Genomic DNA, 72,089 nt, shown 5'->3' with positions numbered 1-72,089 from the left:
ACAGGGAATTATGGCAATGCAAAAATGAGTGAAATACAAGGAAAATTGAGTCAGGAGAGAACACAAATTACTAAGGCAATCAGAGGAGACTTCACTAAGGAGGTGATGCACAACGTGAGCTGGACCTTGGAGGCAAATAGGAATTCTGAGATGTGGAGATGAGGGGGGAGTGCATTGCAAGTATAAGGGAAAATCCATGTGAGTGTCAAGCTTAAGGAACACCTAACAGTTCCATTTAGCTGAAATGTCAAGTTCATGGAGGAGAGGCATATGAAATATGGCTACCAAGGTAGGCAGGAACTACCTTTGAGGGACTTTAAATGCCAGCCTAAGGAGTTAGTATGCAATCCTAGAGGCAATGGGAAAGCACTAGCATTGGGGGGGGCGCAGCGGAGTGACAACAGCAGATGTGTGTCTGAAGGCCATTTTTGGCAGCTGTGTAAAGAATGGATTGGAGAGGAGATTGGCTTGAGGCAGGGGCACCGCTTGGGAGGTGATAGTGCATTAGGCCAATGGAAAAGAGATGAGAGCCTGAACTGGAAGATGGAAGTGGGTCATTCAATCATTCATTCCTACAATCACTCAACATTCATTAAATAAGCATTTAGTAAGCACCTACTGCACACCAGGCACTGTGTTAGATGCTCGCACCCAAAGACAAAATTAAATAATCCTTACCCTCAAATACCTTATATTCTATTGGGGGAAAACAACTTGTATATAAGTACATAGATATATGCAAAAGATATAAAATAATATCTAGATTATAGAAGGAGCTAACATATTTGTGGATTAGGGTAGGCTTCTTGTAGGAAGGGGTTTTTGAGTTGAGCTCTGAAAGATTTGGATTCTGATAAACAGAGGTGAGTGGGGAACACATTTCACACGTGGTGGGAGGCACAGCCAGTGGAATGGTATAGAGACAACAAATGGAAATCACAAATAGTTGAGTTTGGCTAGAGCATAGAGAGTGTAGAGTAGTCAGATGTGAGGTTTAGGAGTATTAGTTTGGTAGCTGGGCAGTGGCAGGATTTGAGATGGAGAATTCAGAGATAGGGACATCAGAAGTATGGAGGGAGAAAGGGACAGGACTTGGTTACTCAGTACTCCTTGGTCGCCAAGTTCTGTTACAGCTGTCATCTCAGAGACCCTCAGACTAATCCTGGGAGGAGGGCAGAGAAGAGACTGATCTCTGGCCTATAGAAAAGGAAACTGTGGACCAGTACTGGGAATGGACAATAAGCAGGAAATAAAAAAGGTGTGCAATGCGGCGGGAAGCATTGAACGTGTAGTCAGAAGTCCTGGGTTTGAATCCTGGCTCTGTCATTTACTGCCTGTGTGACCTTGTGTAAGTCACTCATTTTCTTAGGCCTCAGTTTCCTCATTTATGAAGTGAGGGGTTTGGGCTAGATGGCCTCTGAGGACCCTTTCAGCTCTAAATCTATGGATATTGGAACTCAGACATCATGAGGGGGAGGGGGAAAAGGAAGGAAATAAGCATTTATATAGCACCTACTATATGGTGGACAATACAATAAACATTTATGAAGTGCTTACTATATACCAGGCAATACAATACAATAAACATTTATTAAGTGCCTACTATGTTCCAGGAACTGTGCCAGCACTTTACAAACATAATCTCATTTGACCCCCACAACAGTCTTGCGAGGTGGGTGCTATTATGTTTTTCCAAAGTTATCCAGGGGTAGACCTAGAACCTGGGTGTCCTGACTCAATTCTCCTTCCACCATATTGTGTTGTTGCTAGCTTGCATTTCTATAATCCCTTGAGGTTTGTAGACACTTTAAACATGTGTTATCTTGTGAATCTGACAGTAAGGATATGAAGAAGGCATGGCCCCCTCTCTGGGCCTCAGTTTCTTCTCTAAGATGGGTGGGTTGTCTCCCCAGTTTCTGAAGTCTGTTTTAACCGTCAGCCTACAGTCCTGTGACTCAGTGGTCTCTTAAGCTCCTTCCAGCCCTTTGGGGGTGGTGGCATAGTAGGAGCCTCACAATGCAGGGGATGGGAGGGAGGGTTCCCCTTCTGTACCTGACTCCAGCTGGTGCCTCCAAACCACTGGAGGGATGAAGGGCCTGAGGAAGCAGTGTCCCCACTCCATGATTCTCTCCCAACCTTCTCGCCCACGACCCTTCCCCATTTCTAGCTGGACACTGAATCGCCCCTTCCACTATGAGAGGGGAGGGAATCTAGAACCCCCCCTCTATTCCGACCCTCAAGCCTACTCTCCTCTTCCAGTGGTGATGTGCTAGGCACCCCCAGGTTCCCTGCGCTGTGGAACGGTCATGGCTGCTTGAGACCTGAACACCAACAAAACATGCCAGGCACTGTGCTAAGCACTGGGGATACAAAAAAAGGCAAAAGACAGTCCTGCCTTCAAGGAGCTTACAGTCTAATGGAGGAGACAGCATGCAAACAAATATAGACCAAACAAGCTATATGCAGGATAAATAGGAAAAACTCAATCCCTGCCCTGAGGAGCCCGTGTTTCTAAGCAGAAAGCCACCAACTACAATTCCTCCTAGCACAGTGGATAGAAGGCTGAGCTTGGAATCAGGAAGACGCAAGTTCAAATCCAGCTTCACACACCCTGGGCAAGTCCATTAGTGTCTCTCTCTACCTCAATTTCCTCACCTCTAAAATGGGAATAATAACAGCCCTTCCCTCCCAGAGCTGTCATGAGGATTAGATGAAATAATAATTGTAAAGGGCCTGGCACATAGCGAGGGACACACAAATTCTTATTCCCTATTCATTTTCTCATTGTCCAGTGAGATGCAGCCTCTCCAGACCTTCCCATCTGACCCCCTGCAGCATCCTACGGTCTTCTGAGACTTACCATCTTCCTCGCCTTGATGCTCAATGCCCTCCAGACCCCTGGGCACTGCCATCTGAGGCAGCTGGACTAGATGATCTCTAAAGTTCTGATCTGATGGTATTATGATGCTTTCTGTACCTCCTGGCTCAAAGGAGTCTGGGGGATCTGAAACCCCTAAATATTGAGGAAATAGTGGAGTAAAAATGGAGGTTTTTTCATGTGGAACTATTTTTCTGGGTAATATGTGTTTTTGATATCTACTCGTTTTTCATTTTACTCTCTTAGAGGGGGAAAATATCACCAGCATTGACATCTCTCAAATGCTTTGTGGTTCCCATGGAGCAAACAGTGGGGGGCCGTGGAACATAGCAGGGGCCCTGCTGGGTCTTTCTTGACAAACAACTGAAAGTCGGATTCTAGTTAGAGCTGGGGCTCTCACTGGAGAGATAAGGGGAAGGGGAGTGTGGGAGGGGTCTCTGGTGGAAGGTGGGCCAGTGACCCTGATGGACATCCAGCCCCTTCTGCCCACTGGGTACTCTTGTGGACAGAAAGGCCTTGCCCTTGTTGGAGGAGTTCCCAGCCAGGAACAGGTAGACAGGGAAACCCAGTGGGTTTTGCTGGTCTGGCACTTAGAGCTATGTTACCTTGAACAAATCATTCTCCTTCTCTGGACTTGACTTTGCTCTTTGTCCATAAAATGGAGATGGTAATCCTTGTTCTTCTCACTTCACAGGATGATTGATTTTTAAAGGAACAGGAGTTGGGGAAATGGAGAAGTATGTTGATGTAATGGGGTGGAGTATTGGAAGGGTCCAGGTGATAAAGGATTTTGAATGTGAAACAGAGGATTTTATATTTGACCTGGGAGGTGATAGGGAGCCACTGGGGCTTGTTGGGGAGAGAAGTGGCTTGGTTGGAGCTGATCTTTAGGAGAATCATGTTAGCAGCTGAGTGGAGGCTGAACTGGAGAGGGGAAAGTCTTGAGGGAGAAAGGAGGACCTGATGAGGTCCCCGATCAATGTGTTGGCTGGGTGAGTAGGCAGAAGGGGAAAAGATGCTACTTAGCAACTCATTGGCTATGAGGGGTGAGTGTAAAGAGTTGAGGATGTCACCAAGGTTCTGCCTCTGAAACACACTGGTCGTATGACCCTGGGCAAGTCAAACTCTCTAAATCTACTGCAGAGAAGGTGTCATTGACTTGCATTGGTAGAGGGAGTTTTTTACTAGGAGTTCTCTATACCAATGAAATCCAGGGTCCATTTGAAAGAAATAATGAAGGAAAGTAGAAGAGGAGCCATGGGGCCACAGCGTGGTGAATTTTGCATTAAAGAACCTAAGTTCAAATCCCACTTCTGCCAATCCGGGGAACACCATTTCAACTTTCTAGGTCTGTTTTTCCCTTCTGTAAAATGGACAGATTAGACTTGAGTTGTTGAATATCCTCTCAAGCCCTAGAGGAGCTACCTACAGCTGGCTGCCTGATTTGCCTACAGAGAAGCCCCTGGCTTGACCCCCCAACAATTCGAGGACACAGACCTCCCAGAAGGCAGCTGAGTCTCCTTCCATCTTTCCTAATGGCTTCCCCCTCCTCCCGGGAGAGTGTTGACTGATGAAGGCTTTCCTTCCCCCTAGACTGCCATAAAAATACTTTCTAACTCACTAGTGTCCTTAATTCAGACTGCCTGATGAAGCACACAGAATCACGGAATATTAGAAGCCACTTTACCCACTTTTCTCATTTTACAGATGTGTGCAGAAGAGACCCTGAGAGTGACTTGACCAAGGTCACACAGCTCAGAAGTAACAGTGCAGTTGGATTCTAGGGGCTTTGGGTTCACACTACATAGGATCTCAGATCTAGAGGCAGAAGGGCCCTCAGAGGCCATCTAGACTGACCCCCATTTTACAGATCAGAAAGCTGAGGCCCAATGAGTTGAAGTGGCTGGCCCAGGGCCAGACAGGTGGCAAGTTCAAATACTGGCTTTGATATTTACTAGCTGAACAAGGTCCTTCATCTCACAATATCTGATTTCTCTTCTTTAAAATGCAGAAATAAAGGATTGTAGAATTACAGCTGGAAGTCCAACCATGTCCTTTCACAGAGGGAAACTGAGACCTAGAGAGACAAAGGTTATTTCCTAAGAAAGATGGAAAGAAGCCTTCACATGTGTGTCAGGAAGAAACTTCAGGGCACCCCCAGTGCCTTGTACCATGCCTGGCACACAGTAGGCCCTTAACAAATATTGATTGATTGATTATCTCAGTTGATCTTTACAACAAGCTTGGGAGGTAGGTTCTATTATTATTTCCATTTTGCAGATGTAGAAACTGAGGCAAGCAGGTTAAGGGACTTGTCGAGGGTCACGTGGCTGGTAATGGTCTAAGGCTGGATTCCAGCTCTAGATCCACTGAGCTGCCTAGCTGCCAAAGATCACAAAAACAGGAACCAGTGGAGAGTCAGGATTTGAATCCAAGACCTCCATCTCCAAATCCTGTATTCTTTCCATCATGTCATACTGGGAATCAGGCTCTGTGATCTCGAAGATTCCCCTCTCAGTGGAGGATTCTATGAACCTTGAATTTTGGAGTGAGAAATTGACTTTCCTTGGGATGCAGCCAGGAATGTTCAAGTACCTCTCCACGGTGGGGTGTCATCACCTTTTACCTCTTTGCCAAGTCTCCCTAGGATTGCTTTTGGCTTTTTTTGTGTGTTCCTCAAGGCTCAACAGCACAGTGCTTGGCACATTGGAAGCCCATAATAAATGCTTGACCCCATGGTCAAGTCTGGAAAAAGCCGGGGTCTGTTCATATGCCTCTTGGAAGGACTGGCTCTTCTTAGGTATGGTCCATCTGCAGGAAGGCTGGGAAGCAGCCTTCCTCCCCTCAGTTCACCACCCCCAGGTGCCACTGGGCTCTGATGACTCCTCCAACAGGAATTCCTTTCCCTCTATTTAAGGATTAAGACTGTAAATTCCTTCTTCAGAGTGTAATGGTGTAAACAGCAGGCTCCCCAGAGATGAGGACGGCTGCCAACAGACAGTCCACCTACCCTAATCCCGACTCTCCAAACATTTATCATCGGAGCTGAGAATGTATGAGCTGATGTTTGGGGTGGGGAGATTATGGAAGGGACTTGGGGCAGAATGGATGGTGAGGGCTAGACGTGGGACAGTCAGAGGCCTCCAGTGATGGCGAGACAGGGGCGTGTATGTGTTCAGATCTGATAGGAAGACCTGGGATATTAAGGTGCTAATAACAGTAGCAGTGACAGCGGTAATGACAACAATATTAATAACAGCTTTGTGATTTACCAAGTGCTTTCTGTGTTATCTCTGTTATCTTCCCATGTTATATACGCAACTTCATTTGATCCTCACAACCACCCTGGGAAGTAGGTGCTATTATTTACAGATGGAGAAACTGAGGCAGAGAGGGGCGCAATGATTCACCCAGGGTCACAGAGATGAGTCAAGGTATGAAGCAGGATTTGAGTCTTCTTTCCAAGCCTGACATTCTGTTTAACACCACCAAACAATAGCAGTAACAGTAACAACAGTACTACTTAGTAAGTCATGACTTGCTGGCTCAAATGATTTATTAGAAGAGAAAGCTCTTTCAAGGACTGACAGATGACAGATCCCCACAATGCAAACACAGACCTCCAAATATCCTGGAGAACTGGGTCCATCAATTGGACAAGCCCCAGAGCATTATTATAGACTGAAATGTTTGTTGACCGCAATTGTCGAGATATTACATTGATTCATAAAGGAAACCCAAAAGATGCATACAATAACCACAGTGATGAAAATGGAACAGAAGGCTTGGGATTGGATTCTGTGAAATTGGAATGACCAACTTGGCCCTAGAGAAGAGATGTGAGGAGGAAACTCACCAGGCTGCTTCGTGGAGGTGAGAGATTGGACTTTTCTGGTTATAAGTAAGGCCAAGTCAAGGCATATTTATTGTGTGAAGCATTGGGCCAAGCTTGCGGATACAAGCAAAGGCAAAGACAATCCCTGTTCTCAAGGGGCTTCCAGTCTAAAGGAAGAAGACTATGCAAAGCACTCTGTATAAAAGAAAGGGAGAGGTTGGAAGCGTGCATAGCAGAGCTAAGAGAAGGGAAGGAGTGCTGAAGGGTAAGAGTAGGTGTGGTTATATTGAGGACAAGCCCCATGATTAGCTATGAGTCAGTCAATAAACATTTATTAAGCACCTACTGTGTGTCAGGCCCTATGCTCTGTGCTAGGGCATGCAAAAGAAGGCAAAAAAGACTCTGGTCTCTGGAAGCTCACAATCTAATCATAAGGAGGGTGGGATATGACCCATCTTCCTCCTCTCAGATCGGTTGGTTCCAGCCCCTTGAGGTCAGGTACCAGAATCTTTGGAGTCAGGCTATGAGTGTTCCTACTTTGGACACCACCACCTTGGCCCATGGGATGTAGAATATTAGAGCTAGATATGACTTACCCAGGGTCGCAAATTTGGCACTAGAACTCTGACTCCAGGGGATCTTGGAACATATACATCATTACTGATCTTTGAGGCTTCAGGTGGGGTCCATGAACTTAGAGAGGAAAAATAAATTGTGTCTTCATTTTCACTAACCTCTGAAATACAATGTTATTCAATTACAATTTATTCTGAGTATTTCATAAGCTTCATCAAAGGGGTCCATCACACACACAGGTTAAGAACCTCTGGTCTCTGCCAAGGCCTTCAATTGACATATGGGGAAACCAAGGCCCAGAGAGGTTAAGTGACTTAAGATCTAGACCTGCAAAGGTCATCCAGTCTCATTGTCTCATTTTACAGTTGAGGAAACTGAGATATCAAGAGGTAAAACGATTTGCCCAAAGACACACATAATAAACACTTAAGCCAAGGTTAAAACGTAAGTGTTCTGACCCCCAAACCGGTGTTCTTTCCAACCAAATTGGAGACTGGGCACTTAATAAATGTTTATTGATTGATGGATTGAGGTTGTATCAGTTTCAAAGAATGATGACAAGTCCTTGCTGACAAAAGCTATTTCAGTTTTGTCTCTGTATCACCAGTGTCTGGCATAATGCTGTGTATACAGTAGGTGCTTAATACATGTTCATTGGGTAAGATCTAATTGTTGCCTTTTGAATTTCCAGTATGCCACACTGTCTGACCTAGAGATGAGATCAGACTGGCTGTGGAGGGGCTGCAGAATCAACCCTGAAATTGGTACTCATGTCCTCCCGGTCTCATGACTCTCCTTCCTGTGTCCTCATGTAGTCTCTTCTCTGCTCAGTGTGTACGTATTACAATACAGTGCAAGGCTGTGATATTACCTTTGAGTTTCTTCATGTTTTGTACCTTTGGAGATCCTGTAGTTGTAGATGCTTAGCGGTTTTTGAAGCAGTAAAATACTGCCATGTTGCAAGCTTTCTCCTCCCCTGCCTCTTATCGATCCCCAATATCATTCTATCAGAAATTACTCTTGGGAAACATCTAATGGAATCAGTCACATTAAAGAGTGAACAACTGAGAACAATTAATGGGCTACCCAGTCCAGGGATATTTGTATTTTAATGAGGCAGTGTCTTAACCTGATGGAATGAGTTTCTACTAGTGGAATTTTAACACAGAGTGATCATGGTGACCACGATGGAGGATATTTTTCCAGAGGTGGACAAAGGGCCTACAAAATCATCAACTGTACCTGCCAGTCAGAGACATTGAAGCCAAATCTTGGAGCTATGAGGACCTTTGGAGACCATCTTCAGGGGTGGGGAACCTTTGTCCTCAAGGCTACACGTGGCCCTCTAGGTCCTTGGGTGTGGCCTTTTGACTGAGTCCAAATTTTATAAAACAAATCTTTTTATTAAGGGGATTTGTTCTATGGTGTTTGGATTCCATCAAAGGGCCACACTTGAGGACCTCGAGAGCCATACGTGGCCTTGAGGTTCCCCACCCCTGATAGACCAACCTTTTCTTTTGTTAATGAGGAAGTCGGATGAGACTGGAAAACGAACTTAGCTTAGGTCAAATAGCAACTTACAGCAGAAGAAAGAGTCCAGCTCGGGGCCCTTCATGACTCCTAATGCAAAGGTCTTTCCACTATATGCTTTGATTGGAATGATCTTGTGGACAGGGGTGTGGAGGAAAGGAAAGAAAGGACTGAACTGTCCAAGGTCCTGGGGTAACTGGGAGGATTGTGTCGAATTGTATCTTATCCAAAGCCTTGCTCCCCCGTGCTCCAAATACATCTGATCTAGCATGCTCCCTGTGACATCACTCAAGTGTTTACCTAGCCTCTGGTTGAATATCTCCCATAGCCAGGTCTACCTAATCCCTTCCAAGGCAGCTTATTATGTATAGGCTTCATTGTTAGGAAGTTTTTCCTTACATTGAAACTAAAGCTGACTTTTCAATTTCTACTGCTTCTTATACCCTCTGGGGCCAAATAGGATAAAGCTAATCCTTTGCTCTTGAGATGGGAACTACTTGGTAACAGCTATGATGCTTCACTTAAGTTTTCTGTTTTCCAGGATAAACACCCCCAGTACCTTTGAATGTTGCTCATATAACATAATCTTGATCAGGGGTGGGGATCCTGTGGCCTGGAGGCCACATGTGGACTTCTAGGTCCTCAAGTGCCATTCTTGAGGGGCAAAAACATTTGTTCTGTGAAGTTTGGATTCAGTCAAAGGGCAGCACTTGAGGACCTAGAGAGCCACATGTGGCCTCAAGGCCACAGGATCTTCACCCCTGATCTTGACTCTTCTGATGAGGGTTACCCTCCTTTTGATGTTATCCAGCTTCTCAATACCCTTCCTAAAATATGGTACAAAGACTGAAGTCAATATTCCACATTTTCTGTGGCTGGGGAAGAGTACAGCAGTTCTAATGCTATTCCTATTTTGGACACTAATGCAACCTAAGATGATAACGACTTTTTTTGTTGTTATATCATACATAGTGATCTTATAGCTGACTAAGACCTCCAGATCATTTTCAGATAAATTGCTATCTAGCCACTCTTCCCCCATCTTGAACTGGAAATACTGATTTTTTTTTTAACCCAACTGTAATGCTTTACATTTTCTCTATTAAACTTTGAAACACCCCAATGCTCTGGCCTAGAAGCATCATGGGATCACAGATTTGGGGCTAGGAGGGATTTTAGAGTCTTTAGGGACTTTAAAGTCCCACCTATCCCTAAATCTATGATTTGTGGAGACTTCCTCCACAAAAAGTGGTTCTGATTAAGAGCCCCAGCCTGAGGGAGACCCAGGTCTTCATAATCTTGAGCACTGTCCTAGCATCATCAAAGTTTCACCAGAGGTGATAATCAAGCCTAACCTTTTATATTTATAGATTAGGAAACTGAGGTGTAGCAAGGTTCAGTAACTTGCCTGTGGTCACACACATTATCAAGTCACAGAACTGTATATTTAGGGTAGAAGGGACCATCTAACTCAGCTTTACTCATTTTATAGGTAAAGGTGAGGATCAAAATCACCCCACCTTACACCAGTCCACCCAGATACTTTTATCAGGTGAGAACACATATCATGGAATTAATCTGTCTATCTGAAGTAGATTTAAGTGTGAACAAAGCATGTCATCAATGGCTAATCAATAAAAAGGCATTTCTAGTAGGTGTGACAAGAAGTCTGTCCATAATAGTTGACAGACAAATTTACCATCTTTGGGTCTTCTATAAAATGGCAGATCAGTTTGGAGTAGGGCATCTGGTGTTGGAGAGGAGAAATACATGCCTCTGTGAAAGAATCTCTTGGGGGAGGGACACAAAAGAATTTTTCTGTCTCCTCCTCCCACCCCTTGACGCAGGGAGGATTTAGTGAACTTGGACTTTCTATTGGCATCTTAGCAGTATCTCTGGGACTGAAGTGGCTGGCTTCAGAGTCTGTGTCAGGAGCTAAGAACAAACATGACACAAACAGCTTCAAGACTTTGTGAGGATCCCAACAGAAAAGCTCGCTGTGACTAAGCAGATCTTCATGAGTGCCCCATGAATGTGAGAAAGACTTCCAGCAGCCAAGAGCTCTGAGCTATCTGTTTGCCACATGTTTTCTTTAAACATTGGCCTATTTTCCCCTGGACTCTAGATACCCTTATGAGAAAGGGTGTCAAGGGTATTCTGGTTGGATATTTTGTTTATGCCACTTTCACAAAATATCCCTTTCTAAAAGCTATTTAAGTTTGACTTAATTTCAGCCAATAATCATGGTGGAAGCACCCTAGTGGGGGCTCCTGAACTATAGTACCAGAAATTCCCTCACTAGCACCTCCAGCCCCCTCAGGACTACCCCTAGATCCTGAAGGAAGATCTAGCAATCTTGATCTAAAGACCCAGCCTAATAGCTTAAACGGGGGTTGGACAGCTAGTCCAGAGCAAGGGCTACATGTATTTGAGGAATTGATACCCACAAAGGTTAAGTGATTTGCCCAAGGTCACATGATTAGTAAGTAGAGGAGACAAGATTTGAACTCAAGTCCTAGGACTCCAAGCTCAATGCCCCTTCCACTGAATTCTCTTCTTCTATCTACTGCTCGGAACCCAGAAGGTGGCCACTCACTCCCTGCTTCTCTTTTCCCTAAGGTCACCTCTACTGCTCAGAACTTCACCCGAAAGTCACCCCGCTATATCCCAGAAGCTATGACAGCCCCATCTGGCCCTTGGGAGTGATGGATAAGAGACTTGGCCCTGTCTGCGCTTGCGTGTCTGGGCGGGAGATATTAACCACCCCACTAGACGCCTGAGAAAGACCAGACCATTACCAAGTGCATTTGTCAACCAGGCATTTCCCCAGGCCAGTGGTGGCTGAGGAGAAGGTGGGGGAGGGGGGTAGGCAGGAGGTTGATAGAGGGAGAAAAAAGGTCAAGTGAGTCTGTTATGGTTAAGTAGAGAGAAGAGTGAAAGTCCTAATTTCTTACTATGTGTTTAATGTGCTAGCTAAGTAGTGGTTAATTGGGAGCAGCTGTGTCTCAGCCCCGATGACTTCTTCATGGAAAGTTAAGAAGCCTCGTCTAATAGAATTGAAGGGGCTAAATGATGCAGGGTTGGTTTCACTTGTGTGTGTGTGTGTGTGTGTGTGTGTGTGTGTGTGTGTGTGTGTGTGTGAGTGTGCGTGTATGTTTACCAAGTGAGAGAGCCAGGGAGGGCAGAGGCACATATCAGGGAGGAGGAATTGTGGGGCTGAAAGAGCCCTGGATTTGGAGTCAGATTTGGCTCCATCTTCTCTTAAGCACATCAGCAGCTTAGACTTGTCCTTTCTGCCCCTTCAATGCCTCTTGCATTCATCCTCTTCTCTCCACTCTAGTTTGGGCCCTATCATCATTCACCTGGATTCTTGGAGTAATCTCCTAACTGGTCTTCCCTCTTTCAGTCCCTCTTCTCTCCAATCCATCTGCCACATAGTTGCCAAAATGGTCTTGAACCCAGATCTAACCTCCTCAGCCATGCCCCTCCCCCCAGCAAACTCCAGTAACTCCCTTTTGCCTTGAGGACAAAATTCAAACACCTGGGTTTGTCATTCTGACTCCAGCCCATGTTTCAGGCTGGGGCCATCTCCTATCATCCTGATCGATATCTGGCCACTGGACCCAGATGGCTCCGGAGGAGAGAGTGAGGCTGGTGACTTTGTGCAGCCCTGCCTCCCTCAAATCTGATTCGCTGGCACCTCGTGGCACCTTCCCGATGTCATAGTCCTCCTCGAAGGACAAACAATAACAACAGCAAGCAGCATCTTTCAGGCATGGCTCATTCCCATCCGATTGGCTCACTTGCTGGTTCTTGTCAATGATACCCTATTTCCTGCTTCCGGTTCTTTCCATATCTGGAATCCTCTCCTTTACCTCCACCTCAAAGAATGCTGAGTTCCCTTTGAATGCACCTCCAAACAGGCATCAGGGTACCGGAGGTCATCCCTCTGTTATCTTTCACTCTGCCCCCCCCCCATTTCTGGCCTCTTTGATGAGGTTTTTTGTGCTCCTCATGTGTGACCGGCCCTCAACAACTTGCCTGCCACATTTCTCCCACTGGTCTTTGGCACATCTATAACGTGATTCTTTGGAGACTCAACTTTTCCAAGACTCACAGCCATAGAATCTCACTGGGAGAATGGCCTTTGGTGTTGGGCAACAGTTGGAAACCCTTCCAAACTGCCCAGATGTGATCTGGTCCCTGTTCTCTTCACATTCCATTCCACGTCCCTCCTGTTGTCTAAGCAGCAGACCAGGAGTTTGGACCCAGAGCTTCTAGGCAGGCAACTGTGTGAACAAAACCTCAAAGAGGAAAATGAGCCTGGAATAACAATAAAATATACTATATATAATTACATAACATATGAGATATAATTACGTGTATAATATAATGATAAGAGCTAACGTTTTCATGGTGATTTAAGGTTTGTAAGGCACTTCATGGATATTATCTCTTTTTATCCTCAGGTCTTCTAGACTCCAGGTCCAGTGCTCCACCCACTTTGATGACATTTAACTGCCCTTTGCTGGGAACCTTCAGTATGGGGGGAGAGGGGAAGCTGGGGAGGAAATAGAGAAGGCTACATAAGGAGGATGGGTCCACATTACAGTGGCCTTGACAGCCAGCCAGAGGAGTTTGGGATTGACCCCACAGCCTTTCTTTTCCCCAAAGCCTGCCCTTATACTAGGGCACTTTGATGTCCCTGTCAATCCTCCATCAAATGTCCTAACCTCCTAATTCAGCAGTCTCCTCAAAGCCCAAGACCTATTCCTCCACTCTACCTCAGCCACACATAGGGATGGTCGAACACTGGATCTCATCATTACTGAGAAATGTTCCATTTCCCTAATTAAAAACACTGTCCACAACCTCCTCCCATCTCTCCCTATGTCTCACCCTTCCTAAACTCATTTTTCACCCTCAGAGAGACCTCTGATCCCTTGACCCCCTCAGAACTTTCTCAGCCTATTACTCTTGCCCTGATTTAATTTCTTTCCCTCTATTCTTGACCCTTTACTTATCAAATTTAATGGCACAATTATAATCTCTGAGTCCCTCCACTTCTCGTCCTAGCACAGCTCATCTCTTGCTTAACCTCAGCCCTGGACTATTCCCACCACCGAACTCCCCCATCTCTATTTACATGCTATGGAATGGAACTGGAGGAAGGTACAAGCTGACTCAAGGGGACCCTCATTGCTATGAGGTAGTCCTTTTATTCCTCCCTAATTGCTTCCCACTAGGGCTGGTCCAAACCTTCTCTTCCCTTTCACACTCCCCCTCAATCCAGTTAAGGATCTTGCCTTTTACTTTACTGAGAAAATTGAGGCCATTTGACCTGAGCTCATAATTTCTCCACCTTCCCTTGTCTCAAAACTTCTCAACATCAACTCTCACTCTCTCCTCCTTTTCCTTTGCCTCTGACAAGTGGTGGTTCTTCTTTTAGCCAAGGCAATTTCTCTGGAAGCACCATTGATCCCACCCCCTCCCATCTTTTCCCAAGATTGCAATGTCAATCACCCCTCCCACATATTCAACTTCCTGTTATCTACTGGTATCTTCCTTTCTACCTTCAAGTGTGCCAAAGTCTCCTTCATCCTTAGAAACTAAACCAAGCCACAACCCTACTCCTAATCTACCAGCCCCTCAAGTTGTCATCCTCTCTCTCCTCCCTTTCTCAGCCAAACTTAGGAAAAGCTATCTCTGCTTGCTACCTTCTCTCTCTTCTCATTTACTCCTCATCCATGGGAAGCATGATGTCCAACTTCAACATTTGAATGAAATGACTCCCTCCAAATTTACTAAAGATCTCCTAATTGCCAAATCTGGTCTTTTCTCATTCTGCATCCATCTTGACCACCTGCTGAATTTTACACTTCACCATTCTCTCTTCCTTGATACAATACAATGAACATTTTTTAAGCATCTACTACATGTGCCCAGTTCTAGATATATAAATGAGAAAAAGAAAGACAGTCCCTACCCTCAAGGAGCTTATGATCTAATGGAGGTGGGCAACACATGAAAGGAAGATGAAAAGTGGGAGGGAGGGAGCCTAGTTCAAGGAGTGCAGCCGATGGGCAGTGAAGAGTTGTGGGCCAGTGAGCCCTCTCTAAATGCTCTCTCCTAGTTTTCTTCCTCTTGGTTTGAGCACCCCCTCTCATCTCCTTTGGTGGTTAAACATTTGAATCACGCCCTGTAACTGTAGAGATTCTTCCAGGATCTCCTGTCTCCCCCCCCCAGTTTTTTCTATTTATTTTGCATCGGTAATATATATTCTTGTTTTGCATGATGAGTTATGAGTACTAGGAGAGTAGAAATTACTTCATTCATTGCATCTGTATCCCCAGTGAGTAACAGAACAATGTCTGGCATACAGTAAGTGCTTAATAAGTGCTTGTTGATTGAGTGATAGGCAACCTGTATAAAGCCATGTTTTGGGGGGAAATCGTCTGGTGGTCGGCTATTGATTATTTCTTAATATATGATTGTGCATTGTTAACTTGATAAAGGGGGTGCTTGGGACTACCTTTCTTTGACAGCAGCCTTGAAAGGTCTCCCATCTGGGGATCCTGGGGTAGGGGAGGAGAAGGCAGATGATTGGCGTGAGCCAGGGGGAGAGAGCAAGAGTACCAATGAGTACTTTGATTCTTTCTTTTCCTGCCAATCATTATCAAATTGCAGCCACTCAGAAAGATACTCATCAGCTGAGGCTGTGTAAGCCCCTGACCAACATCTTAGGAGAAAAAGGGCTCAAGGCAGAGAGTACCATTCTCCCTCCTTCCCCACTCCTCAACCCCACCTCACAACAGCAAATCCTCTTCTAAAAATTTGTTCAAATGCTTGATTGTCTGTTTATCCATCTATTCACTCTCATGCTCTCCAAGTGGTTTATTTATGTAAATCCCTTGTCTTTATAAAACTTTCTTTCTTTGGAGATCACAAATCTCATAACTAGCAAAAGGGAAGCAGGAAATGGGATATCTATGTGTATAATATTGTATGTGTAAGTGAGCATTTGGGTTAAGGTTAGGGTTTTGTTATAGGAATGCATTCCCCTCACCCCAGGTCCCTCACTCCCCACTCTTATGCTATGAAATAGTCAAACTAAGTTGAGCTGGATGTTGAAGAATGAGTGGAATTGAGATCAACAGAGAAGTGAGGGAGAGCATTCCATGTCGGGGGACTGGCATGAGCAAAGGCATGGAGGTAGGACTGGAGGTAGGACTGAATCTGGTCCATGCGGGTAGATACACATGTGTTCTCTTTACGTGGTGCTAAAGTGAATTAGGGACAGTTTAGGATAGCTGTTGATGTGCTAAGTGTTCAGCTAAGCAGAAGGAAGTAAGATGGCTAGAATCCATGAGCTCTCGTGTGGAGAAAACTCATCAGATTAGAGAGGGGGACGTACACAGCCCTACTTTAGCTGAGAGAGGACGCCCGCTAATGCCCCCTGTGCATAGCAGGGGACACTTTCTCTGCTCCCATTTTTTTCCCCACTGAAACTCATGGTTTTAACAGTATTTGGAGCCAGAGGAACGTAGAGAACTTTCTATCAGAGATATCCAGTTCTAATGTTCCGGTCACACAGCTGGTTTGGGAGAGCCTCAGTAATTGAACTCCAGGGCCCATGACTTGAAGGTACCAGGATTATAGGATTGGAATTCTGAGACATCAAGGTAGTACAGTGGAGAAGATGCTGGGCTTGGAGTCAGTAAGACCTGGGTTCAAATCCAGATTCAGATATTAACTAGCTGTGTGATCCTGGGCAAGTCACTTAGCATCAGTTTAGCACAGTTTTCTCATCTGTAAAATAGGGATAATAATAGCACCTACCTTTCAAGGTGGTTGTGAAGATGAAATGAGGTATTTCTAAAGCACTGAACACGTAGTAGGAGCTTATGCTAGTTCTCTTCCCTTTTTGAATCAATGAATTTAGGATTCTATTTTTGGTGACTTTCCATCCCTGTCACCCTGCTTCTCTGCCCAGGCTCCCCTAAGGCATGGCTGTCTGTACTGCCCAGATCCTGAGAGCTTTGGGTCAAAGTTTCTGCCTCTGCCTTAGCCACCAGGAACCTTCCAATTGGCTTTGGGCAGGGGATTAGAGCCCTGGATTTGGGTGGTGAGAAGAGTGTATATTTCTCCACTTTAAGAATATAACTAGAAGGTCTCTGAGACCTTCTGGAATATTAAAGCTGAGAGGGAGCTCACAGCAAAGCAGTTAGCAAATCAGAGGTAGAAGGGGCCTTAGAACAGGGAATGTCAGAGCTGGGAGTGGCCTTGGAACAGGGGATGTCAGAGCTGTGAGGGGCCTTAGAACAGGGGATGTCAGAGCTGGGAGGAGACTTAGAACATGGAATGTCAGAGCTGGGAGGGGCCTGAGAACAGGCAATGTCAGAGCTGGAAGGGGCCTTAGAACAGTAATATCAGAGCTGGGAGAGGCCTGAGAACAGGGGATGTCAGAGCTGGGAGGAGCCTTAGAATATGGAACGTCAGGTGCAGTGGCCTCAGAATACAGAATGTTGCCAGAACTGATGAAGACCTTAGTGTTCAGCTTGTCCAGCTCCTCCATTTCCCAAGATTGCCTTAGGGTCCAACAGGGACTAGACCCCAGTGTGTAGGCCCCAGGTCCAGGATACTTCCACTGAAGTGCCCCCTCTGCTTCAACAGATGGAGGAGGAAGGATGTGGGATCCAAGGCCCTTCTGGAGGACAGAGGCCAGTGTCTGAACAAAGGAAATGGCAGCAGCTGCAGGCAGCAGGGAGGAGCTGCTGGACCGGGGTGAGGAGGAAGATCCAGGAGGATCAGCCTCTTCTGGGGCGCTCTTCCCACCCTCATGCCCCCCAAGCCCAGCCGCATGTGGGAGCCCTGCCCCCTCCTGCCCAGCCCCTACCCACAAGCCTCATGTGTTTGTAGGAGGTTTGGGCTTTTATTTTAATTCTTGATTATGAAGCCACCCCAGCTGCCCCTGCGGCTCCTCAACTAACAGGTGATTAAAAGTGCATAAAGGCGGCTTGGCTTCCCCTTGGCTGGCAGGGAGTGCTGTGGAAAAATAAATATTCCAGACTGTTAAATACCGATATTGTTCAGTGAAGGAAGAAGTGGTGGCCATCCTGCTGGCTACAGAGAGGGAGGAAGCGGAGGCCTAGAAGCAGCAGGTCTTAAAAATGCTGAGGCTATGGGCAGTGTGGCTAGTGGTTGGAAAGAGCTAGGCTGAAGGCCTGACTGTGTCCCCTCCTGACTGTGTGACCCCGGGTAAGTCACAACCTCTGTGGCTATGAGTTGCATCCCACTGACCTATGTATTTGGGGGGAGCATTTCTCTACCACCCTGAAAAATTCACGTGTCTGGACCCAGAAGTAAAAAGCTATTGGCCATTTACAAAAGCACTGTATGTGTGTGTATATGTATGTGCATATATGTGTACATACATGTATACATGTGTATATACACAGAGCATTGTGTAGTCACACATACATACATAATTCCCATTTGTGCCTCACAACAATGTGGTGAGGCAAATATGATCAGCATGATTATACCTATTTCACAGATGAGAAGGCTGAGGCTCACACCGCTGGTAAATGCCAGGCATGGGCTTTGAACCCAGGTCTATGGGAGTGGCCAGATAGAGCAACTGAGAACTGAGCTTTGAAGAGGCCGTGCAGGTCAGCAGGCCAACTGATATAGGAAGAGAATGAGGCCTAGAGAGGATGAATGACTTGTCCAAGGTCACACAGGTCAAACCTGGGATTCAGATCTACACTCTCTTACAGCAGATGCTGTGTTCTTTCTGTGATAGTATAGTGCTTCTTATGTCAGATGTGGGAGGGCTTTAGAACAGAGGATGTCAGAGCTGGGAGGGGCCCTAGAACAGGGGATGTCAGTTCTTTCTAACATGAGTTTTCATCTGAATACCCCAAGTCTCTCCTTATCTCTTTTTCAACACATCTGGCCAAGATGGGGCTCAGGATGCTCCAGTTCAGGCTTTGACCCATGCATGGATGCTCAGACCTCACGGTAGCCACCAAGGTCATCTTCCTAGATCAGATTTCAACTACCATACCCATGCAGATGGCTCTTGGATCTGTACCCTGAGTCTTGACTTCTTAATTCTAGTTCCATACCTTCATGTGCATCTAATTAAATTTATCATGAGAATCACACAAAATCAGAGTTGGGAGGGGCCTCAGAAGGCATCCAGTTCAATCTGCATCTCCATGGCTTTCTTGCCAAGTGGGCATCTAACCTCCAAAGCAGGTTAGCCAAGTTGAACAAGCTCAATCTCTCCTCCACAAGAGGGACTTTCAAGTACTCACAGACAACCAGCCTGTCTCCCCCAACCTTCTTTTCCCCAGCTGAAACACTCTTTGTTCCTTCACCTAAACCTCTTATGTCATGGACTCGAGCCCCTTCTTCATCACCATTCTGGTGACTCCACTGGGCACTGTCTAGCTAATTTAAGCTCTTGCTAGATATCATATCCAGGACTGAATACATCGTTCTCCATGTTGTCTGATCAGGGCAGAGGACAGTAGGTTCACAGATTGCCTCCTCACTTGTGGACATTTGAACTTCTCTAAATATAGCCTATGATAGCACTAGCTTTTCTAGCTGTTGCCTTCACGTGCTTGATTTGCATTGAGATTGCAGTCTACGAAAACCCCAAGATCTTACTCTTACATGAACTGCTGGACAGCTCCCTCATCTCTGGCTGAAGGTGTTAAATTGATTTTTTGAGCCCAAGAGCAAATTTACATTTATCTCTGTTAAGATCCATTGTATTTGGTTTGGCCTCATGCTCTAGTGTATACAGAGCTTTTTGAATTGAGACCACATCAGCCAATCTGATAAGCATGCTATTTATGCTTCTTCCCAAATCATGGATAAACATGTTAGGTAGCCCAAGGGCCAAGTACAGATCCCAGGGTCACAGCACTGGAGACCTGCCTTTGGATAACAGCCACGTAAGCAGTTTTTCCTTATAGGCCTCAATATCTGCCTCACCCTCTGCTGCCCTCAGTCTGATTTTGATCAGACTTAAACACGACATAGAATTCCATTCCGGGTTGTATTCATTTGTATTGTTTTTACTCCCTTCAGGACAAAGATTGCAGACACACAGAATATATTCACTTAGTGGATGGAAAGAGTGCTGCTTTGGCAGGGGAGAATTGTAATCTTTTTTTGCAGTAGTGTGCCCTTGGCCAAGTGACTTTCTGAGACTATAAATTTTATGCGAGTTGTCAGCTGTATCAGTGGAGGGGATTTCTATACTAGGAGGTCCCTAAATCAATGAAGTTATAGTTCCTAATTGCAGCCCCCTGACCCTGTCCAAAATACAGTGCATCCCTGTGCGTGAAGGTGATATAGTGGATAGAGTGCTGGGACTGGATTCAGGAAGACTTATCTTCATGAGTTCAAATTCAGCCTTCGACACTTACTAGCTGTGTGACCCTTGGCAAGTCACTTCACCCTGTTTGCCTCAGTTTCTTCATCTGTATAATGGTCTGGAGAGGGAAATGGCAAACCACTCTAGCATCTTTGCCAAGAAAACTCCAAATGGGGTCACAAAGAGTTGGAAATGACTGAACAGCAGCAGCGTCCATTATATATGCATGCATTATGTATGTTTATATCTTTATGAGTGAGACCAGATGCATGTGATATATGAACGCATCTCCAAAGCTTACCATGAAAATGATCTATCCCAGTGATCAGTGTCCTCATTGATGGAGCCCCTCAAGGGCCTCTCTAGTCACCCTGACAGCCCCTGCTTTGAGCCTGCATGGGAGCTTGGGTCCAGGCCAAGGGGGAAGGATACAGCTTGGAGACTTGCCTCTGATTTGCCAAACAACCACAGTGGGCCCTGTCCCAGAGCCTTAGGGTTGGGTGTGGACAAACCTTTCCTCCTTTCCTTCCTTGAAGTCAGCTCAGAAAAGGTTTGCTTTTTGTTTTGTTTTTTTTGCATCTCCTAAAAGACCTCTCTCCTTCAAAATCAAGGGAGAAGTCAAACAAAACAAAACAAAAATCCGGAAGAAAGGTTACTGGGATCCTGCTCCATCTTGGTCCAGCTTTAGCTCTGCTTGGCTGGGCCCACACTCTGTGAAGGGATCTCTTATCTTCTGCTCCTTAGCTCTGGGCTGGCCTGGAATTTTCCAAAGCAGGGATTTTTAATCTTTTGGGTGTCATGGTCCCCTTGGGCAGTCTGGTGAAGCCTGTGAGACCCCTTTTCAGAATGTTTTTAAAGACACAAAATAAAACACATATGATTACTAAGCAAAACAATTATAGTGAAATAAAGGAATCAAAATTATTTTTAAAAACTAAGTTCATGGACACCCAATTTAAGAAAGATATCTGTCTATCTATAGATAGATAGAGAGAGAGAGAGAGAGAGAGAGAGAGAGAGAGAGAGAGAGAGAGGAGAGAGGGGAGAGAGAGAGATAGAGGAGACAGAGAGAGAGAGAGAAGGAGAGTGAGAGAGTTTTGCTATTCCTTTGTATCCTCAGTACTTAGCATAGTGCCTGGCACATAGTAGGTGCTTAATGAATGCTTATTGGTTGATGGATGGATGGATTGTGTATTTGTTATTTTAAGAAAAAGGTAAGGAGGCATCAACAAAGCTTTCCAAATAATTAAACAAATAATTTCTATATGATATGGCCTGTGTAGTCCTGACCTAATAAGGTGTAAGCTCTTTGAGGACAGGGACTAGTTTTAGTTTTTATCTTTGTACGTCCAGTGCCCAGCCCAGAGCCTGCGGCACATTATAGGTCTCATGTCACCCTACTCCTTAATAAACTCCAGTGGGTGAACCTGTCTCAGCAAAAAAAAAAAAAAAAAAAAAAAAAAAAGTGAGCCTATGTATGGATGGGCCAAAAGATAGCAGAGGCTGACTAAATTGGTGCATGTGTGCGTGTGCTTAAGAGGTCTTATGCGTGTGTTCTGGTATGTGTATTTGACTTGGACTTCTGATGTTACTAGTGGAACAATCAATGGAAGTTTGCTTTCATTCTGCAAATATAGTCTTAGAGAGTTGTCCAGGGCCCCAGGTGGTGACTTTCCCAAGGTCACACAACCAGCATGTGCCAGAGATAAAACTTTGCCAGAGAAGTGCTTAGGAGCTAGGAATGAGGGACATGAAATGACTTGGCCATGGTTTCATTGGTGGTAAGTGTCAGAGAAAGGATTCAGACCCAGGTCCTCTGTCTGTATGGGTATGCATGTATATGTATATATGCATATGTATGTGTATGTATATATACACATGTACACACATACATGCATCTCTGTGTTTATGCATGTATGGATATGGAAAAACAATGATGCTAAATCACCCCCATTAAAACACATTTGCTAAACAAATTTTTAAGAAAACATATCTTTGCTTTCCAATACAGATGTTTTATTCATTTTTCTCATTCCTGGCCTCCGTTTTTCATTATGTATAATACCAACTCCCATCTGTAGAGGTTTTCAGGAGTGGAAAGCACTTTATCTACATGATCTCATCTGATCCTCTGTAACGGGTACCAGTGGTATTGTTATCTCCATCATATAGAGGGGGAAATTGAGTCACCAAGCTCTTCAGTGACTTGCCTCTCATGGAGTGACTAAGAAACAAGGGAGGCTCCATTTTGAGCCCTAGCCGCCTCACTGTAGGTCCAGCTCTCCATCCATCCATCCTGCCTCCTGGAAGTGAGCGTTGATGTGTCCAGTGAAGACTGGCTTCCCTTCATGTTTCAAAGCCTTGCCCTTTTGTTGGGCCTCAGCCCTCACTGTCTTCCTGTAAACTCTGTTTGAGGAAAGGCCCAGATCAGTCAGGCTTTGCTCCCTGGATTTTGCCACCCCGCTTTCACTGCCTTCTCCCTTCACTCCATGGTCCCCCCTCTCCTGCTGGTAGGTTCCTCTTGGAATCTCTCTTTGGAGGAAGGGCTCAGACCATCCACCCTTCATTCTCTGAACTTATTCACCACGTCCTCTTTGTGGGTACCTCCCCCCAACACCGTTCAGCTTCTTTTCGTGTGTTACCTTCCCTCATTAGAGAGTAAGCTTTTGTGAGGGCAGGAATTATCTTCCTTTTTTGTACCCCCAACTCTTAGCATAGTGTGTGGTATACAGTAAGCGCTTAATCAATATTTGTGGACTTTGCTTGACTTGATGCTGCTTCCTACAGGACGGATCCTCCAGCTTTCAGCTCATTGAAATAGAAGTGTCAACCCAACTAGTGTGGAGCCCAGGGAATGTCTTCCTAATAAGGTTGTTAGCCATGCCCACTCCCTCAGGGCACCTCCAATGTGCTGTCCCTCAGTTTTCCTCAGGGAATGGGCTCTGGGAACATCGAACAGGAGCACTATTTGAATGGTGGAGTTAGAGCCTGAGGATGGGTTCAAATACAAGACTTGCTAGCTATGTGGCCTCACACAAACCTCTTTGTCTTCCTGCCTCAGTTTCCTCAGCTGTAAAATGAGGGGGTTGGGGGAAAATAGCAATTTAAGATTTGCCAAGTTGTACATTTTATCTCATTTGACCCTCGCAACAAGCCTGTGAAGTAGGTGCTATGATTATCCCCATTTTACAGATGAGGAAACTGAGGCAAACAGAGGCTGTATGACATACCTAGAGTCCCACAGTAAGTGTCTGAAGAATGACTTAAATTCTGGTCACCCTGGCTCCAGAATCCAGAGCTCTGGCCACTGTGCCACCGAGCTGCCAACATCTCTTTCGATTCTAAAACTGGGATTTTTGCAATGGCCTTTTCCTTTGACATCTCTAGCAATGGAATAGTGATGCCAGCCTCAGGCTCAGACTTTCCCCATCTGTTCTGATGGCTGGGGCCTCAGGTTTCTGGCAGCTCGCAGGTCATACACATCTGGAATGTGGCTCCCCATCTCGAGGATTGGAGGCTTTCTCAGCATTCAAATTCCTATCATTTTTCGTTTCCTCCTCCTTCTTCCCATCTCTGAAAAGGGGAGTGGGAGGGGAGCTGGCTGACTCTTTTCCTTTGGCCACAAGGAGAGAGAGGCAGCCCAGCTCTCAGGGGATGTATTCGGGGAGGGGAATGTCCATGTCTGTGGTGAACTCAGTGCCTTGGAGGGCCTTAGGTCTGTTAGGTGCATGTGGGGTTTGGGATCTGTGAACACACATCTCTCTCGACTTTTCTCTCTTTTTTCCTTTCTTCCCTCCCTCCTTTCCTCCTTCCTTGCTTCCTCCTTTCCCTTGTTTCTTCCCTCCCTCCATCTTTCCTTCCTTCTTCCCTTCCTCCCTTCCTTTCTCTTACAATTAGCGATTTGAAGCAATTTTTCATATGGTTGTTGGCAGTTTGCAATTTTTCAATAGTTATTTTTTTCCAGGAAGAGGCTTTGATAGGAAAAGGAAAAGGAGTACAGAGTTTTGGATTCATTTAGGAAGGAAAAGACAATCACGGGGTGGGTAAGAGGCTCAGAAAGGGAGGGGGAAAATAACCATCAACTTCATAATTTCATAATTTGTTACTTCCCTCCCTCCATCTTTCCTTCTTCTCTCCTTCCCTCCTTTCTTTCTTCTCTCTTTCCTTCCCTCTCTTCCTTCCTTTCTTCCCTCCCTCCTTTCTTCCTTCTTTGCTTCCTTCTTTACCTTGTTTCTTCCCTCCCTCCATCTTTTCTTCCTTCCTTCTTCCTTCCCTTCATTTCTTTCCTCCTTCCTTCTTTTGTTTCTTCCCTCCTTCCATCTTTCTTTCCTTCTTCCTTTTCTTCCTTCCTTTCTTCCCTCCTTCCTTCCATCCTTTGTTTCTTCCCTCCCTGCCTCTTTTCTTCCTTCTTTCCTTCCTTTTGTCCTTTTCCCCCTCTCCCTCTCCTTTCTGTTTTCTTCCCTCTTTCATTACCCACTTATCTCCCTCCCTCCCTTCCTTCCTCCCCTAAAATTATGAAGTTGATGGGTATTTCCCCCCTGCTTTTCTGAGCCTCTTACCCACCTAGTGATTTCCTTTTCCTTCCTAAATGAATCCAAAAACTCTGTACTCCTTTTCCTTTTCCTATCAAAGCCTCTTCCTGGAAAAAATAACTATTGAAAAATTGCAAACTGCCAACAACCATACAAAAAATTGCTTCAAATCACTAATAATAAGAGAAATGAAGATCAAAATGACTCTGAGATTTCACCTCATATTCAGCAAATTGGTGAAGATGACAAAAAATAGGACTAGTACATTTGCTAGAGCCGCTAATATGCTGCTAGTGAAGCTGTGAATTGGTCCAATTCACTGTTGGAAAACAATCAGGAATTATGCTTGAGAACATATCCAGATGTCCGTGGTTTTTGAGCCTGAGATCCCAGTGCTGGGCATATTCCCCAAGGAGGTCAAAGACAGAGAAAAAAAAAGTCTTATGTACATCGAAATCCTCATTGCAGCACCTTCGTACAAGGCTATTTTCATGTTATCTCCCTCATTGTATTGTAAGCTCCTTGAGGGCAGGGACCGTCTTACCTTTTTTTGTATCCCCAGCATCCTGCACAGTTGTAGGTGCCCAATCGTTGCTTGTTGACTTGATTTGTGATAGCTAAAAGTGGAAACAAAGTAGGTACCCATTGACTGGAGAAGAACTAAATAAATTGTGGTACATGAATGTCATGAATACATCACCATGGGAAAGGTTGAATATGTAGAATTCAAAGAAGAGAGCAGAACCAGGAAAAGAGTATACATAATAACTTCCATAATGTAAATGGAGCAATGCTGTGTGCTTATGTTGCCCAATCTTGGTCCCAGAGAAGAGTTGAGAAAATGAGGAAGAGTGGAAAAACCTCTCTCCCTTCAGTGATGGTGGTCATGAGGAGATATGCCCATGGGCTATTGTATATTTCATCTGGCACAGTCAATGTGTTGGTCAATTTCATGGAATTGTTTTCTTTTGTTTTCTTTTAAAATCTCTGTTGTTAGAGAAGGCTTGCCCCCTCTAGGAGAAAGAGAGAGAGAGAGAGAGAGAGAGAGAGAGAGAGAGAGAGAGAGAGAGAGAGAGAGAGAGAGAGAGAGAGAGAGAGAGAGAGAGAGAGAGAGAGAGAGAGAGGGAGAGAGAGAGAGAGAGAGAGAGAGAGAGAGAGAGAGAGAGAGAGAGAGAGAGAGAGAGAGAGAGAGATATGGGAATGAATGTGATGCTACAACAAAAGCATCCATAATTTTTTAAAAGAAAATTATTAGTCATTTACATCTTCTTATGCATTTAGGATAGTCCCAAGTGATTTCTCCCTTCTTGGCAATAACATAATAATAATAGCTAGCATATAGATTGTATAAAGCATTATACATTTAATTATATATAAACCATAATATAGAATATAAACATATTCATGTATTTATATGTATAACTTTAGGATTTGCAAAGTGCTTTGATCCTCACAACAACCTTCTAAGCTCATGAAGAAGCCAAGACTATGAGAGGTTAAGGGACTTTCCCAGGACGACACAACTAAATAAATATCTGAGGTGGGATTTGACCTCAGGATCTCATGACTCCAAGTCTAACATTCTAACAATGCTTCATTTAGCTGGCCCATGATGCCTATCTCACACACCCGTTATATTTAAATTGCAGTTGCTTCCATGTGTCCTATGTTCCACTGTGAGACTGTGAGATGCTCTAGGGTTGGGGACCATATCAACTCTCTCTCTGGATTATCTTCATTGCCTAGAACAGTGTTGTGTAACACCCTCTCTGCACCTGAAAAAAAAAAGGCTTTTACAAATTTATTTGGATTGAATTATTAGCATGACAGCTTTCTCACCCCATACCTCACTTCCTTTTCAGTCCATGGGATGGACATCTGAGGTGCTATTCTGTGCTGATGTGTTCATGTGAGAGCTGAACCAGATGGGTTGGGGGATAACTCTTGATGTGTCAGTATTATTACAGGGGCCTTCCTTCCGGAGGCAATGGCTGCGACCTTCTTGCCTGAGACATCAGTGACATAGAATCACAGGAAGTCAGAGCTAGGAGGGGACTTAGAAGATGAAATATCAGTCAGTCAGTCAATCAACAAGGATCTATTGTTTGCTCTGTGTTAGGCACTCTGCTAAATCCTAGGGATTTATCAAGGAAAGAAAAAAAAACCCAAAACAAAATCCAAACAAAAAACCCAGTTCCTACCCTCAAGGAGCTTACATTCTAATAGGGAAACAATATGTAAATAACTAGCAGCTAGGTGGTCCAGTGGATAGAGCACTGGCCCTGGAGTTGAGAGGACCTGAGTTCAAATCTGGCTTCAGACTTTTCCTAGCCGTGTGACCCTGGACAAGTCACTTCACTCTGTTTGCCTCAGTTTCCTCATCTACAAAATGAGCTGGAGAAGGAAACAGCAAACCACTCCAGTATCCCTGCCAAGAAACCCCATATGGGGTCACGCCTGAAACAACTCAACAACAAATAGGGCACATCTAATCAGTAGAGTTAGGCGATCTGACGTGAGAAGGCCTTGAATGACCTCCTTCAGAAGCTGAACTGTAAGCTGACACTTGAAGGAAACCTGGGAAAGAAATTAAGAGGTTAAGGTCAGAATGTCGGCATTTGGAGGGAACTTAGAGCTTAGAATGTCAAAGTCGAGGGGAACCTTAGAATCTTGAATGGCAGAGCTGGGAGGGACCTTCAAATGGAGAATTTTAGAGTCAGTCAGTCAGTCCGTAAGCGTTAAATGCATACTAGGTGACTGGCACTGCATGTGCTCGGTGCTGAAGATACAAAAAGAGACAAAAGAAATACCCTCCTTCAAAGACAAAGCTGGCAGGGCCCTCAGAGGGACATTGAACATAGAATGTCAAAGATGGAAGGGAACATGGAATGTTGATGCTAAGAGCCCCTTAGAACAGAGAACATATGAGAGCTGAGAGGAACCTTAGAACATACAATGTTAATGCTGGGAGGAGTTTTGGGGATCATCTGGACCAAGAGATTTTAAGCCTGAGGCTTAAAAGTCATTGGTTTAAACTATTTTTGGAAATAATTTAAATATATTGAAATAAGTATTTCAATATAATTGGTTTTCTTTGTTATCCTTTGTATTTTATCATATGCATTTGAAACATAATTCTGAAAAGGGGTCCATAGGTTTCCCAAGACTGCCAGAAAGGTCCAAAGTGTGGAGCCCCTGATGTAGGCCAACCATTTCCCTTTATAGATGAGGAGACTGAGGTCTACCAATTGTGCAGAAATGACTCCTCAAGGTCACAGAACGAATTAATTTATTGAACAACACTTGTATTTTTAGCTAAGTCTGTTTCCTCTGGAACTCTTTGGTGTGCTGATCGACCAGGTTTACACACACACACACACACACACACACACACACTCAAACATAAAAATAGCTCTTATGATTATGGCTTCTTTTCTGAGGCTGATGGTCCCAAGGAGTGACTGTGATTCCGACATCTCCTCAGTGATGGAGGGTGGGGTAGGGGGCTGGTGATTCATTGAGAACTCAATCCTTTCTTCCCCACCACATTCTTCATGTGCTAAGAATAATTTTTTTTTTATTATTGTGAGGAATGACATTTGAATTCATTTTCCTTCCTATTATGTTCCTGTTACAGCGGAGACGGCGTGATTATTACCTGCCCACGTTATGCAACCCGCCAAGAAGGCTCCGACAGAAGCCCCTCCCCTGTCAGAATCCCCTGGGCAGCCAGAGATGGGCAGGGGGCTGTGATAGCACCAGATGAGAGCTTCTTACATGAGCTGTGGCCTGCCTTGAGTTGGGCTGCCGCCGCCGAGACCCCCTATGGCAGCTTGCCTCCACAGGGAGGCTGGGACACTTTTTACTGGGCTCTGGACCTTCTGGCAACTCTGAGGAGGCCAAGAGACTACTCTGTAGAGGAATGAATTTGGCTGGGTAAATCAATCGGACCCAAGGAGCCTTTATGACAGGTCTGCTACGCATGAGGCCAAAGAAGATGTGGACAGATAGCTGCCCTTCCCCAGAGTGAGGAAGCCCAGACCTGAAGCTCTGCCTCCGACAGCACACTGGCTGCATGACCCTGGCCAAGTCACTCAACCTTTCACTGGCCCTCTAAGACAGGGAAGAATCTCTGTGCTGCTCTGTTTTCACAATAGGAGCTACTTAGAGTGAAATCTCCTGCTCACACCACAACAAAAGTAAATGTCAGACACCGTGCCGGGTGCAGGGCATGCCCAGCCCCTAACCCGAAACTCCAACACTTGGCATAGTGCCTGGTGCATAGCAGTTCCTTAATAAAAGCTTATTGAATTAGCTGCAAAGACAAAAATGAAATAATGCCTGCCCTTTGGGAGCTCCTGAGGGGAAGGGGTGGGAGGAGGAAGGAAGGAAATACACTGTTGTTCAGTCATTTCAGTCGGGTCTGACACTTCATGACCCCATTTGGGGTTTTCTCGGCAGAGATACTAAAATGGTTTGCCATTTCCTACTCCAGTTCATTTGACAGATGAGGAAACTGAGGCAAACTGGGTGAAGTGACTTGCTCAAGGTCATACAGCTAGTAACTATCTGAGGCTGGATTTGAACTCAGGAAGATGAGTGTTCCTGACTCCAGGCCCATCACTCTATCCACTGAACCACCTACTGTGTGTGGGACACTAGGCTAAGCCGTTTACAAATATCTCATTGATCTTCTGTTATCCCCATTTTACAGATGAGGAAAATGAGGCAAAGAGGTTAAAATGATTTGCCCAGAATCACTCAGTAAGGATCTGAGACTGAATTTGAGCTTATGTCTCCAGACGCTATGGCTGTCCAGACTCTAACCACTGTACCACCCAGCAGCCTCCAGCAGGAGGGAGGAGCACCATAATAATCAACCAATCCATAGGCATTTATGAAGTGCCTTCTGTGTGCCAGGCACTGCTAGTCCTCGTGATAGAAAGAAGAAAATAAAACTGAAGCCCTGCCCTCCAGGAGCTTCCATTCTACTGGAGAGATACAGTGGAACACAAGTAAGTATGTCCATGACTGTGCTACCCCAGGAAAAGTCCTAACAACTTGGAATCAGGGAGGGCTTCTTCATGGAAGGGGCCAGGGGAGAGACGTACGACTGAGCCTTGAAGGCACCTGGCGATTCTCGGAGGCAGAGGGGAGAGCAGGCGGGGGGTGGCAAGGATTCCTAGCCTGCCTTGGGACTAAGAGGGGCTTTCCAGAGCAATTTAGCTTTGGATGCTTGAGAATTCAGATGTTATTAGTACTGATGCTTCCACGAGGGGGTGTGCAGATTTCATTTCCCTTCATAGATTGTGGATCTAAAGCGCAATCAGGGATCTCAGAAGCCTCTAGTTCAACACCCTGGAGGTGGGATGCACCTTAGAGATCACGTAGGTCATTCCTTTCATTTTACAGATGAGGATACTGAGGCACGGAGTGGCTAAGGTCAGAATTCCTGGAAAGCATCTTCCTGAAAGAGTCCAACATTTCTGTTATTATGCCTTGTGTAAGCTCCTTGGGATGTTACTGCGTCTGAGGATTCCAGGGACTCACGGTAGAAATGCCCAGGTGCCCGTCTAACTCTAGCGTGGTGACAGAAGGGTGCCAGAGATGGATGCCCTTCAGGCTCAGTCAGCCTCACCCTGATAGTGGCTTGGGCTGTTTCCAGCTTCCTACCTGCAGTCACGGCTCCACTCGGGCCCCTGGCAACAGACCCAGCTGGAGATGCAGCCGATCCACTGGGAAGTTAATTGAATTGGCTCCAATTCCGAGGGCTTGGTCTGCATCCGGATTAAACCAGTGCCTGCGGCTCCTTGATCAAGATGGCACAGAGGGAGGGGTGGGAGACTCATCGAATCGTAGAATCTTACAGCTGGGAATCCCGCCCAGTCTCTCAAGCTCAACTCGAATGCCAAATCCTCCATGAAGAGTTCCTTGGTTTCCCCCCATCCCCTTTTCCTCATTTGCAAGGGATCCTCCTCTGAGGCCCCATGGGATGGTTTGTTAACCTTCATTCATTCATTCAATAAATGTTTATCAAACGCCTACTATGTTTCAGGCACTGTGCTAAGCACTGAGGATACTTGTGACAGTCAGTCAGTCAACAAACATTTATTAAAGGCTTGCTGTGTGCCTGGCACTGTGTGTTAAGTTCTGGAAGTACAAAGAAAAGCAGAATTCAGTCTCTGCTCTCAAGAACCTAACATTCTAAAGGGCGAGACAACATGCAAACACCGATGTTTGTGCTAGATTTGTACATGGTAAACTGAGGGAGATCAGGAGAGGCTTCCTGCAGAAGGTGGGATTTTATCTGGGTCCTGAAGGAATCCGGCGATGTCAGGAGGGGGAGATGAAGAGGGAGAGAGTTCCAGGCATGGGATACTGCCACTGCAAAACTATGGAGTCAGGAGATGGATAGTTGTGCGTGAGTAACCCCAAAGAAGGCCAGTTTTGCTGGATGGTAAAGTGCATGGAGTGGAGTAAGAAGATGGGAAGAGAAGGAGGGGGCAAAATTGTGAAGGGCTTTGAAAGTCAAACAGAGGGTTTTATACTTTGTCTTGGTGGTAACTGGGAGTTTACTGGATGAAGTACGGGGGTGCCTGTACTTCACCTGTACTTTAGAAAGATCGCTTTGGCAGCCGAGTGGTGAGGACGGACTGGTGTGGGGAGAAACCTGAGCCAGAGAAAACTATTGGGTGTCTTCATTCTTTGTGCCATTGGCTTAACTCCCCAACTGGACAGGGGATTATTTGAGAGAAGGGACTATGTCATATTCATCTTTGAATCTTCACCGAGTGCCCACCACAGTGATCGGCACATAGTAGGTGGTGTCACCATCTAGGAGAACATCGATGTACCAAGTGTGTCTGGAGGAGGGCAGCCAGGATGCTGATGAGCATCGAGATGGCTCCACATGAAGACTGGGGGAGGGCTCTGGGGATTTCACCTGGAGGTGAGAAGACATGGAAGCTAGTTGAGTTTTGGAAAGGAATATTCATTCGGCTTGCTCTCCTTGGTTCTAGAAGGCAGAATTAGGACCAGTGGGGCATGTCACAAAAGAGGCACCTCTATACCAGGTTCAGTGACTCCAGGTGTCCCAGGATGGCATGGGCTGCTTAGGAGGGGACAGCTTCCCTATCACTCGATGGGCTGTCTTTAGCTGGAACCTGGATGGCCTCTTGTCTGGCACATCATAGAGCAGACTCCAGTTCAGGTTTGGGTTGGAACAGAGGTGGCAAAGTCCCTTCCAGTATGGAGAGTCTGGCATTGGTTTTCCCTAGGAGCACAAGAAATTTGTCACCTAACTGACTGACTGCACGGCTGCCAGGACTGTGTTTTAGAAACTGTGAAGCCCTTCAGAGACTTTTGCCTTTCAGCAAAGCCTTCTATGAGGTGCGAAGCCCTTTGTCAGCTGATAAAGCATTTTGTAAAGTGTGGGATAATCTTGACAACTTCCCTTCACAATTTAAGGTTCACAAAGCACTTTACTTTTCTTAAAATAGCAACTCTGGGAAATAGAGAGTGACACAATGATTATGCCCATTTTACAGAAGAGGAAACTGAGGCTCATAGGGGAGAGTAGCCTTGCTCATGGCCACTTAAGGGCCACAGTTGGGATTTCATCCCAGGTCTCCAGACAGAGTCAAGCATGCTTTTCTAGGCCCCAAGCTGTAGTGAGTTTTGCAAATTGTAAAGGATTTTTAGGGTATTTATTTATTCTAATTGTGCTGAGGACTGAGTAGCACCAGCCCTTCTGTACGATCTTCCCCTAGCACGGCCTCATCGTCTTTCTCTCTATGTGTCCCTGGGCAAGTCATTTAAGAGTTTCAGTTTTCCTATCAGTAAAATGGGGAGAAATTAAGGCCTCCGAGGTCCTTGGCATCTCCAAATCAACAATTCTCCATCCTATAATTCTTGCCTGTTAAGTACTTAGTTTTTAAACAGGGACAAGACGATGAAGTCAACAAACATTTATTGAGCTCCTACTATGTGCCAGGCACAGCCCTAGATTCTATGACTATGCAAACAGCAAAATATAACAATCCCTGCAAAGGGGTTACATTCTATCCATTAAGGGAAACCACATGTTTATGCATGAGTTTATTTTGAATGAACACATACAGAATTGTTGTTGTTTGTCCTTCGTCTTCCGAGAGGACCAATGATGTCCTGGGTGAATCAGAATAAATAGAAGACAGAGAAAATGCCTGAATGGGTAGTTGATTGCTAGCCAGTCTCTGAGTGAATCAATCGATCAGAATCTATTAAATACCTACTATGTGCCAGTCTCTGAGTGAATCACTCAATCAGAATCTATTAAACACCTACTATGTGCCAGACACTGACAACCTGGCCTTAAATCCTCCCTATGACACACACTAGCTGTGCTAGGCAACTCTCTAAAGTTGTAAATTGTGGAACAGGTGTAGATTTGCCTCATCCAGGCATTCCCTTTGCCTTTCCAATCACAGGTCCAGCTCCTATCCCCTAGTTGAATCCAGGCAGTTAGAGACTGTACTCCTTAGACTGTGAGCTTCTTGAGAACAAGGAGCATCTGTTACTTTTCTTTGTGTCCCCAGCACATAGTAGGTGCTTCATAAATACTGTCTACTTAGAGAGGGAGGAAAGAAACAAGCATTTATTAAGTGCCTACTATGTGTCGGGGCTGTGTTAAGCAGATTAGAGCCAGTGCTTAGCTAAGGGTGGGTAGTAGGCACTGAGTAGAAGATGAGGTGGGGCCTAGAAAGAAGTGAAGAATTCTATGAGTTGGGAATGCATTCCAGCCATTGGGAGCCCCAAGTCTGTAGGCATGGAGATAGGAGAACAGAGAAAAATCTGGGGGATGGAGAGAAGTCCAGAAAAAAAAAATCCAGAAATGGATTTCCAGCGGCCCTTCAAGTACTAAGGAGAAGGTGAGTATTCCTTTCCCATTTTCCAGTCTCAGTTTCTTCATCTGAGAGGTTTTGCTTAGATAACCTCTAAGCCCTAATAACAGCGATATTAACTGACACTTCTCTGAGAAGTACTTTTTCCTCCTACCTTATCTTCTTTGCTGCAACGACTCTGTAAGAGAGGCACTACTGGTGTTATTCTTTTTTCCAAAGCGGGAAACTGAGGCTCAGATGTTAAGTGATCACAGAGCCTCTGAGGCTGCAATCCCATGATTCTCAACTCTGAATTGCAGAGGCAGCCGGTGGCGGACGGCGGAAGCGAAAGAGGGGCGGTGATATTTTGCCCCCCACTGCTCCCATTACGATCTCTCCCCAGCAGTGGCCCTGCCTGGCCATGTGTGTGCTCCGAGTTAATTAGTGGGTCCCGCAAAGTTCATCAATAACCGATCTGGCTGTGGCGGCTGATTGCTGGCTCCCCGCGGCTGGGCGCGGGCTTGTAAATCAACCTGACTGATTGTTGACCACTCCAGTTTTTCCAGCAGTAATTTAAAGCAATTAAAACGCCTCCCTCCGAAATTAACAAGGTAAATAATGCCCTGGCTGGCGGGCGCTGGGGGCTGCGGGCAGAGGCGCTGGGCAGCCGTCTGGGGCTCCGGGGGAGCCCTGTGGGGCTGACCGGCAGAGCAGACCGTCAAGGCTGCCCAGTGATGGCCAAACCGCCGACTCCAGCCACCCGGATTAGGAGTGTGGGGAAGGGGGAGGGCGGCCCTTCGTAGTGGATGCTTTTATTACCACCCGCGTGCGCACACATGGAGACGTTAGCAAATCTACAGGCACATGTATACAAACACGCCAACTACCCATGGGGAGTGGCCCACAGAGCTATAAAAACACACATGCATGAAGGCAAGCATGTAAACCACGATGCTCTGCAGGAGGGCCCCCTCACAGGTAACCGCAATCACATATGCAGACATGCAAGAAGAAAAGAGCCACAGCTTGGCTGTGGTGGGAAGAAAACACCCAATGGTCGACAGAAGATTTTTTATCCATGTTGTCCAGTCTGTTCCACTCTCCCTGACCCCCTTTGGGGTTTTCTTGGCAAAGATACTGGAATGACTTGCCATTTCCTTCTCCAGTTCATTTCTCAGATGAGGAAACTGAGGCAAACAGGGTTAAGTGACTTGCTAGTAAATGTCTGAGGCCACATTTGAATTCACAAAGATGAGTCTTCCTGAGTCCAGGCCACTGTTTCTATTCACTGCACTGCTTAGCTGCCCAGATAGAAGACCCTAGTTCAAATTCTGACTACCTGTATGACCCTGGGCAAGTCACTCTTCTGAGGCTCAGTTTCCTCATCTGGAAAATGGGACTTTATAAGACAGTGCTTTGGAAGGTTGTTGCAAGGCAGGAAGGGTCAGAGGAAAAAAAAATTGTGTATACGTTTATTTTTGTGTGTGCTCCTTTTTACACGTGTACTCACACGTGTGGAGGTGGCCTGAACATGTCTCATAGAGAAACAGTGCGGTGTCAAGGAAGGATGCTGGGAAAAGGAGACCTATGTTCCAATCCAGACTCCAGCACTCACACAGAGGCTGTGTGACCTTGGGGAAATATAAATAGAGCTCTGGACCTTACTTTATTCCTCTGTAAAGTGGGGACAATATTGCTGGTAATAGCTGCCCCAAAGGGTCATCCGGTAAATCTGGTCATCTTTGTAAATCTTAGAACTCTATAGAAAGTAGGGCATTATTCACACACGTATGATTGTATAACACAGTCTTCATGTATGCATTTGCTCACGTGTGTATAGGACCTGGGTCTAGGCATACAGTGCAAATTCGAACACACGCACTTGAAAGCAGACATTTGTCCATGGGTTCCCACACACAAAAGTAATGACAGTACGTGCTGTATACACAGCCAACTCCTTTATTTAAAGCTGAGCTGGGCCCTCAGACATCTCTCGGGGATATTTACTGGAAAGGGAAAAAAAAGTCTGAGAGGACAGATCGAAAGCAATTTCCAAAGAAAAAGTTATCGGCTGCCTCTGAGTCTCCTTGGCTGGATTCTGGCAGCGCTGGACACGTTTTCTCCTTCCTTCTCTGGGGAGTGACAAATAGCCTGAGGTATTAAGCTGAGAGCAAAGAGTTTCACAGACTAAAGGTGTCTGGTCCTACCTAGAGCAAATCAGTGGGAAGAGCCTGGGGCAGGTCATATAACTGCGAATGGGGTGTCCATGATGGGCGCTTATGTGAGAACATGGACTGGAGAGAATGTCAGAGCTGGGAGGGGCCTTAGAACAGGGAATGTCAGGGCTGGGAGGGGCCTTAGAACAGGGAATGTCAGAGCTGGGAGGGGCCTTAGAACAGGGAATATTACAGCTGGGACCACTTTAGGATGGGGGCAGTTAGATGGTGACAGTGTATATAGAGCACCAGGCTTGCAGTCAGGAAGACTTGAATTCAAATATGGCCTCAGATACTTACTAGCTGTGTGTCCCTGGGTAAGTCACTTAACCCTGTTCTACTTCAGTTTCCTCATCTGCAAAATGAGTCAGAGAAGGAAATGGCAAACCACTTCAGTATCTTTGCCAAGAAAACTCAAAAAGGGGTCATGGAGTCAGACATGACTGAAAACCACTAAACAAGAACAACTTTAGGATATTGATTTTGAGAATCAAATTGTAAAGAAATGACTTGTGCAAGGTCACACAATATAAAAGAGACCTTTGACTTTCGTCTAATACTGACATTTGCACCATAAACTTCTGTGGTTATAGAGTCAAATCCAAGAGACAAAGGCCTACTGGTTGGGATGCAGGTAACTGGGCTTTAATAATGGCAGTCAACCTGGTCAAGGATAATCTCATCTCTGGGACTTTGGGACTCTGTAGAAGGTAATGTGTTGGAACAGAAGGATTACCGCACTTGGGGAGTTAGTGGCCTAATGACCTGAGTTCAAATCCTGTCTCAGACACTTACTAGTTGTGTGACCCTGGCAAGCTTCTTAACCTTTGTCAGCCTCAGTTTCCTCAACTGTAAAATAGGGATTAATAATAGTCCCTATCTCGCAGAGTTTTTGTGAGGATAAAATGAGATAATATTTGTAAAGAGCTTTGTAAACCATAAATGTTCTATAAATGCTAATTATTATTATTGTGCTAGACCTAGGTCAATAAAGAGACAGAGGGACAGAGATAAAGAATAAAGAGATGGAGATAAAGAAAGCACTTAAGGAGTACTTACCAAGTGTGAGGCACTGTGCTATGCACTAAAGCAGAAAGAGGATCCCTGTCCTCAGGGAGCTTACAGTCAGATGGAGTAAAACAATACATTAAAGGTATCTGAAAAGGGGAGGAAGGGATGTAAAATTCTTAAGAATCAGGAGCTGCTCTGGCTGACCTGGGCACCTCCTCAAATATAGGTTCCCAGTATGGAACTTACCGATCTGGGTGGGGGCTTCAGGGATAAAGGTGACTTCAAGGTGAGGAGGCCACTGTCAGGAGGTATAAATGGCAGGAGAAAAGGTGCTAAGAGAGAAGTGAACAGTTAGCTACAATGTGATGGTGCCTATGCTACTTAACAGGATGGGTGTCACAGCTACTTTAGCTACTGAATCTATGGAGGGGGGCACATACTAGGTACTTAATGAATGTTTGTTGACTGACTGACTACTATGGCTATGTCTACTAGACTCCTCCTATTAAGGCAGCTGCTAGTGCTTGACTGCTCGTGGTACCAAACTTATCCTTCTCATTACTGCCATACAGAACGAAGTGAAGCTAAAATTGTTGTGTCTTACTGTTTACAAAACTCTTTATATCCCTTCCCTCACATGAGTCTTACAGAACCTTGGTGAGATAGGTGCTCTTTTTTTTTAAATCCCCATTTTACAGATGGAGAAACTGAGGTTGAGAGAGGTGAAATTATTTGCCCAGGATCACATAACTAGTAAGTGCCTGAAATGGGATTCAAACCTTGGTTTCCCTGACTCCAAATCCAGCATGAGATCTACCCCCCTGTGGAACTGGGACTATTGTGAGAGTGCCAGGAATATCAGCCCTTTGTTTTCCTGTGTGTGAGAGTCTCCCATCCTGGATGGAGATTCAGAACTGGACGGAACTAGACACAATTCTTGCCAGAAGTTATGGACGTTGTGGGGGGAGTGCTGCTTCCTCTCCTCTGGCGGGGGTGCCCAGCGCAGCCAGGAGTCAGAGGAAGTGCACTTCCAGGTGAGAGAGGCTATGTGGGAGCTGTCCACCTGCCCAGGGAGGTGCCCCAGGGCTCCTCTAACAACATTCCAGAGACCGCAGCCCAAACCCTTGTCAGTTCAAATCTGCCCGACAGGAGTCAGGAATCAGCTGAGAGAGCTGATTGATGAATTTTCAGCATGAGCATTTACACCTTAGAAATCAGTAAATTCTACCCATCAGAGCCTGATTTATTTTGTTGCTTGTCTAGACTTAAGAAAGTGATGGGAGAAAAAAACATTCATTATGCAAGTTAAATGTAAAACTGCATTGTGGATACATCCCCCTCACCCCCAGACCCGTTGTTAAACATTTACCTCTGTGATGGAAGAACCCAGCATCAGGAAGGGGTCTGACTTCTCAGAATATCCCAGGAGAACTTTGCTGTCCATTGGCCAAGTCTAAGCTTGGCTGGCTGTGGAAAGTTTGATCCCCCAAACAAGCAATGTGGAGATAAAGAAGGATCTTCAGCTCCATCTAGATGCCCAGACAGGTTAATCAACCGGCTGATAAGCAGGTGTTTGTTAAGTGACTTGTAGAGGCAGCTAGTTGGTATAGCAGACAGAGCAGTGGGCTTGGAGTCAGGAAGACCTGAATTCAAATCTGGCCTCAGATATTCCCTAGCTGTGACTCTGGACAAATTGCTTCCCCTGGTCTGCCTCAGTTTCCTCAGCTGGAAAATGGGGATAACAATATCTACCTCCCATGGTTGTTTAGAGGATCGAAGGAGATAATAATTGTCCAATTGCTCAGCACAGTGCCTAGCATACTGCAGGTGCTGCATAAATGGCAACTAATATTATTGTTACTATTATTATTAGTATGCTCCAGCTGTGCTGGACAATGTGGTCACAAAGATGAAAACAAACAAAATGAAAAAATGAAACAGCCTCTGACCCCAACAGGCTTATATCTAATTAGGGGAAAATAACATATAGATGTGTGTATGTATATATATATATATATATATGTGTGTGTGTGTGTGTGTGTGTGTGTGTGTGTGTGTGTGTGTGTGTATACATACATATATATATACATACATACATACATGCATATATAAATATATATATAATGTATATATACATGTAAATTTAAACTCCATCTAGAGGAAAACAAATACACGAGGAAGGGAGGAAGGAGGCATTAGGTGCTGGAGGGATCTGGAAAGGCCTCACCTGGAGTGGAGCTTTGAAAGGAGCCAGGGATTCTAAGAGGTGGAGGTGAAAGTGGAGGGAAGTGGCTTCACAAGGCAGGATTAGAGCAAATGGACGCTAGTGGCCATGGGGTACATTTCAGTTTGATGTCAGGGGAATGGGAGTGTTCCAAAAGGTGAATGGGTCACTGTGAAGGGAGTGAAGTTCTGGAGCCTGTAGGTTGGGAAGGGGAGCTTTGGTTTCCATGATTGATGGTCATGGATATTGTAGAAGGTACAGGGTAGACTAGAGAACTTCTGAGGACCTTTCAACTCAGACTCCGGGGTTTGTAGTAGAAAGACTGGTATAGTTCCAGTTCCACAGCAGTATTTTTTTTTATTCTAGATAAAGGGATCTTTCCCTTTCCTTCCTTTCCTTTCCCTTTCTTTCTCTCCTTCCTTTTTTCTTTCTTTCTTTCTCTCTTTCTTTCTCTCTTTCTTTCTTTCTTTCTTTCTTTCTTTCTTTCTTTCTTTCTTTCTTTCTTTCTTTCTTTCTTTCTTTCTTTCTTTCTTTCTTTCTTTCTTCCTTTTCTCTTTTTCTAACTTTCTTTTCCCCCTTCCTTTCTTCTTTGTCTTTCTCTTCTTTTCTCCCTTCTCTCCCTTCCTTCCTTCCTTCCTTCCTTCCTTCCTTCCTTCCTTCCTTCCTTCCTTCCTTCCTTCTCTCTTTCTCTTTCCCTCTCTCTCTCCTTCCTTTCTCTTTCTCTCTCTCTCTCTCTCTCTGTTTCTCTTTCTCTGTCTCTCCCCCCCATGTTAAAAGAACAAGAGCTATGTCCTAGTATATTAGAGCTTAAGTGGCATTGTGGTCTAAGAATTCTAAAGGCGTCCCATGTGTGTTAAGGCAGAAAGGTGGAGAAGGCAGAACACTGGCCATGCCGTTAGAAATCTAAGATTCCCTTTCCATTTTCACCTCTCACTAGCTTCACGGCTCTGGTTGAGTGAGTCAGTTAACTTCTCTGGCCTTTAGTTTCCCCACTTGTGAAATGAAAGGATTAAATTAAATGATCTTAAGATCTCTGCAGATTCTGACATTTGTGTCACATATTCTGAGGCTGCTTCTGTCTTTGGTGTTATTCTACACGCAAAGTCATCAATTATTAAAGCTGGATGGAATCTATAATCAGAAAATGTCAGAGCTGAGAGGGGCCTTAGAACAGGGGATGTCAGAGCTGGGAGGGACCTCAGAGCAGGGAAAGTGAGAACTGGGAGGGGCCTGAGAATAGGGAATGTCAGGACTGGGAGGGGCCTCAGAACAGGGAAAGTCAGAGCTGGAAGGGACCTGAGAACAGGGAATGTCAGGGCTGGGAGAGGTCCTAGAACAGGGAAAGTTAGAACTGGGAGGAGCCTTAGAAGAGAGAATGTCAGAGCTGGGAGGGGCCTTAGGACAGGGGATGTCAGATCACAACTTGTTGGCCCCTATAGGAAGGCAGGGAAAGGTTGGTGCTTTCTTTTCAGTTTCAGTATATGTCCAAATTCATGCAAGAGGCTCGTGCTTCCCAAAGTTTTTGATTATGAAGACAACTTTTTAATGGTAAAGAATTTCACATCTTCTACATAATGGTAGTATTGATCAATTGTGAAAACCCATGAAGGCCAAACTAGAGTGTGTGGACTGCAGGTGAAAAGGTGGACCCTTTGCAGCAACTTCATGGCCCCTGAAAAGTCTGGTATCCAAAGATTATGAACTTTTACTATCAATTACCTAGAGTTTTGTAATGGATTACACATTTCTTTAACCATTTATACTTTAGCATTAATTAATTTAAACTCATATCAAACTTTTAAATTCTCTTTTTACTTAAAAAATGAATACACTTTTATTTTCTCTCTCTCCCACTTTCCCCCCTCCCCATTGAACATTAAAAAAAAAAGAGTATCCTCATAATTAAGAGACATAATCAAGTAAAGAAAATTCCTTCATTGGCTGTTGTGTTTCTCACAGCATGAATTATTTTTTATCAGAGAGTTGTTCTCTGAGGGTGGAAGGCACCCTAGAGATTATCTAGCCTAACTCCCACCCTTTAACAGGTGAGGAAATTGATGCCCAGAGAAGGTAAGCAACTTGGCCAAGGCCACACGGCAAATTATCAGCAGAGTAGCCTCCCAGGCTCCCATCCAGGGCTGTTTCTCCCATGCCATGTTGTTGATAAGCCTTGCCAAGCTTGGATGGCCATTGGGCACCTCTGTGATACCCATTTCTCTGGGTCCTGCTCATTTTTGTCTTCAGACAGGCCCCCCTGCCAATGAGCAGCTCAGAAGAGCCAGAAGCCAGTTTCAGCCAAGGCAGGTGGCCAGGAGCTGGAGCTGGCCTAGAACTTTATAGCTTCTCCTGCGTCAGCTCCTCCTGCTAACACCCTTGTTGCTGGCCAGAGCTCAGGCTCGCAGGTGTCAGGGCTAAAAACAACCGATGAGACCGTCTTGATCAATCCTTCCCTTTTTACAAATGAGGAAACTGAGGCCCAGAGAGGTATCATAGGCTAGTTGATTTAGAGCTGGAAGTGACCTTAGTGGCATTGTCATTTTACAGCTGAAGAAACAGGCTCAGAGAATGAGAAGAATCAGAGGTGGAATTTGTACACAAATCCTCTATCCTGATTAGCGCTCTTTTCATTGCTTTCCTTTGGGGATATAACTTCTCTTAGGTCCAGTAGTAATCAGTAGCTTGATCAAGATTCAAACCTGCATTCTCCGACTCTACTCTTCTTTCCTTCATATTCCACTGCCTCAGTGGAATTGGGTCTTGGAAAAAAAAATTATCTCCATTTTGCAGATGAGGAAAACTGAGGTACAGACTAAGTGACTAGCCCAGGTCACACAGGTCATAAGGGACTGAGCCTTTATGACCGTCCAGGCTCCCCATCCAGACTCACACAGCCGTATGCAGCAGAGTTGAAATTAGAACCCCAAACCTCCAAATATAGTCTTTCCCCTATACCCCGGGCTTCCCTCTACAGATGGCTAGAATATACAGAATTTGATCTTGGAAGCATTACTATCTCCGTTTTACAGATGAGGTAAGTTGAGGCTCAGAGAATGCAAATGGTTGGTCTCAAGCCACACAGCTGGGCTGGGCTGTGGTTTACTGGTGAATGCCTGGGAGTGGCAACATCCTGAGGGCAGGTTACTGTCAGGAGAGAAGAGTACAGTGGGATGGCGATGGGGGATGTGGAAGGACAGGGATGCAGGCTGGAGAAGGAGAGGCCTGGCGGTCTGGTTGGCTGTCCTGCTGTGATTTCTCATCGAAATAGATAAACAGCCTTCAGTATCCTGCTGTGAGCTCCAAAAGCCCTAATCCAGAGAGACTATGCTAATGGGCTGGGCTTTTAACGCAGTAAAATTTTACAGCTTCTGAGAGTCCGGCAGACAGCTGTCTGGGCCTCCTGGCTCAGGATTTACGAGGCCCTGAGCTAGCCAGCCCTTGCTCGTACCCTCCAGCCCCCTGGGACAAGTAGAGTCAGCAATACGAGGAGAAAAGAGTGCTGGTGCTGGGCTCTAGGGACCTGGGTTCAAGTCCTGACTTCATCATTTGCTGTTGTTTGTCCTTCATTCTTGAAAAGGACCAGTGACATCAGAAGGGTGATAGCTTGACTTGCAAGTGAGTTGAATTTAAGTGAGGCAAGGCTGTGCAAAGTCATCAGCCCTACTCTCTCCTATGGATCCATCTGGGTCCAGTGGCAAGATGTGGTGCTTAATAAATAATCCTGTCCCAACTCCAACTCCATCATGGAGGAAAGCAGAAAAAGGGCTGGATTTGGAGTCAGAAAGACCTGGATTTCCAGTCCATTCTCTGATGCTTCCTAGATCTGTTTACCCTTCAGGGAACACCCTTAGCCTCTTTAAGATTTAGTTTTCTCTTTTGTAAAATGGGCATGCAAGAGTGGACATTGGACTGGTGGACATTGGATTGCCTTCTCCCAAGCTGGGCATGCACTTTGGCTCCTTTCTGTGGGGACATGTGTTCTGGCCCAGCTCTGTGGGAAGTGCCAAAGTCCCCCCACCCTTTACCCGACTTAGAGCTAGTAATATCACCCCATACAGAAACCTTGCTTTGTAAAGTTCACCCCCAATGAGAACTGTTGTCATTCCTATATGTGGCTATAGTTAGACTGTGCGAGTCACAACTGCTCCGAGCTGGGGAGGATCTCAGAGAACACCTCTTCCAACCCCATCATTGTAAAAGCTAAAGAGACTGAGGTCCCAAGTTGATAAGGGTCTTTCCTGCGGTCACACTGGTAGTTAAACTAGCAGTCAGCTAAACTTGCATTTATTAGGCACCTACTGTGTGCCAAGAACTGTGCTAAGTCCTTGGGATATCAAGAAAGGCAAACATTTTTACCTTCAAAGAGCTTACACTCTAATGGGTGGAGACAGCATGCAAAAAACTGTGTGTATATGAAATCTATACAGAGTTGATAAGGGTAGTCTAGGAGGGAAGGTCCTCACACTCACCTAGGTGGTCCTAGCCAATGCTTCATTCTCTAGTCTTTATGCCTCTCCCATGATGCCATGACCTCTGCAAGATGCTTAGAGCATAGCTAGAATCATTCAGGTTGGTCAGATTTGGCGCCCTCTTGAGGATATGTGTGTCTAGGAGACTTTGCAGAGACGTAGAATTGTCTTCTATTCCTCTTTATAGATGGGTCTCTTCAGAGACTCAGGTTTCCTCTGGGATTGGTGGGTTTCTGGTTTCTGGTTTTTGGCTAGGCAATGGGGTTAAGTGACTTGCCCAAGGTCACACAGCTAGCGAGTGTCAAGTGTCTGAGGTCGGATTTGAACTCAGGTCCTCCTGACTCCAAGGCTGGAACTCTATCCACTGCACCACCTAGCTGCCCCCATTGGTATTTTTATAAAGCTGAGACAGCAGCTTGCTCCCTCACAGAACCACAGACCTGGGAGGGACCTCAGGGGTCATCTAGGCCAACTTGTACCTGACAGGTATTGTAGAGGAAGCCCCTCTCTACAATGTACTAAACAAGTGGTAATCGAGCTTTTGCTTGTGGACTTCTAGTGACAGGGAACTCACTACCTCACAAGGCAGCCTGTTCTGCTATTTGTTGTTCAGGTGTTTCAGTCGTGCCTGATTCTCCGTGACCCCATTTGGGATTTTCTTGGCGGAGATACTGGAGTTTTTTTTGGCCATTTCCTTCTCTAGCTCACTTTGCAGATAAGGAAACAGGCAAACAGAGTTAAGTGACTTGCCCAGGGTCACACAGCTGGTAAGTGTCTGAGGCAAGATTTGAACTCAGAAAGATGAGCCTTCCTGACTCCAGGAACCCTGCAGTGCCCCCCTAGCTGCCCTTCCCACTATGGATAGTGATAATTGCTAGGTAAATTTTCTTTACATTGCTTTGAAATCCACTTTTTTTTGCAACGTTCTGGCCTCAGAGCCCAAGGAGAACCAGGCTCTTCCCCTTGCCCATGGCAGCCACTTGAGGACCACTCTGATGCCTTCCTTGTCTTCCACAGCATAGTCTCCAGCTCCTCTCCCCTCACCATGATGATCATCCATTTTTTGGCCCATCGGGGCCTCATTTTCTCTTCTGTAAAACAATAGGGTTAGACTAAAATATCTCTACATTCCCTTCCAGATCAACATCCTATTAGATTGCGAAGTGGTACTGAAAGTGGGCAGATTTGGTGCTTTTGGGGGGTCAGGAACAGGGGACTCTGTTACTGAAGGGTGCCACTGATTTACTATGGCCCCTTGTGCAAATCACTGCCTCTATCTAGGCCTCAGTTTCCCCTTTTATACAATGGGGGTTTGGATTAGATGATCTTCCTGCTCTAATATCCTGTGTCTGAATCTAAGGGGCCCAGATGCAGGGGCCTGGACATAATAACCCTCCCTGCTTTTCACCTTGGTGCATCTGGGACCTCCAGACGAGGAGGTGGAGGAATGGGAGAGAGGGAAGGAAATGTGTCTCTGCCTTGTGGTGGGAACCAGGTGGTATTTTTTTGGGTAGGGGTGGGTTGAGCTGCTGACTGGCCAAGGCACCTGGTTGTGTGTTGATATCACAGGAAACAGTGCTGTGGAATGAACAGGATGGATGTTTACTGAAACAGCCCCTCCCCCAACAACCTTGAGCCCCACTTCTCCTCCACCATCCCATCCTCCAACGGTTGCATTGGTCTTTGGCTGTGGCGTGGAGTGAAAGGAAGGGGAAGAGGAGCCTGGAGGAGTAGAGAATGTGAAGGGACTGTGGTGTGGGCTTGAGGGTGGGGCGGGGAGGAGGGGAGAGAACTCAGAAATCAGGCCGACAGCACTTCTCCCAGAAGGCAGAGAGCTCAGGCTCTAAGGCCAAGCCCTGCCAAACTGTGGCTCCCCGCCCCCACTTCCTCCTTCCTGTCTAGCCCCTTACCTTTCACAGAGTCTCATCTTCTACACATGCCCAGTCAGCGTCTGTTCCAATCACGGGATCATAATGGGGAAAGTTAGAAAGGACCTCAAAGATCAGTTTGTTCAGCCCCTCTCAATCGATCAATTGATCAACCAGCAATTTAAAAGCACCTACTATGTGCCAGTCAGTATGAGAGGAGAAAAAAAGAATTCTTTCCCTCAAAAAACTTACAGTCTAGGCTGAGGAAGCATGTATGTGTACACATAGAGATGTAAACATATATGAGTGTATACACATAGAGCTGGGGGTGAAATCACACCAAACCATTTAGTCCTGGCACATTTATCATGTGGGAACACATCTCATAAATCAACCGATTTATCAGGCTAAGCACAAAAAATCCATGAGAAAGCTATTGGATGAAAAGCATGGGGTTCCGTAGGATGGCTGTTCTGACTGGGTGAGGGGCTTGGGAATATCCTGGGGGAGCTTTATGGAACAGAGAAGCCAGTTAAATCCCCCAAGAGATTTAATATATATGCATGCATGTATGTGTATGTATAAACACACATAGCCATATATGCACACACCAACATGTATATGTACATATACATATATACACCAACCAGTACATACATAAGTACACACATGTATGTAATCAGCATTAATACATACATATCTATATCTTTATATGCCAACCCACAAACATACACACATGCATATATACACATTCACATGTTATATATAATAAATATGTTATACACATATATTTTATACACATGTAATAGATACAAGGTGATTTTGGCTTTAGCAGCTAGAAAGATCTGGAAAAGCTTGGTATCAAAGGTAGTTCTTGATCTGAGCTTTGAAGAAACTGGATGATGAAGGGTAGTCACCTGGAAGAGGGCAAGACTTTCTTCCCTAGTTCTTCCAGAATTAGGAGCAATTGGTAAGATATTTCCAAGAATCCAATGTAGGCTTAATGGTGATAAAAACTTCTTGCAGAGCTATCCTAAAGTGGAATGGCTGCCTTGGGGGACAGTGTCTTCCCTGTCCCTGGAGGTAAGACTGGGCGCCGTTTCAAAGGAGATGTGAAAGAGGGGATTCCCATTTTGGTCTGGGTTGGGATGCTTAGCCTCTGAGGTCCCTCCCCACTCTGAGATACTGAGATTCTTCCAGCGGCATGGCCAAGGATGCTGAGGAATGGGTCACAAAGGCATTTGAAGAATGCTTTGGGAACGTGCAAGAAATCCAGCTGTGAGATGTGTAACTGTCTCTTGTTCACACATATCCTGGACCATTAAGTCATAACATTCCCGAAGGGACCTCAGAAGCTGTATAACTTTTCTTTTACAGATGAAAAAACTGACCACCAGAGAGGGGGTTCCAGTGACTTGTCCAATGACACAGAGAGAATGAGAAGCAGGGCTAGGTTCCAAATTCAGGTGTTTTGAACTCAGATCCAGCATATATGTGACCTCTACCGGCACAATTAGGGCAGAGATTCATACTAGATATAGGGAAGGACAATGAGCAAATCTGTAGATCAGGATTCTGTTTATTCTACTGTTGTTAACGATTATAAATGCCTTGAGGGGCTATGCTATGGCATTTTCCAGCACAGCATATCTCAACTTTTTCATTTTACAGATGAGGAAACTGAGGCACAGAAAAGTCAAGCAACTTACCCAGGGTCATATGACTAATAGGTGTCAGAAGAGGGGTTTGAATTCAGGTCTTCCTGATTTCAAGTCCAGTGTCCGCTGGGCACCATTTTGACATGATTTCATTACATCTTCACATCAACTCCCATGAGTCTTCCTCTAGACCACTGGACACTTTCTGCAAACAACCATATGTTCTTCTTTCCTAGAGCTGCTTGGCTAGCCAATCCCATATTTCTGAGATCCTATAACTTACACCAGAAGTAGCCATGGCAGTGTAGATTGAGGGATTCCCTTGGAGTTTTCCCTGTATTTACCTCTCCCTTCCCCCCCCCCTTCCTTAGACCAATAATTATCTAGTCACATCTCCCTTATCTTTTAGTTGTTATGTTGATTTTTTGAACCCAAGTATAGGACTTTACATGTAACGCTACTAGATTGCATTTTACTGGGTTTGGTCCCATGGTCCAGCCTTTTGAGATCTTGAATTCTTGCCTCTCCCTTCCCTTGTATTAGCCATTCCTCCAACCTTGGTGTTATGTGCACCTTTGAGAGGGGATCCTCTATGCTTTATAGAAGCCATTGCTGAAAATATTGAATGGCCCCAGGGCCAAATGGATGCCCCTCAGTCACTCCTCGAGGGACTCCTGGACACTTCTTTCCTTCTCAGATGACATTAAGTGATTAAAAATTCCTGTTTGGGTTTGGCCATTTGACTAGTTCTGAACTCACCTAATTCTGCTTTTTACCTGTTTAGACCCTGATTCTGTCATTGGATGTGTGAACCACGTCCTCTAATGATTGTGTACAAGTGTAAACAGGACCCTGAGTCACGGGGATACTAATTGCTTTTGACACGAATCTGGCTGGAAAGGAGCTGGATTTTCATAACACCGGAATCCTGAGGGTGCGGTGGTTCCATCTGAGCCATGAGTCACCAACACAGGAATCCTGCCATGGGGCCTGTTCCAAACCTTCTCTTCTCTCCTCAAATCACCTATACCCAACCCCCTAAGTTCCCCTCATCCCACCCCAGCCCCACCTCAGCTCAGATCTTGGCCTTCTACTTCCCTGAAAAAAATGAGGCTCTCTCTTCCACAATTACACATTCTATATCTTGTAGCATCATCTCAGACCTTCTCTTCCTTTATTTCAGGCTTGGAGAATGAAGTGTCAATCCTTATCCCTTCCCTTGTCTCTCCTTTGGTACCTATCCCTGTAATCAACCCTTCTAATTTTTGAATTTTTTTTTTTTACTGTCTCCTGGGAATAATAATAACTGGTTTTGTTTGCAATACTTTTAGGAATGAAGTGTTTTACATATACAGAATACAAGATTGCGAGCTGAAAGGGTCCTTGGAGACCATCAAGTCCCAACTTTCATATTTTACAGATGAAGAAACTGAGGCACAGAAAAGTCAAGCAACTTACCCAGGGTCACATGGCTAATAGGTGTCAGAAGTGGGATTTAAATTCAGGTCTTCCTGACTTCAAGTCCACCGCCCACTGGGCACCATTTTGACAGGATTTCATTAGATCTTTACATCACCTCTGAGATTAGGAATCTTCAATATTCCCATGGATCTTTGATCTCACTCCTAGGATCCTGCCTCATGATGCAAGATTGCAACTTGTCTGCCCTTACCCATTCTATGAAACTTTTCTCCATGCCCTCCCATGAGTTCATTGTGGGAGGTTCACTTCCTACAGGAGGCCATTCTTATGTTCTGACATCAAGAATATACTGACCCATGGATGTTCATTATTTATCTCTGATTCTTGCTATATGATCTGAATATCTTCCGTTTTGGACATACAGCTTTCACATTGTTTCTCTTGAGTATATCTTTCTTTGTGATGTGTGGCAACTTGATTAGGTTGGGAGAGGGATAGTGGTGGAAGGGAAGGGAACATGCAATTATTTAGTGCTTACTGTTTGCCATTTCATTTTCAGAAATCTAGGAGGTAGGTGCTATTATTATCTCTATTTTACAGTTAGTGAAACTGAGGCAGAGGTTAAGTAAATTACCTGAGGTCACACAGCTAGTAAATATCTGAGGCCAGATTTGACCTCAGATCTTCTTGACTCCAGACTCAGCACTCTGTCCACTTCACCCATCACCTACCTCACCATTGCGCTTTGGACAGTCCTCAAGTTCAACTCTTTGGCAAGCCTAGGAAATAGGTACCAGAATTATATTTATGCTCATTTTAGAGATATAAAAACTGAGGCTCAGAGAAGGAAGTGTGTTTTAAAAAATTATTTATATTTATTTCATTAAATATTTCCCAATTACTTTTAAACTATTTTAAACTATCAGTCAAAAAAATTTTTTGAGGTCCAAATTCTCTCTCTCCCTCCTACCCCTCCCTCTTCCTTGAGAAGGCAAGCACTTTGATTTTGATTATGCATATAAGGACATGCCAAACATATTTCCATATTGGTCATGTTGCAAAAGAAAACTCAAACAAAATAAAACAATAAAAATAAAGTGAAAAAGCATATGCTTCAATTTGCCACAGAGTTGATTAGTTCTGTCTCTGGAGGTGAATAGCATTTTTCAAAGTGGGTCCTTTGGAATTGTCTTAGATCATTGTCTTGATCTGTTTACATCCCAATCCTAAAGACAGGCAGTGCCAAATAATGTTCAAATTACCAAAGAATTAAGTGCATTTCACACACCAGCAAGGTTATGCTTAAAATTCTGCAAACTTGGCTTCAGCAATATGTGAACCCAAGAATTACCAGAACAGCAGGCTAGTTTTTGAAGAAGCAGAGGAACTAGGGACCAAATTGCCAACGTTCACAATGGAGTTCCAGGAAAACATCTACTTCTGCTTCATTGACCATACTACTTAAGTCTTTGACTCTGTGGATCACAATAAAATGTGGCAAATTCTCTCAAAAATGGGAGTACCTGATCATCTTACTTGTCTCCTAAGGAATCTGTATGTGGGCCAAGAAGCAACAATTAGAACTGAACATGGAACAACTGATTAGTTTAACATTGGAAAAGGAGAATGACGAGGCTGTACATTGTCATCACATTTATTTAACTTGTGTGCAGAATACATTATATGAAATGCCAGGCTGGACAAATCAAAAGCCAGAATTAAGGTTGCTGGGAGAAATATCACCAGTCTCTGCTGTGCAGATCATACCACTCTGATGGCAGAAAGTGAAGAGGAATTAAGAAGCCTCTTGATGAGGGTGAAAGAGAAGAGTGTAAAAGCTGGCTGGAAGCTTAACATCAAAAAAGCTAAGATCTTGGCAACTGGTCCCATCACTTCCTGGCAAATGGAAGGAGAAGAAATGGAAGCAGTATCATATTTTATATTCTTGGGCTCAAAGATCACTGCAGACGGCAATTGCAGCCACAAAATTGAAAAACTCTTACTCCTTGGAAGGAAAACGATGGAAAATCTGGACAGCATTCTAAAAAGCAGAGACGTCACCTTGCTGACAAAGGTCTATATAGTCAAAGCTATGGCTTTTCGAGTAGCAATGTGTGGCTGTGAGGGTTGGACTAGATGGATTAGGGTTGGAAAGCTGAGTGCCACAGAATCAACACCTTCAAATTGTGGTGCTGGAGAAGACTTTTGAGAGTCACGTGGACAGCAAAGAGCTCAAATCAGTCAATACTTAAACAAATTAATTCAGGCTATTCACTGGAAGGTCACATACTGGAGCTGAAGCTTTTTAAAAAAGCATTTGCTTTGGCCACATAATGAAAAGATGAAACTCATAGGAAAAGACCTTGATATTGGGAAAGATTGAAGACAAAAAAGAAAGAGACGGCAGAAGATGAGATGGATTGATAGTGTCATGGAAACAATAAACATGAACTTGGACAGACTTTGAGAGATAGTAGAGAACAGAAGAGCCTGTGTGCTATGGTGCATGGGGTCATGAAGAGTTAGATATGGAAGAACAGCTGAACAATAACAACAGCACTACTTGTAATTTTAAGAAAGGTTCCATCAATTTCTATTCTCTCTAGTGTTTTAAATAGGAATGGGTGTTGTATTTTGTCAAATGCTTTTTTCTGCATCTATTTATGTAGCCATATGATTTTTGTTGTTACTGTTATTGATGTGGTCAATTATGCTGATAGTTTTCCTAATATTGACCCAGCCCTGCATTCATGGTATGAATCCTACCTGATCATAGTGTGTAATTTTTGCAATATATTGCTGTTATCTCCTTCCTAATATTTTATTTAAAAATTTTGCATTGATATTCGTTAAAGAAACTGGTCTATAGCTTTCTTTCTCTGTTTTTGCTTTGCCTGGTTTGCATATCAGAGTGATGATATGACACATATTTGTGTCACAAAAGATACTAGGTAGGACTCCTTTACCTATTTTTTTCAAATAGTTTGTATAGTATTGGACTTAATTATTCCTTAAATGTTTGATAGAGTTCACTTGTGAATTCAGCTGGCCCTGGGGATTTTTTCTTAGGGAGCTCATTGATGGTTTGTTCAATTTCTTTTTCTAAGATAGGGTTATTTCCTCTTCTGTTAATCTGTTTGTGTGTTTGTAAAAACTTATCCATTTCATTTAGATTGTCAGTTTTTACTGGCATATAGTTGGGCAAAGTAACTCCTGATGATTGTTTTAATTTCATCTTTATTTGTGGTGCATTCGCTCTTTTCATTTTTGATATTAGTGATTTGGTTTTCTTCTTTTTTAAATCAAACTAAGCAATACTCTATTTTTTCCCATGAATCCAGCTCCTAGGTTTATTTATTAGTTCAATGGCATTTTTACTTTCGATTTTGTTAATCTCTCCTTTGATTTTCAGGATTTCCATTTTGTTTTTTAATTGGGGATTTTTAATTAAAAAAAAATTAGTTGCATGCCCAATTCATTGATCTACTCTTTCTCTATTTTGTTGATGTATGCAATTAGAGATATAAATATTGCTTTGGCTTAATCCCACAAATTTTGAAATGTTGTCTTATTGTTGTTATTCTCTTTAATGAAATTACTGATTGTTTCTAATTTGTTCTTTAGTCCGCTCATTCTTTAGGATTAGATTATTTAGTTTCCAATTAGCTTTTAATCTATGCTTTCACAGCCCCTTATTTAATGTAATTTTTATGGCTTTGTGGTCTGAAAAGGCTGCATTTAATATTACTGCTTTTTTGTCTTTGGTTGTGAGGTTTTTATTGCTTAATACATGATCAATTTTCATGTCCAGCAACAGCTTAGAAAAGGTGTACTCCTTTTTATTCCCATCTATTTTTTTCTCCAGAGTTCTGCCATATCTAATTTTTCTTAGATTCTATTCATCCCCTTGACTTTTTTCTTATTTATTTTATGGTTAAATGGTTTATGGTTTCTCTAGCTCCAAGAAGGGAAGATTGAGGTCCCTTACTAATATAGTTTTTCTATTTCTTCCTGTAATTTGTTTAACTTTTCCTCCAAGAATTTGGATGCAATGCCATTTAGTGAGTATATGTTTAGTATTGATATGACTTCATTGTCTATGATTCCTTTTAGCAAAATGTAGTTTCCTTGCTTGTCCTTTTTAATTAGGTCTATTTTTGCTTTTACTTTGTCTGAGATCATGATTGCTACCCCTGCTTTTTTTTTTTCAGCTGAAGCATAATAGATCCTACTCCAGCCCCTTATTTTAACTGTGTATATCTCTCTGTTTCAAGTGTGTTTCTTGTAAATAACATATTAATGTGTTCTGGCTTCTAATCCATTCTGCTATCCACTTCCATTTTATGGGTGAGTTAATCCCATTGATACTTACAGTTTTGATTGCTAACTCTGCATTTCCTTCCATGCTATTTTCTTCTGCTTCTGCTGCTTCTCTCTCTTTTTATCCTATTTATCTCCTAAAGTCTGTTTTTGCTTCTGACCACTTTCTTCTTTTGTCTGTCCTCCCTTTCATCATACCCTCTTTCTCTTATTCTTTTCACCTTTTCTTTCCCTGTTGGGTAACATAAATTTATATTACCTATTGAGTATATATGTGTATATATGTATGTATGTATGTGTGTGTGTGTGTGTATCTTCTGATTCTAAGAAAGATTCTCTTTCTGTTACCAACGAAGAGAAATCCAAACAAGTAACCCCAGGATGGAGCATGGAATTTGACAGGAATGAACTGGCAATGTTACTTATGAAGGAATTTGGTCTTGGATAGCAAGGGATCTAGAAAAATTGTGGTTGTCCACTTCTAGAATGTCAGAGCTGAGGGGGGCTCTTGTGGGGAAGAATGTTAACAGCTGGAAGACACTTTAGGACCATAGAATTTCAGAGCTGGAAGGCTCCTCAGAAGATAGATTTCAAAGCTAAGGGTAGACATTAGGGCATGGAATGTCAGAGTTGGAAGGAACCTTGGAACGTAAACTTCAAAGCTGGTATAGAACTTAGAACATAGAACGGCAGAGCTAGAAAGAACATAAGAACAGAGAATTTCAGAATTCGAAGCAGCCAAGCCATTGCTTTTATAGAGGAAGAAAAGGCATTCTGGAAAGATAATATGAATGGCCCACACTCCCACAGGGCCTCAGTGGCAGAGATGGAATTAGAATGCTGGTGTCCAGATTTCCAGCCTTGTGCTCTCTCCACCATGCTAGTCTGAGCCAGCAGGAAGCTGGGTCATTTCCCCTTACTTTCTGGCAAGGAGACACCAAGGTGCTTGAGGGCAAAATACCTAAGGTGTTGTTTTTCTTATCAAAGAGGCAGAGAGCCTCCTTCAAGTGCCTGTGTCGGCTTGTTCGTAAGTGGCTTCTTGGCTAGTCAGGGAGTGATCCCTAACCTTTACATAAGGCAAAGGAGGGGGGCACTTGAGTTCCCACCAGGGCTAAAATACAGTATTATATAACCTTATGAAAGTGTTAATAAAAGGCAGATTAGTCTTTAATGGGGACTAATGTGCCCTCCTAAAGAAAGTCTGGAGAGCTGCTATCATTCATCCTCATTATGCAGGTCAGCTTGGCTTTTCTCTCACCAAGGAGAACAGGGGCCAATGGGTGCCTTCTCTCAGTATGCCTCAGGTGGGTAAGTTTCTTATGCAAAAGAACCAAAATCTATAGAAGAGTGGCTGAATAAGAGATGGGTGTGTGTGTGTGTGTGTGTGTGTGTGTGTGTGTGTGTGTGTGTGTTAACTCCCAGTTGTCCAGTTCTTTAGAGTCTTAAAAATCATGGAATATCAGAACTGGGAGGGGCTTTCAAACATGGAACAGAGATCCAACAATCCTGGCTTCCTTGTTGTTTTTTGAACAAGACACTTTGTCTCTCAACTCTGGCTGGGATGCCCTCCCTTCTCATCTTCTCCTGCAGGCTTTCCTGGCTTCCTTCAGGTCTGAGCTTAAATTCCATCTTGCATAGGAAGCCTCTACTGATGTCCCATAATGCTAGAGTCTTCCCTTTGTGGTTACTTTCCATCTACTCTGTATGTATCTTGTTTTAATGTAGTTGTTCTCATCTTGTCTACTTTAGACTATACATTCTTGGAGAGCAGGGACTATTTTTGCCTATCTTTGAATCTCCAGTGTTTACCACTGGTGCTCACTCTACCATGCCTGGGACTTAGTAGGTGCCTAATGAATGCTTGTTTCCTTCCTTGTGGTGATGGCTGTTGTTGAAAGTGCCCTTAGCAACATTAGAATTGGAAGGGCCACTGGGACATGAGATACATAGAATTGGAGTTGGGTGGATCCTGAGAAGCCAGCTCATTCTTACCTCAGGACCACCAGTCTCTGAGATAGAAAAGACCCCCAGGTTGTACTTGAATAAGACATCCCTTTCCCCAGAACGTTGTCAACTTCTCTTTGCTTAAAGAAGCAGGCTGGTCCATTCCAATTTGGGATAGTTCTAATTGTTTATGGAACTTGCCCTACTATTTATGTTAAATCTGCCTATTTGAAACTCCCCTCTCTTCTCTTTCCTCCTCAAATGCTCCTAGTTCTTGTTTAGGGAAGGACATATGGAGTAGGCCAATGAGTCTTCCTGGTGACAGCTCTTCAAGTGAACAAACATTTATTAAGGGCCAGGTGCTGTGCTAAGTAGTGGGGATATAAAGAAAGACAAAAGATGATCTCTGCTCTCAGGGAGCTCACGGTCTAATGAGGGGAGATCACATGCCAACAACTGTGTCCAAATGAGATATAGAGAGGGTGGATTGGAGATGAGCTCAGATGGAATGATGACCAGGTGCTCTAGCTGTCTTTCTACCAGGCTAAACATTACTTCAGCCAATCCTCCTATCAACCAGTGAGGCAGAGTGGAATGCCAGACCTGGTGTTAAGAAGTCTTGGTTTCAAATCCTGTCTCAGATGTTTGTCAGCTGAGTGATCCTGATCAAGTTTCTACACTTCTCTGGGCCTCAACTTCCTCATCTGTAAAATGAGAAAGTTGGCCTTGGTGGTCTTTAAACTCCCTCCTAGCTCTGAATCTATGACCTTATAACCTTGAGACCCTCTACCTCTCTGGTTTCTCTCCCTCAGACAGTCTCTAGTTCATCAATGTCTTTTCTAAACCATGCCACCTGGGACTGTGGGAGGTACCATGTTGCACACTATGGGGTTCTCCTTGGCTTCTCAACATGGCCTACACCTGTGCATTGTCTTCTTTGATGGCATATCACACTCTTGAATCATACTGAGAGCTGCTTCAGGGGACCACGCCTCCCCTCAAGTGTCAGTCTAATCTCTTCACTTTACTGTGGAAAATGAGGCCCAGGAAAGAGGAGATGGAACCCAAGGTGATAAAGCTAGAAGCCAGCTGTCTTGAATTGCAGTCCTGTGTTCTATCCATTATATTATTAATTGCATGACATGATGTCTGTATTGAACATTGCTCTGTGTGGGTCCCTGGAAGGGTGACCCAGGCTCTTAACATCCAAAATCACAACTAGGGTAGGGTCACCAGGGCTTCACCCCACGTTCCCCGAATTTAATGGATGCTAATTATATTTATACTCCTTTGGCAGCATAGAAAGAACAGAGCTATCTCCTACTTAATGAGCTCCCTCTCCACTGCAGGTGGGCCATAGATTAGCTCTTGACCAGACTGGGCCTGACCCATTCTCTCACCTCCCTTCTGTGATGGATTCTTTAGGAGGAAACTCATTGTGCCCCAGAGACCTTGCAAACAGGAACTGGTACCCCAGGGCATTAGATCTCTTATGTGGAATAGTATGCCAGAGTTCTCCTCCCCACCCAAATAACTTTTAAAAAATTGATTAGAGGGTAACTGTCATGATGAGCGTGCTGCTAGGTCCCAATGTAAAATCACCAGAAAAGCTATACATTTTCTTCCTTCCTTCCTTCCTTCCTTCCTTCCTTCCTTCCTTCCTTCCTTCCTTCCTTCCTTCCTTCCTTCCTTCCTTCCTTCCTTCCTTCCTTCCTTCCTTCCTTCCTCCTCCTCTCTCTCTCTCTCTCTCTCTCTCTCTCTCTCTCTTTCTTTCTTTCTTTCTTTTTTACGGGTTTTTCTTCTTTTGGGGCAAGAAAGATCACCAGAGAAAGGAGGAGGCAGCATGGTATAATGCAATCATCATTGACCTTAGAGTCCAAAGACCTGCCTGCAAGTCTTACCTCTGATACTTGCTACCTCTGTGATTTTGAACAAGTCATTTAACTTTTATGAGCCTCAGTTTCCTCAGTTAAGAAATGAAGGGTTTGGACCAGTTGGCCTCTGAGATCTCTTCCAGTGTTAGACCTAGGATCCAATGAGTGGGTGGGGTGGGGAGGCAGAGAATAGGGGAGCACAGGTTGGGGCTGAAGTCATGCCTTCCTATCTCCCTAAGGCCAAGCTGCTGAGTCCTAAACCATCGGCTGCAGGAAGGCCTGCTCTTCCTGGAGGTGCTGTCAGCATTTCCTCAGATGCTGCCTGTCATGGTTCTCCCCATTCAAAGGCCCCAAACCTGCAGGTGGTCACTGGACCCCTCCTAGTCCAGCCCCGCCCACCACAGGCAGAGGATAAATCACACACTATCTTGTTTGCTGCCTTAAATAAACATGGGAAGTGTAGACAGTTTTGACATTGACTTTCCCCCCCTAAAAGTTCTGAGATGTTTAGCTTGGCAGCTTGCCAAGGAGGCATTCTTATTGTCATCATCTTGAGGGCTGATTACTGCTTATGCCCTGGCATTGCAAATCCATCTTCTCTGAGAGAAAGAGAGGAAGAAAGGAAGGAAGGAAAAAAGAAAGAGAGAGAGAGGAAGGGAGGGAGGGAGGGAGGAAGAAGGGAAAGAGAAAAGAAGGGAAGAAAGAAAGGAAAGAAAAAGGAGAAAGAGAGGGGAAGGGAGGAAAGAAGAAAGAAAGGAAGGAAAGAAGGGAGAAAAAAGAGAATAGAGAAAGAGAGACAAAGGGAGGGAGGAAGGAAAGAGGAAAGAAAGGGGGGAAGGGACAGCAAAGAAAAGAAAGAGAAAGAAGGAATAAAAAAGGAAAGAAGAAAGGAAGCAAAGAAAAGGAAAATAAAAGAATCTTTGATTTATTCTGAGGCCCAGAGAGGGAAGGTGACTTTCTTGAGGTCTCACAGCAGGTCAGTGGCAGAAATAGGACTGGACATCAGTGTTTGGCCCATGGGTATTGGTTCTTCTTGCTGGCCCAGGGACCAACGACATTAATGACTAGGTCCACTTCATTATTTGATGATAATGGTAGAGAAGAGATAAAGGTTTTCAAGATTTTCTAACTGAAAGAAACTGGAAAAGAATTTATAGCTTTAAGAGTTTTTAGAGAACATCAGAACTAGGAAGGACCTTAGAACAGGGAATGTCAGAGCTGGGAAGGGTCTTAGAGCAGGGAATGTCAGAGTTGGGAGGGGCTTTAGAACACAGACCACGAAAGTTTAGAGCTAGAAATAACCATTGAGCTCATCTATTTCAATCTCATTTTAGAGGAGAAAACTGAGACGCAGAAAGGGGAATGGAATTGCTGACCATCACACAAGTCATAAATAGTAGCCTGAATTTGAACCCAGGCCTTCTCACTCAGTGTTGTTTCTCCTATGTCTCCCCGGTGTGGAGTAACAGGGTTCAGGATTGTGATGGGACTGAAAGCACACATGGCTGTGATTGGTTCAAGGCGCTCAATTTTATTACGGCCCCAGGCCTGGGTTTTTGTTTCTCTTCTTCCCATATCCTCCAGCACATACTGCTACTTAGCCCTTTGTCATGTTCTCTCAATCTTCAGTGTTCCCTCCTTATAAGACAATAGATGGGAGATGCTATAAGATCCAAGACCCAATGGAACCTAAATATTTAAGTGGTATAGGATTTAGAATTGGAGGGGACTTTCAAGGTTGTCATTGAGTCCAGACCCCTTATGCTAGGACAAACTTCCTAAAACCTTGAGAACTATTCCAAAGTAGGGTGGGCTGCCTGAGGAGGTGGTGGGCTCCCCTTCCCTGGAGGTCTTCAAGACACAGCTGGATGGCTATCTGCCACCATCTTGTAGAGGCTCAACCTCTACATTATGCCCATCAATTGTGGGCACCCCTCCAAGGCTCTGTCTTTGGCCCATTTCTCTTCTCCCTCTATAATCTCTAAATGGATGAATATATGTGTGACACAGGCCCTGTATTTACGCTTCGAATTCCCACCCACAGCTGCATTTTAGGTCTCCAGTTGTTGACTTCTAAATCTCCTCTAATGGTTCTAGGGGTGACCCCGAGGGTTGGGGGTAGATTTTTCTAGTACTTTAGAACATAACTCCCCACCAGTGTTTCCCCCATTCCTCGCCTGCCATGAAGACCTCAAATCTGGTCAGGAGGATGAGATTGAGACTTCCTTATCTCCCCTTCCTTATAGTCTACTTCCCCCTAATGATTCCTACTCAGGGGCTCGATTGGAAGGGCTCCTCCCATTATTCTGGAATCTCCTGGGTTCTGAACAGGCTTTTCCATTTCATAGAAGACCCACGGGGTGTGACCAAGTATCCTGGCTAATATCAACACTCCATTTCATCCAGTGGCTTTCAAGGATTTCTCTCATCTACTCTAATGCCCTAGTTGGATTGATGAGTTCCTCTTCAGGCCTTGTTCACAGCTAGTTCACACCTGTGATTCAAACCAGATGTGGTCTTACTGGATAAAAGGTGTCAGCACTAAGTAGGGTGGGGCCAGTGATTGACTCAGTTGGCCCCCACCCTGGCATGTGGAAAGTGCTTTGTAAACTCTACAGAATCATAAAAATGGCTGCTCTTATCATAGATTCCCAGAGATGGAGAAACCTCAAAGGTCACTAAGGTAAGCCCTTTTATGAATCAGGAATCCCCCCTAGAGCAACCCGGTTAGGTCATTATCCAGCCTCTACTTGAAGACCTCAGTTGACTGATGGGAGAACTTGACAAAGCTGCTCATTCCATTCTTGGGTGGTTCTGAAAGTCCTTTCTTGTAGTGACTCCTTTCTGGCACTTTCCAATGATGACAGAGTCTGGTGAGGGAGGGGCCCTAAGGGAGCAGAGAAAGGATGAATGCTAGAAATGGAAGCCAGTTCAAGTGGAGCCCTGAATGCCAACTCCATTGACTTCCTGATTTTGCCAGGGTTTGGATTAGTTGACTGACTGTTTGGAATGATCATGGGACAGGGAAGCAGGAAACCTGCTTCTCCTTTTGAGTTTTATTGGCTTTGGGTAATCTCTGTGCTCTTTCTAAGCCTCACTGTCATCATTCGTAAGATGAAAGGATTGGACCCTGCTGGTTACCATGAACGCGATTGCAAAGGTCCCTTCTAGCTCCCTCAGGACATCACCAGTTGTCCTGACCTATGTGGCTGGACTCCCATGACCCTGGAGGAGAGAGTGAGGCTGGTGACTTTGCACAGCCCTGCCTCACTTAAATCCAATTCACTTGCAAGTCAAGGCTGCTGATGTCACTGGTCCTCTCTGACACTAAGAACAAACAAGGGCAGCAAGGACAATAGTGTGGCTTGGAAATTCTGTGCTCCGGGGACCTGACCCTGACTTCTCCTTTCTCACCCTCCTCCCAGCTCTGCCATTCTGTGTGGTGTGTTCTAGGGACCCTTTCAGCTCTGGGCCCTTCTCTCTTGAGGGTCAAGGGGCTAGACCCCAAGGTCCCAGGGCTAATCTCTTAGGACAGTTCCCCAGTCTGGGCTTGCCAGAGGTCTCTCTGCACCTGCTCTTCCTCCCAAAGCCTCGAGTCCTTCTCTCTCTCCCCTCCCCCCCTTGCCTGCATCTCCTCCCCCTCCCTCCTCCTCATCACATCCCCTGTCAAACAGACACACCAAATCCAGCCCTCCCCCCCACCCAGGACAATGGGGCTCTTTCAGGCTGGCACAAAGGAAGGTTGAAAAGGGGAGAATGAATTTCTAGCTGTGGAGGGGGGGAGGGTCGGGGTAGTGGGGGAGAAGGGGAGGCAGCCGCAGAAATGCTCCAGATGTGTATTTATTCATGTCTGACACAACACAATTTGATTTTCCACCTAAAAGATCAAATAATATTTCAGTTACAGTTAATTACACAGCTCCAAAGCACAGCCCGGGAAACTCTGTGGTTCATCTTGTGTGTGGATTTCACACATGGCTTCATCTGCTTATGGGTTACATTCTCTGCTGGCTGTTCATTATGGGGATGGCATGGTGCCATCCCACCACCTGAAAACAGAGGTGGCTACATGGGGCACCAATCCCAGAACCCCCTCACCTCCCTCCCTGCCCCAGGAAGCTTTACCACTGCTGTCCCCAAGGAAAGGCAGTGAGAAGTTTTACTTTCCTAGACTGGAAGGCAGGAATTCTAAATCCTTGTTCTGGATTGCCATTCATGAGTGGAGCAGCTAGATGGTTCAGCGGATAGAGCACTAGGCCTGGAGTCAGGAAGACCTGAGTTCAAATCCAGCCTCAGACAATTACCAGCTGTGTCACCCTGGGCAAGTCATTTCACCCAGTTTGCCTCAGTTCTCTCATCTGGAGAAGAAAATGGCAACCACTCCAGTATCTCTGCCAAGAAAACTCCAAATGGGGTCATGGAGAGTCAGAAACAACAACATAATTGCCATTTGTGAGCTAGATTACCACCTTTCTCTGGACCCCAAGTATTCTTGCTCATATAAATTATACATAAAATTGGGCAACTGGGTAACATAAATGCTTCTCTGGGAGTCAGGAAAACTTGAATTCCAGTCCAATCTCTCATAATTACTAGCTGGGTGAGTATGGGTAAGTCATTTTACGCATCTCCCTCAGCTATATTATCTGTAAAATGAGGGCAATAATAATAGCATCTGTCTCCCACATTGTTGTGAGCTTCAAATGAGATGATATTTGTGAAGTGTTTTGCAACCTTTGAAGTGTTATGTAAATGCTAGCTATCACCACCATCATCATCACCATCATCACCACCACCAGCATCGTCATCACCATCACCATCCTCGTCATCATCACCATCATCATCACCATCATCATCATCACCATCACCATCATCACCATCATCACCATCACCATCCTCGTCATCACCATCACCATCATCATCATCACCATCACCATCATCCTCATCATCATCACCATCACCATCATCCTCATCATCATCACCATCACCATCATCATCACCACCACCACCATCATCATCACCATCACCATCATCATCATCACCATCACCATCATCCATCATCATCACCATCACCATCATCATCACCATCACCACCATCATCATCACCATCACCATCACCACCAGCATCATCATCATCATCATCATCATCATCATCATCATCATCATCGTTAAATTTAAAGAAAAAAAGTGGTAGGCACAGGATCATAAGATTTGAAGCCAGGAAGGACCTTAGAGGTCATAACAGTCCAACCTCCACATTTTCAGATGAAGAAACTGAGTCCCAGAGAGTTTAAAGGCTTCACCCAGTGCCACACAGGGAGTACCATACCATTTTGAGTACAGTACTTGGACGTGAAGTCAGGAAGACCAGGGTTCACATCCTTTTTCTGACACTAACTTGTGGCCATGTAGAAATCAGTTAATCTTTCTGTGCCTCAGTTTCTTCATCTGTAAAATGAATGCATCAGACTTGATGGCCCAGGGGTGAGGAACCTGTGGTCTCGAAGCCACATGTGGTCCTCTAGGTCCTCAAATGTGACCCTTTGACTGAATCCAAACTTCACAGAACCAGTCCCGCAATAAATAGATTTGTTCTGTAAAACTTGGACCCAGTCAAAAAGCCGTACCCAAGGACCATCAGATGGTCTCTAAGCATCTTCTAACTCCAAACCTAGGGTATTTCCCACTGTTTTGTTGTTCAGTCATTCAGTTGTGTCTGACACTCTGTGATCCCATTTAGGGATTTCTTGGCAAAGATACTGGAGTGGTTTTGTCATTGCCTTCTCCAGCTCATTTTACAGATGAAGAAACTGAGGCAAACAGGGTTAAGTGGCTTTCCCATAGTCACACAGCTAGTAAGTGTCTGAGGCCAGATTTGAACTCGGGAAAACGCACCTTCCTGACTCCAAGCCCAGGGCTCTATCCACTTCACTATGTAGCTGCCCCATTTTCCATTGTACTGTACCCCTGGCCCAACCACTGATGGAGTAGTGAGTTCAGTTTTGAGGAATCCCCTTTTGGAAAGAATATTAACAGGCTGATGCACGTTCAGGAGGAAAGTGACTGGGCTAGACACAGGCCTGGAGAGCATGGCAAATGGGCATCGATGGAGAGAACTAGGGGCGTTTGGCCTGGAAAAGAAAGCAGGAGAAGGGCATGAGGGCTTACTTGGAGGGCTGACAAGTAGATGATTATCCTTGTTCTGTGTGGCTCCAGGGGTCAGGACTAGGAACACTGGGGGGAAGTTATCAAGAGCCGGGTTTAAGCTGCTCGTCAGGCAAAAGTGGGGTGGGCTGCGTAGGGAGGTAGTGGGCTCCCTGTCACTGGAGGCATTCAGGGGGTGAGTGGCCAGAGGACCACTTGCTGGGGATGTTATTAAGGGGATTTTTGTTTAGATCTTGGAATTAGACTAATGAGGGTAGGGAACCTGTGGCCTGGAGACCACATGCAGCCCTCTAGGTCCTCAAGTGTGGCCCTTTGACTGAATCCAAACTTCGCAGAACAAATTGGACTAGAGGGCCTAGAGAGCTAGTGATTTTGTGGACACTAAGTGGCTTATTTACAGTATGCAGCCTCGTCAGGAATGTCACGTCTTTGAGGGAGAATGTGGCATTCCAGACCCCCCACAATCTGGTGTCAGCCACCACAGTTCAATCCCCTCATCCAGTGAGATTTGCTGATTCAGAATGAAAATCATAAAATCTCAGGGGTGGAAGGGACCCCAGAAGGTACCTTGCTCAACCTGTAGCCAAATGAGAACAGGCATGTACTAACTGGGCATGTGCTAACCTAGCCTCTGCTTCATCCCCTCTGGGGATGGGGAGCTAACCACCTGCCCAAGTAGACCATTCTACCTTGGGGCAGTTCTGCTGCTTAGGGAACTCTGACTAACATCAAGCCCTCCATCCTTTTCCATGAAATGTCTATGCACTGCTCCTGGCTCACCTTCTGGGACAAGCAGAGCAAAGCTAATCCCTTTTCCACAAGACATCCTCTTAAATACCTGAAAACAGCTCTTCTGTCCCCTGAGTTGTCTCTTTTCCTGCCCGAGCACTCTCTGTTCCTTCAACTGAACCTCCTTAGGCCTGGATTCAAGACTCTTCACTCCCCTCACTCACTCCTCTGGATGTTCTCAAGCTTAGCAGTGTCCTTCTTGAACCCTGGAGTCCATAGAAGAACATAGCTCCGGATGGGAATTGCCTAAGGAGCTCTGCCATCTGTGCTAAGGCCTCCCCTCCCAGCTCTGACATCCCCCATTCTAAGGCCCTTCCTAGCCCTGACATCCCCTGTTCTAAGTCTCCTCCTAGATCTCACATCCCCTGTTCTAAGGCTCCTCCTAGATCTCACATCCCCTGTTCTAAGGCTCCTCCCAGTTCTGACATCCCCTGTTCTAAGGCCCCTCCCAGCTCTAATATTCCATAATACTATGATTCTCCATAGGCTTTTTCTATCTTCCAGAGAGGCCTTAGGCCTACCCTGTTCCCCTATTAGTCTCTAAGTCTGCAGCCTCCTACTTGATGCAGACAGCAGGGGATAAGAAAAAATCAAACTGTCCGTGGGAAGCCGCCTCGGAGTCAATAAAGCCTTTTATTTGTCCCCATTTGTGTGTGATTTCCCACATTACTGAATGCTGCTGGGGCATCATTGGTAGATTGTGTTTGCTCTCAGAGCTTCCCTCAGCAGCTGAGCATAGCTCCACTTTGACTTCTACGAGTAATTGAAGTCATAGACTTGTTTGGGCTGGAAGCAACGTTTAAGGATCATGTGGTCCAATCCCCTCATTCGGCAACCTTGCCCATGGCAGGCACTCAGGAAAAAGCTACTGACCTGCTTTAGAGGCCCAGAGAGGGGAAACAATTATCCTAAGGTCACCCAGTAAATTGGTGGATTGTCAGGGGAGTCCATCTTATGTATCCTAAATCCTAGCCTAGGGCTCCTTACCCTAACAGTTGCCTCTCAAGGCAGACAAAGACTTTCTCTGAAAATGAAAGCTTAGGGGCCTGCTTAGTCAAGGAAAGACTGACTCAAGATAAGCCCTCTCTGCTCAGTTAAGGGGTGCTGGCCATCTCAGCACTCTGGGTGACAATATTCATAAAATACTCAGCACAGCGCCCGGCACATGGTGGGCGCTTTAATGTTTACTCCTTCCCTGGACTTGACTCCCAATTTACCCAGCCAGCTTGATCTGGAAGTTTAAAAATGTTTTCCTAATGCATTTTGTTACTTATATCAACCATCATTTCCCACCTAAAACTCTTTCGACTAGAAAAAAAAAAGATTCTAAAACTGGAGATGGTTGAGCAAAGCCAAGTGGGAGAGTAGCTGTAAAGGACAGAGTAGTCAGCATTTTGCACCTGTGGTTCCCCACTTTTTAGAGGCTAATGTTGATATTTCGACACCAATCTGTCCATGAAGAAACATTTTTTTCTTGATCACCTACTAGGTGTCAGGCACTAAGAGCTGGGCTGGTTCTCTGGAACCCATATTGGTCGCTCTCCTTGAATGACATCTACTTTTACACCATTATTCCAAGGGTTTTCCTGGTTCCACTTTCTTCTCTCTGCATGAAGTCTTTCCATCTTGTTCTGCATTCCTCATTATTTATGTTCCCAACACCAGAGACAGCGCCTGGAACAGGCAGACACTTAACAAATGCTTGTTAATTGACTGATTGATATTTGTTGTTCCTTGGGGTACCATAAGATTCCATCTTTCACATTCCACAATTCGTTTAGATTTTCGCCTATGAATGGGTGGCCAGATGGTACAACGGAAAGGGTTTAGGACTTGAAGTCAAGAAGACATGAGTTTGAATCTTGCCTCTGACATTTATTAGCTAGCTGTGTGACACTGGACAAGTCGCTTCCCCTCTTTTTTGCCTCAGTTTACTCATTTGTAAAATTAGGATGATGATAGCAGTATCACAGCTGTGAGGATCAAATGAGCTCACAAGTATAAAGCACATGGAGATCATTATTATACACATTGTAGTTATTGCTATTATTATATTTTATTTATAGATTTTTCCACATTAAAAATACTACTATGAATATCTTGGCATATGTGGGACATTTGTTGCTATTATTGATCTCCTTCCCATATATATATAGTAGCGGCATCTCTAGGTCAGAGGGTGTGGACAATTTAGTGGCTTTTTTGCGTAACTCCAGATTGTTTATTAGAAAATTCGAATGAATTCATGGCTCATTACCAATGTCTTATTGTACCTATCTTCCCACAGCCCTGCCAACATCGACTGTTGTGTGGTATCGTCTTTGCTGATTTGATTGGTTGATTGTTTCCCTTCCTTCTCCAAGAGGACCAAAACGACGTCACTGTGCTCGTCAAGTTACGATGTGCCTGCTTGTGGTTGATCAGATTACTATGAGCTTGGAATGCTCTACCACAGGTTGGGCACAGATAGTTCTTGTGAGCACTTGGGGGTGGATCCTCTAAATTTGTGCGTGCCAATTTGATGAGTGTGAGGTGAAAGCCAAGAGTGGTTTAGTTTGCTTTTCATTTTAGTGATTTTTTCAAGTGGTTACTGATTGCATTTTGTCTTTTGAACAGTTTATGTATATCTTATAATAATTATATATAACAATATATTAATATACTGTATTAACAGCTTATACTGTATGAACAATACATCGACATATTGTTGCATATTAACATTAACTCAATATATTAATAACATATTGATATATTGTTATTTTAATCTAATACATTAATAACATTGTTGTACAATATATTAATTATATAACATCATTATGTAATTACATAGTGATGTTATATAATATATTAATTACACAAATATACTAATAATAAAATATTGATACATTGTGGAATGGATCTCAGTCCAACATTGTTTTATCAATTCCCCATATATTCTGAATGTAAGACTTTTATCAAGTATGTTAGTCACAAAGTTTTCACCAATCACTAGTTTCTTTTTTTAAAATTCTAATTGCATTGATTTTTGTTTCTATAAAGACTTTTTACATTTTATAAAATCAAAATTATCTATTTTTATATTCCATAGTCCTTCTCTAGTTAGGACTTCTCCCACTAATAATAGCTGTGAAAGGTATTTCCTTCTGTTCTGTTTCAATATTTTTTTCTTCATGTATTCCCTTTCCTATTTCATTTGCTTCCTCATTATATAGTATAAAAATACTGATCAAAATCAATTTTTTTTTCTTTTGGCAAATTGCTTTCCAGTCTTTCCAAATACAGAGTCCTTCCCCCAGACGCTTGTGTTCCTGAGATCTTCTGGGTTTTTAAAGTCCAGCTAATAATAATCGTCTATTCTTCGCTCTCTGAAGTATGGGGAGCACCGATTGACCTGGGAGTCAGGTGACCGGGGGGCCCTTTGGGTCTTGGCTCTTCACTGTGTGTCATTGGGCAGGGACCACGCCTCTGTACCCTTGGAATGCCCCTCTCATTTTCTAGCTCCATCTTCCGTTATTAACCATCACTAACGCTACATTCCAGCCCAGCTAGACTTTTGCGCATTCCATCGCTCTCCATGCAGTTTTTCTTCAGTGCTGCTTTTTGGGATCCCGATTTTCCTTCAAAGCTTAGCTTTGTTGCCATGAGCATTTCTTTTCCCTTTCTCCTTCTCTTGGAGAACGTAAGCTCCTTGAGAGTAGGGACTGTGCCACTTTAATCTCTGGACTTTCAGGAGCTAGCACAATACTTTGCAACAAAGAAGTATTTTTGAAAGTTGAATTTGAAATTATCTGTAAAAGAGATTGTGCAAATATTACTATACCCATTTTACTGATGGGGAGAGTGAGACTCAGAGAGTATATCCAATGGCATACAGCTGGTCAGTGGCATAGTCAGACTAGGTCACCTCACTCCAAATTCAGGGTTCTTGTCATCTTTTCAGGTTGCTTCAAATTGCACAAAGATAGGGAAAAACATCTGTTTTTGTGGCATTGCTGACCCAGCTTTCAGGAAGCTTCAGGAATGTCCATCCCCTTAGCTTAGTGAGAGACTGGAATCATGGGATCATACAATCATAGCATTTAAGAGCCTGTTATAATGTCAGGACTCAAGAAAAAGAGGAAGGGTAGGGGTGGGGTGGGAAAGGAGAAGATTTTGAGAGAGAGAGAGAGAGAGAGAGAGAGAGAGAGAGAGAGAGAGAGAGAGAGAGAGAGAGAGAGAAACAGAGACAGAGAGAGACAGAAAGAGACAGAGAGACAGAGACAGAGACACAGAGGCAGAGGCAGAGAGAGACAGATAAAAAGGAGAGAGAGACAGAGAGATAGAAAAGGAGAGAGAAACAGAGAGAGAGAGAAAGAGACAAAGACAGACAGAGACAGAGACAGATAAAAAGGGAGAGAGAAAGAGACACACAAAGATAGAGAGATGAGAGATACAGAGAGAGATAGAGATGAAAAAGGAGAAAGAGAGATAGAGAGATGAAAGACACAGAGAGAAAGAGACATAGAAACAGAGAGAGGGAGGAAAGAGAAATAGGGACAGAGAGGAGAGAGATAGTGGAGAGAGAATGATGAAGTATATAGAAGACCAAATAAGCATAAAAATGAGACAGGGGAGGAAGGAACACAAGTTGAGGTGGATAGAGAAGAGAGATCTAGAAAGAGGGACAGAGCAGAACAAGACAAAAAAGTCAGACCGAGAGAGGCAGAGACGTAAAGACAGAGCCAGAGACAAACACCTACAGAGTGATCCTAGCAAAAGCCCAGAGACACCGAGAGAGACACAGCTTAGACACAGAAACAGCAAGAGGCAGACATGAAAAGCCTATAGAAAGACAGAACAAAAGCTTGGAGCCACGGACATGGAAGCAGAGATACAGAGAGCCGGAGAAGAATTCCTACAGAGACACAGAGACAGAGAGACCCAGCGGAAGAGATAAGCTCAGAATGCAATGGAGGCGGACAGAGAGAAATCTAGTAAGGAATAGAAACTGAGAAAGGGGACAATTGAGACAGATGGAGAGGGAGTCAGTGCCTGCTAAGACAAGTGAGGGTACTGGGGGAAGGGGGCCCATCTGGCCCAGCCTCCCTCTCCAGGGGTCAGTGCTGTAAATCGGCCTGGCCTCCTGGGGCTGGTGGGGAGGGAGGTCGGCAGAGAAGAATCCCCATTGCCGGCCAAGTCAAACAACGGGGCTGTCCAGGGCTGAGCCCAGTCCAGACAGTCTGGGCCGGCGTCCAGCCTGGGCCTGGCGCATGAGCCCCTGAAGGCGGCAGAATCTGGCCTCCCTCTGCTAGCAATTTACCAGCAGGAAAAGTAGAAACAACAGAGAATAATGAAACAGAGGAATGTCTTTGACATTTTTCTAAAAAGGAAAAATGTGGAGTTTCCAGTCCAAGTGAAAGACTTATGGGGTTCGCGGGGAGGCTAGACCTGACTTTTTAGAACAAACTACCCGATGAGAAAAACAATTTAGTCCCGAGTAATATTCACTTCTGGGCAGACTGGGCTCCTTCCGAAACTGCTTTGGCTACAATGTTCTCATTGATTGTCTTTCCAATTCTTCAGCAAATAGAGCCTTGTACATCTCCCAGACTCGCCCCCATAGATGTGGGCCCCGCGCTCCACACTGAGAGAGCGTCACAGAACACGGATGGCCTTGATGGATGAGGGAGCTTCAGGCACAGGCTGGACCAGGAATGGGGAACATGTGGCCCTCTAGGTCCTTAAGTGTGGCCCTTTGACTGAATCCAAGGGGATTCGTTCCGTTAAGGTTCCCCACCCTGCTGGACCCTGGGGGAGCTGCCACCGTCTTCTGGGCACTAAGACAGCTGGCTGGTTCATTTAGCCAACTGTAGGTGATGCCTAGAAAGAAGGACCCAGTGGCCATACCAGGAAGGATCAGACCTTGAGAGAACAGGAAGGGGCACGCATGGACTCCTTGGAGCGGGGCATTCAAGTTCATTGGAATTTCTGGTCCAGTCATTTGATTGCTAGAATATCATAGATTTAGAGCTGAAAGGGACCTTAGAAGCTCTCTGTTTCAATTCCCTTATCTTACAGAGGAGGAAACTTGGAGACTTGGAAGTTCCCCTGATGACTCTTGAATCAATCATTGCTGCTAAGGAACTTTCTAAATATTGAAATCAATTAGTCCATTAAGGTATGTGAAACAATTTACAAATATTATCTAATTGCATTATCACAACAACACAATTAGGTGCTGTAGCTATCCCCATTTTATAGATGAAAAAATTGAGGCATACAGAGGTTAAATAACTTGTGTATGGTCTCACAGCTAGTGAGCATCTAAGACTGAGATTTGAACTCAAGTTTTCCTGACTCCAGGAGGTCCACCATTTTATCCATTGTACCACCTAGCGGCTTGCCCTCGTACATAAGCCCCTGAAGATGTGGGAATTGAAGAATGATGTCATCTTAATCCAAGGCATTACTTTGCATTTCTTTGTATTTTTTATTTACAGTACTTTGTATTCATGTATGTGACTCCTGGTCTAGGTGTAAGGTCCCTCCCTCCCACCAGGGGCCACCTGCTCTTGGTCACTTGGAGTCTAGATTCATTCTGGGGCAGCCTGATCCCAAAGAAAGGTCATCAGTCTTCTCTCATCTCTCTGGGTCATTATGCTTCCACTCTGGAGTAGAGCTTTGGGGGGTAGGGGTGGGTGGGAATCTCTAAAACAAAGCTTAGTCATGGTGCACATCTAGGATCTCCCCAAAAGGATTGACCAAGTTACCTCCTAGAAAAGGCACACCAAGCATAAAATTTATATCAAGTATAGGACGGCTATTTATTTCTTCCACCACAAAAGAAGTATCTTTAGTATAAGAGACTTATAAATAAACATTTATGAATACTTAAAACATAAAACATGAACTTATCATTAACTCAGCTCAGATACTTATTAGTCATGTGATGCTGGGCAAGGCACTTAACCTCTGTTTGCCTCAGTTTCTTTACCTGTAAAAAATGGGAATTATAATATATAATACATATTATATAATAATATATGTCGTATAATATAACTTGACCTCAAGAGGTAGAGACATCTTTGTGGGACTGCTGGGCAGATAATCCACATTCATCTTAGACTTGTATTATCTGAGCAACTCACAAAGTCCAAATCCTCTGGCCAGCCAGGCCTGCCTCTTGAGTCACGTCAGGATAAGAATGGTTCTATTGGTGGTACTTCTTGTCTTCAAAGAATTGCCATTGCACAAAACACCTTTACCTAGGGTAGATGCAAGCAGAGACTCAAGAACCCTGGAACTTCTGAAGTAGCTGTTAACTCTGGAAAGTTCTACCTCTTAGGATGGATGGTTGCTGACTATGCTCAAGAAAATAACTCTAAGTAATGGCAGCTGAGGACTTGAAGATCAGCTTCAGGCTTCCCTAGGAGAGCCCAGAGCTCACAGGAGCCTGGCTCTGGAGTGGGAAGGGAGCTCAGAGGTCATCTAGTCTAACAGCACTTAAAACAGTGCCTGGCACATAGTAGGTGCTTAATACATGCTTACTAATTGACAGATATGAAAACTGCCACCCAACATCAGTGCGCAAAGCAGTGTCAGAGTCAAGTCTGGAACTTGGGTCTTCTGACTTCAAAGCCAAAGCTCTTCTTGCTGTACTGAACTGCTAAGTACTTACAGTGCTACTGTTACTATTGGGGTTGGGGTAGGTGGGAGATAAAAGTCATCTCTTTCCTCCCAAACTTGATGAAAGTCCAGGGGAGAGATGGGAACTTCCCAAAGTAGCCTCAAAAGAAAGAAAAGGTGGTGTCCTTCTACAACGCTAAGAGAAGACGGAGTGGGGAGGTTCCCCCGACTCAGTTGCCAAGCGTCTTTGAAGCTACTTCAGTCGTTAGGATCAAGGCACCTTGGTCAGCATCAAGGTGCATCTTTTAACCAGCAGCCGCAGCACATCCCTTCTAAAGGGACCCCAGTCCTTGCCCAGGTCTATGGGAAGTGCCTCTGTCCAGCAGATGGGGCTGAGAAAGGGCCCCCTTATTACTCCCATCGCACATAGATGTGGACATTATACTTTCCCCAATACAACGCAATAGAATGGAAGCCCTCTGAAGGCAGAATCAATTTCAGTTTCATGCTACTAACACCAGTAACAAGTACAGTGCCTAGCAGATTGTAAGTGCTTGATAAATTTGTATTGAATGATTGATTTGATAGCTGCAGAAATGGCTAGAGGACATTCTAGATGGGGAGAAGAGACAATGATATAGTGGAAATAAATAAAAATCTGCTAACTGTAATTATATTAGTAATTATATATTAATGATATATAATAATATTGTGCTTTCAAATCTGCAGTTTATATATATTATCTCATTTGACACTCACAACAACCCTGGGAGGTAGTTGTCTCCATTTCACAGATGAGGAAACTGAGACAGAGGGTAAGTGACTTGCCTAGGGTCACATAGCTAGTAAGTGAGGCTGGAATTTTAGATTTGGAGCAATAAGACCTGGGTTTCAGTGCTAGCTCTGCTGCTTACAAGCTG

Source organism: Phascolarctos cinereus, unplaced genomic scaffold (assembly GCF_003287225.1).
Source record: "Phascolarctos cinereus isolate Bilbo 61053 unplaced genomic scaffold, phaCin_HiC Scaffold_4;HRSCAF=312, whole genome shotgun sequence".
Taxonomy (NCBI): Eukaryota; Metazoa; Chordata; class Mammalia; order Diprotodontia; family Phascolarctidae; genus Phascolarctos; species Phascolarctos cinereus.
The sequence above is the reverse complement of the archived record's forward strand: the minus strand, read 5'-3'. Positions refer to the sequence as shown.